Consider the following 72,089-nt stretch of genomic DNA (forward strand, 5'->3'; position numbering starts at 1 on the left):
TTAATATTATTTTAGATACTGTTTCAAACTTTTAAATTTTTTAAATAATTTAAATATTTTATAATGTAGTAATAATTTTATTTAAATCTTTAATTTTTAATTTACTAAAATTATTTATCCATAGTTAATCATTCTACATATAGAAATTTTCCATTTTCATCTTATTAAATGTATTTAAGGATGAAATAGAAAATAGAAGTAAAAATTTTAATGAGATCTTTTTCCTTCCCGAATTCCCTTCCTGCCGAAGCACTTTGTGTCCAAAAGCAACCACTTTTAAGTCACTTTGAGTTCCCGCCAGATGTCGAGTAATGATTAGTCCAAACCGAATGAAATGAACTTCCTTGCAGTTTCGACCTTCCTCGGCACCAAAAGCTGACGTTCAAAATCAGAAACGCTGACTTCAACTCACAAGAAAAAAGAAATAAAACAAGAAAAAGGAAATCTTTGCAGTCAATTGGTCTGATTCTGATGGCGGATCGAGGGTCGTACGCTCTGGCTCCTCGACTAGGTCAGCTTTCTCTTTACATAATTTCGATTTGATTGAGAGTAGAATCAATCGGTTATTTTTGGTTCGCTATAAAAATGAAATCATTTATATGTTAAAATATTTTATTATTTTTTTAGGAAATTACTGAATAATTAATTATAGGCGTAGATAGATCAGAGAATTATTGCTATAGTTAAGATGGAGCAGGAAATTACTGTATGTATCTTTGAGTTATTGACTTAGAATTTAGGTTTATCAGTTCCCAAATCTGTCCCTATTAGCGGATTCAGCAGTTAGCATTGATTCAATTGTCAATCAGAAGAATAAACATGAATGGAACCTAATAGACCTTAGTTATCTGATGATTTTTCAAAAATGGAATGTAAGTTTTTTATCTTTTTTTAATTGGTAAACTAGCAGTTGAAATGTTCCCATGTGCATTCAGATTTTGTTGATTTTATTAAGATATTATGAAAAGAAAGACAATGACTCATGAAATCTCTCTCTGTCACATCACGCGTGTTGGTACAGAATTATGTACATGATTCCTCTAATTCGGACATAGTTGATCTTGTGAGAATGGTATCCAGTTTCTTCATGCGTAATTATTAATCTTGATTGTGGGCTACGGCCATATCTTTTATGTGGACTGACATATTTATGTTTGGTGTGTAGATATGCAACAATTGCAAATGGAAGCTCAACATAGATGGTTGCGGCCTGCTGAAATTTGTGAAATCCTTTGTAATTATCAGAAATTCCATATTGCTTCAGAGCCTCCAAGCAGGCCACCAAGTATGCTTTTTGCAAATAATAACAAAGCACTAGATTTATTTTACATTAATTTTGCAATCTTACGGTGCATAGTAAAACATGAACTTTCACATATGTCCTAGTTAATTGCCTTTGGATGCTTTTGAATGCTTATTTGGTTTTTTTTTTTATTGATTTTGGTATTGCACCATATTAAACATTTAATTTCCTCATACTCAATCCACTTTTCGGTAGTCACTGCTGCCAAGAAGCAAACTTATACTTATATTCTATGAAGCATTAACGTAAATTTGTACATAGCTGTGTCTTCGAAACATTGTCTAGGCTGTCTAAGATTGTGCTTGTTATGTATATGCATGTTGTCCCTTATCCTATTTAAAACGTGGATTTAAGAACAAATATCTCTAGTTGCTCATGTTTTGGAGATGATAACCTTTGCAAGACTTTTGCTGTCAGTAGTTTGCAGCATCTCCAATTACATATACATCTCGTTTCCGTCCATATGATTCATATGACTTTCTATACAAAGGCCTAAACTTAGTGAAAACAGCCGGCATTTAGTGATTCAGAACTATAATGCTGATCCTTCTTAGTTTTTTAATAACTTGTTCGTTATAGCCTGTTTCTTTGGATTTTTTTCTGACATGTTAATTAACAGTTCACTTTTTCCAACCTTTCCACCTTGCCAGAAAAAAAAAAAAAAAAAAGAATCATGTCATCTGCCATTGTCAATACTCTTGGAAATGTGGTTTCTTCTTATTCTTCATTTCAGAGCTGCAAGCTGTAAACTTCAAACTTATATTGTGATTTTGATTCATCTTATATCCCTATTATTATTATTATTATTATTTTATTTTTTATTTTTTATTTTTTATTTTTTATTTTTTTTGGTTGGGTGGTTGGCGGTGTTGCTTTAGTTTATTGAATGCCTTACTCATGATCTCCTTATTTTGCTTCTTCCATCATTCTCCTTCTGGGGACTATGCAAAGCCTTTTTCCAAGACAATTTGATTATGTAGCAGGCCCTGTAATTTGTAAGCTTGGTTGAAAAATGATATTTGGTACTATTTTATATAGTATAATATTTTATTCCTTCATCTATTAAACATTGATGTACTTCAAAGTTGGTATTCATGAATTGATATGTCGAAATTCCATATAATGTTCTATTGTTCTATACTTTGAAGACAATAAATTTGAAAGAGGGCATAAGTACCAACTTTTATATACTGCTTTGTTCAATGGTGCTTGAAGAATATTTTTCCTCTACATAGGCTGGATACTTTTTATTTTATTTCCTGTGATACTTTATAATGCTCAAATGTTCTTACCTTAGTGGATTTCTATATATATAGATACAGAGGCTTGTATAATATTACAATATATTCCTAACATGTGCATATGATGTCCCTACGTCAGTTTTCTCAAACAAAATTTACAATGGATATTTGCTTCACAAATTGTGAGTTACTATTTGAAAATATAAGCTAGGGCTTTTTTTTTTTTTTTTTTTGTATACATTTATTGTTTTACTATAATTTCAAAAACTACAGAATTCTACTTGATAGAGTGAATTGGGCCCTTTTCAAATATTATTTTGTGAACCTTAGCCATGATTTCAGAAATACTGTGTTTTTAAAATTCATTGGAGGGAAAAGTGTGCTTGCGAGATTTTAATTTCTGGATTGAATTTTATGATATTGTTAGATTCATAGGACGAGAGACTGTAATATTTTGGCTCCTAAGTTCTTGCTTGTGTGAAATATTCAAAACTGGCCTAACCAACATCATCTTCACACCTGAAAGTAGAACAAATTGAATATAACTTTTTGATGGGAAAAAGAACAGTTTTTCTTGGCTTCTTGTTTATTGATTCATAGAACGTCAAGACATCAGCTCTGGATGGGATGAAGATTACTGTTTCTGCAAATAACATTCAATTTCTTTGATCTTCATGGTGACCTCTTGAACTTAAATTTCAAACATATTTTTAGCATTGGAGAACTTAAAACTGATGGAAATTTTCATTGTGGTTGCTCCTACACTTTGTTTTTTATTCTCTCTCTACCTTTCTGATTTTTTGTAGTGCAAAAGGTTTGAGATCAATTTGGTAAATATGTCTTCTTACTTAAGATAGGAGCACAAGTAGATCAAATTTTTCTTTCTGCCCGGACACAAATCAAAAGCCAGGTCATATATTTGGACTATGGATTTAAATGTTCTTGTTTGTTGATGATATTTTGCATCCCTGTTCTCCTCTTACACTGCCTCTTATGCATCATCTTTTATTCTCTGTAGTAATTGTTATCACCTGATAATTGAAAACATATGGATATAAAATCCTTTTTATCATTTTTTTTTTTTGGGAATTATTGGGTTTACCTTTGGACTCTGGATTTAATGTTGTTAATTCTTGTGATATTTTGATATTTCTTTCCCGCTTATACACTTTATATCAATTTTTCAGATAGCTTGTGCTATTTCATTGTGAAATCCCAAATTTGAAACTTTTAAAATTTGATTTCGTGTATTGTTGCATTGCTTGTTGGTGAACACCTATAAGTTACTTTCCTGCTTTGAAACATGATCTATTCAAATGTTTTAGTAAGACATGCATTCTACCTCGCTAGGTGGTTCGCTTTTTCTTTTTGATCGAAAGGTGTTGAGATATTTTCGGAAGGATGGGCATAATTGGAGGAAGAAAAAAGATGGAAAGACTGTAAGGGAAGCTCATGAAAAATTAAAGGTAAGATTGCACTTAGCTTGTATCTGGGTTGTGCAGGTGTTGGATTAAGACTTTGTTTGGTACTGTGATGCTGTGGCATAAAAACTACAGTTGCTATGAGATGCACACTCTAGTTGTGTAATAAAGGCTGCTATTGTTTGGAAAATATGATTTCTAAAGCTTGGAAAACAATAATTTTGACAAAATATTAAGATCAATATACGTTATTCATCAAAAAACTGTTGGGTAAAATTATTTTAGCTTCCAAACCATAATTGCAAGTGTTTTATCAGACACTTTACAGCTATAGTGTAAAAGCCACAGTTGGAAGACAACACCAAACGGACCTAAGGCTCTGTAGCAATTGCACATATTCTGCATCTATGTTATGTCTTATTAACTCTTCTTACCTGACTGCATTTTTCTTCTTATTATTTTTTTATTTTTGTTCTGTCTAAAAATTTATTCAAATATAATAAACTGAGAGTTTGAGAGACAAATTGTTTAAGCAATTATAGGTTGGAAGTGTTGATGTGTTACACTGCTATTATGCCCACGGAGAAGATAATGAAAATTTCCAAAGGCGCTGCTATTGGATGCTTGAACAGTAAGTGAACTTATCATTGCTATCGTCAACTTTCTTTTGAGTTTCTGAACTACTTTTGATGTCCTGGAAGTTGTTGAGACTACCAAAAGCTATAGTCAAATGAAGCTAGGGCTGACGTGATTATACCTTAGTATTTCTTCATGTTAAAAGGTTTCTGTTGTACCATCTTTGCTGTTTACAAGAATGTTTGTGGAGAAAGCCTTAAATCTGAAACCGAAGTAAATATTCATAGAGTGGAGAAAACTGAACTGAAAAGTTATTGTTTAGGATTTTGGCTTGTGGGACAATGTGTAATATAGAAACCTAATCAGTTAATTCGTTCTTGTGAGGATTTCAAACTTATTGGGTTCTTTTGTTTCATGAAATCTGTGATTGAACCAATCATCATAGAAACTCAGTTCAACTAAACGTAGTGGTTGGTGGGGTTTGGTTTAACCTTTCAATCAGTATGTTTAAGCCAGGTTTATATGTTCAATTAGACATCTATTTGATTGAAATATTTTTCTCTATTCGTGCTGGTCCTTACAAGCTTGTCAAATCTTGCAGGGATTTGATGCACATAGTTTTTGTCCACTACTTAGAAGTTCAGGTATTCTCACTGATCTTCTTAATGCTTATGTATTATTATTTTTATTTTTCCGAATCATTCAGCATAACCTTTGCATGGCATCCTAAATGAAAAGGTAAAAGGGAAACCCATTGGTCTGTCCTATCATTCTTTCCACTAACATTGTTTAGTAATTTAGGTTAAGAACAAATGTGGAGAAGCAACTCCTCTTGATTTAGTTAGTGTTGACTGGACACAGAATTGAAATCTTTTCTAATTCTCAAACTCTCATTGGCCTGATTCTGGCAAGTGGAAAACATGTAAAGTTAGGTTGAGGTTGGTTAGGTTGACTTTGTTAACGTCATATCAAGGTAGAGGTGAATAACTTTTGCTCCAGTTTGAACATGTTTAATTTAATGGCTCAGGGATCTCAACTGTGATAAAATCTTCAAAGTTTTTATTTGAATTTTTCTAATCTGCACCAGTGGTCACCCTGTCAGAGCACCAAAATGCCTCAAAAGACTATTGTGTAACAGAACTCTTAGTTAATACCAATGAATGATCTAACGTTGAAGAATACCCTTTCCTAAATTAGAAAGTTGTTATTTCATTGTTGGCATCTAGGTCTAGGTCTTTGTTCCCAAGAATATACTTCTTCTCAGAGCAAGCCATTGATGTGGCATCCCCAAAATTATGGAGAAGTCAATATTGTAATAAGTTTTTACAATCATTTATGGGATTGATTACTTCCTGCATTTATTAAAGATTAGTATTCATATAATATGACCTTAGAGATGTTCTCCCATTGAAGTTGCCAACAACAGCAAGCAAATATTCTTTTTGGAAAAAAACTTCAGATATTATATGACCCATCCAAGCAGATGTTTTTCCTTTGTCTTTCTCTCTCTTTTCTATTTGTAATTTCTGGGGTTAGCATCCTTTCGATTGTATTTCTGTAAATGAAATTAAAGTCTTCTACAGTAGCATTACCATTTATAATATGAAATACTTTAATTTACCTATCTTATCTGTCCCATCAGGGTAATAAGTCAAATGTTGGAGATAGGGAGAGTAATGAAGTTACATCAAATCCTGGAAAGCATAGCTCTTTGACTTTTAGCTTTCCTGGTAATCGTACCAAAGCACCCTCAGGCATTACGGATTCCACAAGCCCAACCAGCACTCTGACATTATCATGTGAAGATGCTGATTCTGGTATTTCCTGCTTCTGATTTATTTTATGTTTTTCATCTTTTGCTCAACCAATGAAATTCTCTATGCTGCACTTGACAGAACTTTATCTTGTGAACTGATGAATGTCAAATGGGATTTTGATGAACTTGGCTATTCATTCAGCTTATGTGTCTTTTATCTTGCAATATACAGGATATGATGCAGAGGATAGTCATCAAGCAAGTTCCAGAGCCCACTTATATTATGAGTTACCACAGATGGGGAATGGTCCTAGAATGGAAAAGATGGATTCTGGCCTTTCATATTCTTATTTTCTGAGTCCCAGTTCTGGTACCTTCGTTTTCTATGATTACATATTATTTCATTTTGAGTTCCTTTTTGGCTTATATTTGAATTATGAAATGCTGGAAACTAGCTTTTAGATGATGTAGCACTCAAATCTAAAATACAATTGGGGACTTTTGCGAGGTTGCCCTGAAGTTCGGTCATCAATTCCTGGCGATTATGTTTCACATGCTGGACATATACCTAATGATAATCAGGATCTTATGATTGAGTGTCAAAAAGCACTTGGTCTAGCATCCTGGGAAGAGGTCTTGGAACATTGCTCTGGGGAAAATGATAATGTACCTCCTCATGCTAAATTGGAAAGCAACGTTCAGAAAGAAAATATCTTTGATGGTGAACTTTTATCGAGGGAGACTTCTGAAGAGAATTCTGGAAGTTCTCTGCCAGTCCAATTCAATTGGCAGGTACTTACACTTTATCTTTTTAAACTACTAAATGTCTGAAATTAAATGGAATTGGTGACTTTTGAGATTTCAGACCTACTGATAGCAAGTTCTTGTCATTTGTTAAAGCTGCAGGTCACTTTTGGTATTTATTTTCACAACTGTTGAGTTTAAAAAACAGGAAATGTTTTTTGACTAAAAGCCTTGGATTAGCTGTTTCTAGAAATAGTTTGTAAGACAACTAATCTTGAACCTGTTTTCAGGAACAAGTATTTGTTGTTATCAGAATTACTTTTAAACTGTGAAATATTGAACTCTGGCTTTTGCCCCTTCTATCTAAATGTATATCTACTTTAAAACAACAAGAAATCTGTTCTCTTAACTTTATTTTCCTAATAATGCAAAACAAAAGAACTCTGGCAAACCGCTATGAGTTACTCGAGGATTATTTTCACTGCCAAAATTCACGTCTATTGCCTTGCTAGTGTGAGAATTTTGCGCTAAAATTTGTTTCCAGATTGTTGAGGAGTTTTGAAAAGACTAGGGTAGTAACTTTTTCTTCAATGTCTGCATCACTATGGCTACTTATGTTAAAACTTTAAGCTTATATTCCTTTATTAAATGACATTGAGATCTAATTTGTTATTTCAAATATCAACATATATATATTCTCAGTTAGTTGCTTCTAAATTCTAACTTTATATCTTTTACCTAGATTCCATTGGCAGATAATTCCTCACACTTTTTAAAAAGTATCATGGACCTGTCTAGAGATTTGGAGCCAGCTTATGATCTAGGTGATGGGTTATTTGAGCAAAGAACTCATGATGCATGTTTACTTGGTGCTCCCGAACCATTTTGTGCTTTTCTGGATCAGCAAAATGAACTGCCCGTTCAGAACAACCTCCAGATGCAGCAGAGAGATGTGGAATCTCATTCTCAAACAAAATCAAATTCTGAGAGTGAAATACATGGAGAAGGAACTATCAATTTTTCTTTCTCTGTCAAACAGAAGTTATTGAATGGAGAAGGCAATTTAGAAAAAGTTGACAGCTTCTCACGTTGGATGAGCAAAGAACTTGAAGAGGTTGATAATTTGCATGTGCAATCCTCTGGTATTCAATGGAGCACTGAGGAATGCGGAAATGTAGTGGATGATTCCTCATTGAGCCCCTCTCTCTCCCAGGATCAACTATTTAGCATAATTGATTTCTCACCAAAATGGACCTACACAGATCCAGAAATTGAGGTATTTAATAATTTGTTCTCTCCAAAATAGAATTGTTTCGGTAGTTCTGTGGCTATTAAGCAGTAAATTCATTGTTTTCTTCGTTTTTTATTATTAAAAGGACTAAAAAAATAATGCTCTGGCTATGTTAATGGGGGATATTTCATTTTCAACTTACATCTATCATGAATCATCTCTTTTCCACTAAATTATAATGTTGTGTAATCCTCCTGCTTCACAAACATTGTTGAATTTGTTAGTTTTTTTTTTTTTTATTTCCTTTTTTTTAGAGAGTTTTGCCTTTTTGACTTATTAAATTGTGAAGGTCGCTTCTTGAATTCTAGTTTGGGATGATTCTTGAATTCTGAAATTGTTACTATTTTTATTGAAGGAGGAGAGGACAGAATTTGTTTGTACCTTAATTCTTTTTCATTTATCATACAACAGGTTATGGTCACTGGAATGTTTTTGAAGAGTCACCAGGAGGTGACGAAATTTAAGTGGTCATGTATGTTTGCAGAAGTGGAGGTTCCAGCAGAGGTATTAGCAGATGGGGTTCTCTGTTGCCGTATCCCTCCTCACGCAGTTGGACGAGTCCCATTTTACATAACGTGTTCTAACAGGTTAGCATGTAGTGAAGTGCGTGAATTTGACTATATAGTGGGCTCTGTTAAAGATGCGGATATTTCAGACATCTATGGTAGTAGCACAAGTGAATCATTTCTTCATTTGCGACTTGAGAGGATCCTATCTATGAGATCTTCTCCTCAAAATCATCTATCTGAAGGTCTATGTGAGAAGCAAAAACTAATCAGCAAAATTATTCAATTAAAAGAGGAAGAGGAAAGCTACCACATGGTAGAGGCAAACCCTGAGAAGAATTTGTCACAGCATGTGGAAAAGTATCAGATCCTTCAGAAGATTATGAAAGAGAAGCTGTACTCATGGCTTCTTCGTAAAGTATGTGAAGATGGTAAAGGGCCTTGCATTTTAGATGATGAGGGGCAAGGTGTACTGCACTTAGCTGCTTCTCTTGGTTATGATTGGGCCATAAAACCCACTGTAACAGCTGGAGTTAGTATTAATTTCCGTGACCTGAGTGGGTGGACTGCCCTTCATTGGGCTGCATATTGTGGCAGGCAAGGAGTTCTAAGTTTGATTTTTTTTCTAATTTGTGTTAAATTCCAGGCTGAAGTTTGCATGATGTATCTAGTTATGATAACATTGGCGTAGACCCATAGGCCTTCCTAATTCCTAGCCAACCACTGAAAATATCTAAATTTTTGGTAATGCTATCTAAATTTTTGGTAATGCTATGTCTTGCTTATTTTTGTATAATGCAAGGGATCATTTAAAAATGAAATCTCAGGTATTCTGGAGGTCAATCAATGCATATCCCTCTGCACATGCCCCTAACTGTCCCTTGTCTCTCTTTCCTTATATACATTAACACATTCATGCACATAGAAACAATCATTCATACTAAAATTGTTTCTCGTGATTATAGCATAGTCCCTGACTTGAATTTTAATCAAATTCTGTGGTTGATTGTCATGCATATTAGATAGTGTTTATCATGCGTATTAGATATTGTTTTCATATTATTATGAACCAGTCTAAAACGTCTCAATATATAACCATATTAACAGCTTCAGTATCTGTGTAATTGCAGCATGAATCATTTATTAAAAGCTAACATCACAATCAGAAAAGCCTATGATTTTTTATTTTTATTAATTTCTTGGTTTTGCTTTAATCCTTGCTACTTTCAGAGAGAAGACTGTTGCTGTCCTTCTGTCCCTGGGTGCAGCTCCTGGTTTATTAACGGATCCATCTCCAGAATTTCCATTGTCTAGAACTCCTTCAGACCTAGCTTCTAGCAATGGACACAAAGGAATCTCGGGTTTTCTTGCGGAGTCTTCGTTAACCAGCCTTCTGTTATCCCTTAAAATGAACGATTCAGCAGACGATGGTGCCTTAGAAGATTCTATAGCTAAAGCTGTACAAACAGTTTCAGAGAAGACAGCTACTCCTGCTAATGATAATGATGAGTCAGATGTACTATCACTGAAGGATTCATTAACTGCCATCTGTAATGCTACTCAAGCTGCTGACCGTATACATCAAATTTTCAGGATGCAATCATTCCAGCGGAAGCAGTTAACTGAGTTTAATAATGAATTAGGTATATCATATGAGCATGCTCTTTCACTTGTGGCTGCTAAGTCACTCAGGCCTGTACAAGGTGATGGTCTAGCCCATTCTGCCGCTATACAGATCCAGAAGAAGTTTCGTGGTTGGAAGAAGAGGAAAGAATTCCTATTAATTAGGCAAAGGATTGTTAAAATTCAGGTTTATTGCCCATTTTCCTTCTTCAATTCTAGTATCTGTTCTCATTGAATTAGAATATCACCTGACTTAGATCCAGTTCACCTTGCCTGACAATTTATCATCCGGACAGAGAGAGTGATTAAGGGGATTGTCTGCTTCCTTTCAGATTTAGATCATTGTATAATAGCATTTATCAGTTTTTGGCTTAAGATAATAATCTAGGGTATGAACTGTCTCATTTTTTAAGTTGGTTGACTCGGTTGTTCTTTCTGGTGCACAAGTAATAATGTCATCATTCTTCTTTGAATAACCTTTTGCATTATCACTATGTTTACCTACCAAGAGAAAAGAAAGATAAAAATTGTGGACAGAGAGATTTGAAATTGAACTCTTGCCCTTTTCTTTTTTGGTCTTTCTAGTTTATTAATAACTAATATGAATGCTGACTTTAACTTTTGGTGTGAAGGCACATGTGAGAGGACATCAGGCAAGAAAAAAATATAGGCCAATCATCTGGTCAGTTGGAATCCTGGAAAAGGTCATTTTGCGCTGGAGACGTAAAGGCAGCGGTTTGCGTGGATTCCGACGTGATGCTCTCGGTATGAATCCTAATCCACAACATGTGCCATTGAAGGAAGACGATTATGATTTTTTAAAGGATGGAAGGAAACAAACTGAAGAAAGGTTGCAAAAGGCACTTGGCAGAGTGAAGTCCATGGTTCAGTATCCTGAGGCACGAGCTCAGTACCGTAGGTTGCTGACCGTTGTCGAAGGTTCCCGTGAAACCAAGGTATATGTTTTAAACTTTTCCAAGTTTTCTTTAATTAAACTTTCAGAGAAAACAGATTAGACACTTGATCATAGAAATTAGTTAAATATTTATTGGTCTTCCTAGACAAATTTTGTTCGTGTTCTTTGTTTGTCTTTGTGCTCAGAAGCAAAAGAAGTTTATTTAATGTTGGAAATGCACATTGAAAGGGGCAAGAAGTCCACAAAACAGGACAATAGATCCCTAAGCCCAAAAGCTACAATATCTCCGAGATAATAATTTTTGTGACTCCAACTAGACCATTGCTGCTTCCCAATTAATAAAAATAAAGAATAAAGACATTTTTGAACTACGGAATTTGAAAGATAGCTGTAGCTTCCATAAAACATATGCCTTTTTACCCCGACCTCAAATTTGTTTTCCTAGAGAACGGAGTATACTAGTTTATTGTGCTGCGCAAATTAAATTGAATGTCCTAAACAGCTTGGACCACAATTGGAAAGCAGCTGCTGATGAAAATAATAATAATAATAACAATAATTCTGTTGGTTATTAGCAGCCTTGCCCCAGTAAGTCATTTATTTTTGTCATGCTGCCGGTGTTCCTTGGTGTTGCACCCTGTATAGATGTTAACCAATGTGCTTTGTGTTAGAGATCTTTTAGGGTTTTACTGAATGTTTTGTGTAACCTTTGTAATTTACTGGTTTGAATATCAACAGTCATTGGAGCCAAATCAATGTCTTTTAAAACTATTCCAAATGCTGATAAATCTTTGCTTCAAAATAGTGACATTTTGGGATCTTGTCTTTCCTAAGCTCAAATTTCTGCCAGGACTTTAGTGGGCGTATTATATGTTCATTGCCTTTTGATATTTTGCATTGCTTGATGTAACTACTAGAATTTTATTCTGAAATGATATGGCTTTTTTATTCTAGTCAAACCCTGTATGAGCCTAATGCTTAAATTTGTTTATATTATCTTACAATAAATTTCAATGTAATATCCTTTGTTTCAACTTTTAGCAGGAGTCCAATATGGTTCCAAATGGCTTGGAAGATATAGCTGATGGAGACCTCGATCTGATTGATATTGACTCACTTTTGGATGATGACACCTTCATGTCTGTGGCATTTGAATGAGCCTGTAATTCACCAATTTTTACCTTCCTGTACATAGAAGGCCATCACCATTGCAGCTTTCAAAAGGTCCTAACTTTATTTTGTATGTATATATAGTATCTAATCAACATAGGAAATGATTTAAGATAGATTTAAGATCCCTGGTATCATCAATGGTACTGATAAATTGTTTTTATTTTCAGGTATCATAGTTCTTAATGTTATTGCATGCATTACCATAGTTAAAGAACAGAGATTGCATTTTTTTTCTGGCAGTTTGTCAGTATTAGTTTAATTTTCAAACTGCAATTCAGAGATATTGTAACTCCTGTGCAATACTGATATTAGAACTTAGTAGTGTGCATGTTTGATCATATTTTGGCTTCAAAATACTTTTACAAAAGTTGTCGACTAGGCTATAGCGCGTTTTTGTGTTTCTTTTTTTTTTTAAACGTTGGGGGGTGGGGGATCCTCGTTTTTTTAATTTTATTTTCTTCCCCTATTCTTTGACAGTGATCATGTCTGTCTTGAAAACAGAAAATCAACTCGTTTTTTATAAAAGTGCTGTTATTTTCCACAACGAAGAATTATTGGGAGTTGGGAAATGTGTAGCCATTGCAATCTTTTCAATAATTCTCAAAATGATTTTAAGGAAAATTAATTTCAGTCTACTTCAGAAAGTATGCCGATTGTCATTTATCATTTTTATTGAATAATTCATATAAGGAATATAAGAGTTTGAGTGAAGGCTTAGCTCAGGTGGTATGATGATTGCAGTCTCCCTAAGGTTAAGATCCTGGATTTGAGTTTCATTAGGGAAGTGTGGGGTAAAATTCAATGATCCTCTCTTAAATATAAGAAAAATGAAAAATATAATAGTATAATTAAAAGGTTCTTTAAATAAATTTTAATTTTATTTAAAGAGTTATATCAATATTAAATACTTCAAAAAAAAATTCAATTAGAATTCTTCAAATAAAATAAATTTCTCTCTTTAATATTAACAGTGTGGTTTTTCTTTCTTCTATTAATTTATTATTATTATTTATCGAAAAGAATAAATAGCTATAATTACTTTTTCATTTAAAAAACAAAAGTTAGCGGCATTTTTTTCATCCCATTATATGGTTAAATTTATACTTTTTTTTTCTTCAAATTGTTGTATGTTTTCAAGTAATTATATAATTAACATTATCTATTGATTTATTAATTACTGGTTGTATTTTAATTAGCATGCATTAAAATAAAAACAGCCAAGCATAACGGAATAAACATATCAAGAGCATTTCAACAGTATTATTAAAGATAAACATATTTAAAACATAATAATAATATCAATGACGACAGCGACGACATTTAAAATCAACACATAATTACTTAGAAATAAAAATTTATTAACAATAGTTGGAGTGATAAAATAGAGGGTAATTAAATTCATTGACAAAAAAATGGAGGGTGGTTAAATTTAGTGGAGGGAAAGATTTGATTAATATAGTATTAAATTATTCATATTTGAAAAATCTTTTGGAGGAGTATTTTTTTTTCCTCTTTTATTTGCCATATATGCAAGTAAACAAATAGGCATTTGAAGGGTAAAATTTAACGAGTCTTGCTCTAAGATATCATCTCTTGTAACAATTACTCCATCATGCTTTCAATCATTTGTTACTTCATTGTCTCATTTCATCTTGACATCTTCCATATCATAGGAGGGAGTGGGCATCAAAATCAATTCGGTTTTTAGGACGAACTAAATTTTTGGAGTTGCTTTGATATTGATTTTAAGGATAAAATAAAATAAAATAGAATCTGCTATGAGATATCTCTATCGACCCCTTTATCAAATTAGTATATGTATGTTTCACACCAATGACTTTAGGAAGTAAATTGGAAAAACAACTATATAATTTGTGATGTGTGTATATGTATCATACCTCTTGAAAGTATCACACCTCGTCACTAATCAATTCAGAAGATGTTATCCACAAAATACCTTATTCAAAGAGTGTATCACTAAATGCAAGACCATGTGATATGATTCATTCGTTATAAATAACCATTGCCATTTATAATCACATTTAATCAAAAATTGCAAATGAAATATAGAGCACTTTGGATACTTCACAATTAGATTCACAACATGTGAACACAACTACGCTATAGTACAAGAAGTATCATATTCTCTTAGAATCTTACTTTATGAGTTTATTAATAAAATTATTCTTACATGTATGCTCTGTAGTTGCATTAAATTAGACCTTCCACATCAGAAAATAAGAATGGCGATAATATTTTTGTGTTATTTTTGCTAACATTACTAGCAAAACCTAAGGACAAAAGATTAAAGATCACATGAAATAATTGAAGATGAAGGATTAGAGGGTCAATTACCTAATTGACAATGGGAGTTTCTATATTAATTAAGGGTAACCTAATATTTTTTGTTTATATACATTTTATCCTAAAATATACCATATGTTTATTTTTTTTGTAGAAGCATAAATTATATTTGTTCTAAACATGAATAATGATGATTTATCTGGATTTTAACTCATAATATGTTTTGAACTCACCATGAGTTATTTGTTTATTGTAATCATTTTGGGAATGATTTTCCTCCATTGAGAATGAGAAATCCATTATAGGTGCTTTATTTACTGCATTTATTGCGGGATTGATTTTCCTCCTTCGGGAGTGAGAAACCCTTGATGAGTGATTTGTTTACAGCATAATGTTGCGAAGATTGATTTTCCTCCATTGGGAGTGAGAAATCCTTAACAAGTGATTTGTATACTGTAATTCGTGCGCGACTATTTTTTCCTCCATTAAGGATGAGAAAGCCTTGACAGGTGATTTGTTTACTGCAATTCTTATAGAGTTGATATTAGCTATGAGCTTACATGGTAATTCTTATACTTATAGACAGGATATATTCTATTTATTGTTTTGCAGGACTACTAACAAAATCTTCTCTACATCGATATATGAGCTGATAGGACATGGTATTGACATCCTAGTCAAACAGACTATTAATTTGATATTTATGCTACCATAAGGGGAAGTAATGTTTAGAGGGACATAATTTTTTTGTGAAAAGGATTTCTACAGTTAAACTGAATATACGTGCATTATACTCTTTTTTTTTCACCATGTTTTTATTTCACTAGGTTTTACTGGCAAAGATTTTTATCAGGGGGTTTTGAAGCACGTCTAATGCCACTTTATGATTCGTTAATTATCATTTTTTATGCTTAAGTTTTTATCCTATAGGGTCTTTTCCAGCAACTGTCAAGTACAATTATCATCAAGTAGTGAATATTTAAGGAGTGTAATGGGATATGTCTATTTACCCCTTAATAAAATAATAATTGTTTCACACTAATAACTTTAGGAAATGAATTATAAAAACATCTACAGGATTTGGGTAGCACACTTCTTGAAACATATTATGATTTGTATATCATACTAATCAATTCACAATATGTTATTCAAAAGGTGAGTTGCTAAATCCATGACCAATTGATACGCTACATTCACTATAAAAGGCATCACCATTTGTAATCAAATTCAATTTAGATATTGTCAACTGAAATAGAGAGCACTTTAGATAATTCACAATTAGATTCACAAAAAATTGAATTGATTTTTTTTCAATTATAATTGATTTTTGTTATTTTTAGTAATTTAATTTTTATCCACTAATAGTAACATGACATGTGTCCAAATGTATAAAAATTTTAATTAGAAAATTTGATTTCTCAATTCGACTTTTATTCAAAATTTTAATTTGAAAACCGAACGGAAGTTTTGGATTAAATCAGATTTTAGTTTTTTTTTTCCTTTAAAAAAGGCTATTTTTTTTTTCTCATTTGGCTCTATCCCCCCCTAATTATTGGTATAAATTATAGGAAAGAGACGATAGATGATAGATGAGTAGTAGTATATAAATATGGTGACAATTTATTCACTTGAAAGTACACTATATTTCATTGTAATTCCTCCTTTGAACTAGCTTTGCCAATAAAAATAAGTGGAAAATTATAGGGTGTGGGACTTTTTGTAGGACCTGCATCGCGTTTGCACCCTTGTCGTCTTTACGTCTTCTGGCAATCTAAGTCCAATGTGGGAGAGTTCATCTTACTTGTAGTGTTATCTTTTAACTTAGTAGGGCTCGAATCCGGACCTGGGAGTCTATTTAATTTTGTCTAAGGTATGCAATAATTTTTTTAGGTCCCACGTTGTGCTGACCTTTATACCCTATGGTGGGCCTATGCTCAGTTGCTCACTGCTAGAGTGTTTATCCGCTGTAAAAAGTTGGAATTTTACCCTTTGTTGAGATTTAAACCAAAAAATGTTGGAGTTCTCTCCTTTGTTAATATTTAAACCGAGAGGTGGATCGCGAGGTTTTATAATTTTCCATAAAATAATAGGATTTTGATTTTATTTTCAAGCATGTTCCCAATTCAACTCCGCTCCCCCAGTTAGAGTGAGAGGCTAATTTTATAAAATGGTTCAATTATATATTTATTGAATAAATTTAAATCATTAGGAGGCTAAGATGTTAGTACTGTTTTAACTTATTATAAAGAATGTTATGTTTGGTTTAATTGAATTTAAAAAAAAATTATGTCAATATACTACAACATTGTTGCTAATATTAATTTTACAATGAGAGAATCACTTACTTTAACTAAAGCAATAATGCTAGAAATCCTTATATTTGAGTTTCAACTTGAGTCTTAATATTATGTATCACTCATTTATTGTAACATCCCAAAAATTTACCCATGAAAACACAAGGGTAAAATTGAAATGAAACCTCACATCATTTATTTTTATTAATAAACCTCAAGATAGACAATCATTATTCATACTCCAACTGAATCATTTCATAAAACATCTGAAATAAAATCTTCAAAGAAAAGTATCTAATCCAAAATAAAAAGTCTAACTAAATTTAATCTTTAAAGCAACTCCAAAGATCCACTAAGAAAAATTCTTTATCTAAAAACTCAAGCCACATCTCTAATCAATCTGCAAAATATTGGAGATGAGGGGTAAACTGTTAATTCGATAAGCAAAGTCATGCACAATATTTGAAAACCTTTGTTATTTTACCTTTAAACATTTTATAACATATTCATTTAATATAAGGGGTAGATTCATGTAAAAGCATTAAAAACATTAAAACATAAACATTTGGTAACTCATGTCTCGTAGCATCATCATTCATCATTCAAGGTACTATACCCCGCATTGTTTCTCATTTAGGGTACTATACCCCGCATTAATGTTTCTCGTTCAGGGTACTATACCCCCCCTTTGTTCATAACATCCTTGTGCACAAGATCATCATCATACTAGCAAGCTGGCCACAACATTACATAACATCATAACATTTACATCTTATACATTGCTACGAACTATGAGCCAAAATATTTTCGAATCCACCTTACATCCTTTCATAAATGGCATTAAAAGTCTTATAAAACATTTAAAAACCTTTCTTTGATCATTTAATTCTTTTAGAAATTTTTTTAAGAAAACATTTTGTTTAAGAAAAATAATTTCCTAAGAAAAATTCATTTTAAAATAAATTTATTATGTTTAAAAATTCATTTGTTTTAAACATTTTGTTTAAAATTCATTTATTTATTATTCTATTCCATCATCCAATTGATGAATGTTACTCAGTTGTGACTCAAATGTTGGGATCCTTAACATTACTCAATTATGTATTAACAATTAACAACATTTTCATAATTTTATAGTTTATTTCCTCCACAGTGATACTTATTATTTTTCTTTTCAATAAATTAAATTATTCAAACATATCAAATTTTCTATTATTAAAATAGAAAAAAAGAATTTCATAAATAACTTTGTAATGTACAATTTTAATAATTTATATTTTAAGCTTGTATATTGTATTATTGTCGTCCTTTTATCAAAAATATATATTTTACTAAGAGTTTTGATGTAGTGTGGGTGTTTGTGTGTGTGCTCCTTTACATTAAGGATGGCAAAACGTATTAAGGAATCGTATTCGAATCGAATCATAAGTGAATTGGTCAAAGTTCAGCTGATTCGGATTCAATTTGTTTAATTAATTTAGTAGAATTAATAAATAAATCGAATCGAATCTGTATTCGTTTATAATTCGTTCATCGTACAAGTAATCGAATTGAATATGAGATCCTTTACAAAAAATAAAATTAATAAACAAAAATTAAGCAAAATAAAATATAAAAAGACCACAAATTTAACATCCTACTAGACACAAACTTATTATCATTTATAATTATTATATTAGCTCTCAAATTTTAAAATTTTTGCATACATATTTAAGTATAAATAAATAATTTAATTAAACGAATCTTGAACAAATGAATTGTATTCGATTGGTTTATGACTCATTATTGAATGAATCCTGAACAAGTAAATGAATCAATGTCCTCAAACCAGGATTCGATTCATTTAGTTAGCGAATCGAATTGAATTCACTCATTTATTAAACAAATCAATTTTTTTTTCAAATCAAACCTATTTAGTTTTATCGAATTGAACCGAATAAACGAATTCTGACCGAGATTGCCACCCTTACTGTACATGAGCCAACATTCACATATTTACCATGAAGTTACAAATTTGTTTGGGTTAATAAAAAGTCCTAGGTCTGCCCTTACTTAAACCCAAGACCTTAAAGTCCATTTAAGTGTTAGTCTATACACCAAAGCACCAAAGACATGATCAAACTAAGACACCTATATGGACTTTATAGTTCAAATGTGGCATGACGTGCAATTTATTTATCATTCAGTAAATTTATTTAAAAAATGACAATTATCCACTGACCGTCGTTTTTTCAATTTTCTTCAAAAATACACAAATCTTAGTTTTTTTTTTTGGCAACACTCCACTGAAGTTAACATTCTCTTCATTCTTTCACTTCCGTCATAGCGCAGTTGGAACTTTACTGACATCATAGAGGTAAATTTTTCATTTCACATTAATAGAAAAAACGACATCGTTTAATGCAATAAAAAATTAGAAAAATTAGAAAAAAAAAAAAGAATACAACTTTCTAAAGTAATACACTGCACCTGGTGCTTCGGCTTCGTGGTGGGGCCAAGAAGAGAAAGACACACACCAAACCCAAGAAGATCAAGCTGAAAAAGAAGAAGGTAAAGTTGGTTGTGTTGCAGTTTTACAGGGTTGATAATTCTGAGAAAGTGTAGAGGCTAAGGAAGGAGTTAATTCAGAAAAAGCCAAAGATTAGTTGCAGTGTCTATCTATCTCGTTTTTCTTGATGGGATTATGTTCCTTCTTTTTTTTTTTTTTTCTTTTGGACATCTTAAATTTTTAAGGATATTAGAAATTTTTGGTTAAATTTAAATCCTTTTCTTAATTGACATCCCTGGTTTCTTCTGAAAAAATGATTTTGCTTGTACTGTTCAAGGCTCATGGATGAGAAACATGTTTCGCAAGGTTTCTATGGTGCCGTATTGAACTTGGGAAATGTTAAATGATATTCTTATATTTTTGGCATTTATTTAAGACAAAAAAAATTAATTTTACAATTAAGGGTAAAAAGGTCATTTTATTAATATTCTGTTAAATCTATTAACTGCGTTATGACGAAAGTGGACGAGTGAAGAGAACATTAACTTCAAGTGAAGTGCTGCAAAAAAAAATTAATATTTGTGTATTTTTTAAAATACTCGAAAAAACAGGTGGTCGGTGGTTAATCGCCTTTTAAAAAATGATAACATAATCAGTAACCTATTTCTCATTACATGACTGTCATTAAATTGTAAAATAAGATGTTAACTATTACACATCATTTAAATTGTAAAATTTATATTCCAACTTTATAACCATGGCAGCACGTATACATAGCTAGAGTTAAAAAAAAAAAGAATTGGAGTTATTAAATCAAGGGAACGCCTAAGTTACAATCAATGTACCTTACGTTCTTTGTCTTTTTTTTTTGGCAAATATCATATGAGCCCTCCTAATTCTTTTTATTTTCAATTTTTACAGCTGTGGATGTATTTGTCTTCTTCCAACCCTCCTATCGATTTTTTTATTTTCTCTAAAGTTTTATTTATTTCTTTAAACATTATTAAATGATTATCAAATTCATACAAATCTATAAATTCAGAATAAACTTCTGGTCCTAAATTTATTAATCCTAGTCTTGAATTGTAGGTTTATTGCATGTAATTTAATTATATAATTAAATTAAAGAGAAATTATATAAAAAATATAAAAAATATACATGACAGACTTCAAAATTAACATGCAATAGCTTTCAGAATTACCGTTAAAATCATTCCTAAGAATTAATTCTGATTATTCTTCCATCCCTCCTATCGATTTTTTTATTTTCTCTAAAGTTTTATTTATTTCTTTAAACATTATTAAATGATTATCAAATTCATACAAATCTATAAATTCAGAATAAACTTCTGGTCCTAAATTTATTAATCCTAGTCTTGAATTGTAGGTTTATTGCATGTAATTTAATTATATAATTAAATTAAAGAGAAATTATATAAAAAATATAAAAAATATACATGACAGACTTCAAAATTAACATGCAATAGCTTTCAGAATTACCGTTAAAATCATTCCTAAGAATTAATTCTGATTAAAGGGCATTATCAACATATACTCTGATTAATTCTGATTAATAGATACCATTTGATATTTTAATTTACCATTTTAATTCAATTAATGTAGTTTCCATAAAATTCAAGGGTGCCAATAGATATTTCACTTCTTGAATGTATGTTGCGTTACACGTAACCTAGGTTTGGCCATTTGATAATCGTATGTTATTATTTAAAAAAATAAAAAGAACATTGGAAAGAATGAAAAATAGATGTATAATTGATAAAAGAAGGCAAATACATCCATAAACATAAAGAATACAAGGACTCGTGTGAAATTCGCCAGAAGAAAAAAGACAAAAAACGTAAGTTACGCTTAACGTAACTTAGAGGCACCCTTAAATCAAATATGTAAAGTTAGTGTAAAAAGTCAATATTGGCTCTTACATAATTACTCTATCAACTTTATACATTGCATAATAAAGTAATTTAAGAGTTTCCACTAATGTACACTAATGATTGATAGCCTTTGTTCTTTAAAGCTTAGAAGTTTTTATGGGATAAGCTCTTTTGCTTTGTAATCATTTTCCTTATGTAATTTCTTTTTTCATATAGTATTGACATTAAATAATAGTCTTAATATTTTTTTTAATTTTTTTGATGATTTGGTTTAATATTATTTATTATTTTTAAGAATTTAAAAATTATAAGTTTAAATTTGACCCCGTAACCTTGAAATTCTAGTTATGCAACTTAAGAGGGGGGTGAATTGGGATTCTAAAAATATTCAATTCCAATGTAAAAACTCAATGCAAATCTAAAACGAATTTAAAGCAATTAACAAATAAATTTATCACAATATAAAAAGATAAGAAAAGAGAGATTCAAACACAGGAATTTTTACGTGGTTCGGTCAACCTCGCCTACGTCCACGCCTCCAAGCTTTCCGGGTTGAGGATTCCACTAAACAAATCTCCAAGGCTTTAAATGCTTACTCTTGACTTCTAAGGTGTCAATAAACCTTTACAATACGAGATTATCCCCAATCTCTTAACTCAAGTATATCCCAACACTTACAATCACTCAATTTGATTTTAAAGAATGTTACAAAATAAATCTCTCTCACACAATGTGTTTGATTACAAATGAAGATTCAAAGTGTGAGTAAATGAGATGAATACAAGAATTTAAGGCTCAATGAATGTTGTTTGCTCAAGACTTTGCTCAATAATAATTGTTGGAATAGTTGTTGTTTGAATTTGATTGAGTTTATTTATAGTTGGAGCTGAAAAACTAGCCGTTATTGACTTTCTACTCACTATCGGATCACTGTTAACTAGATGTCAGATCGCCGTTAGACTGGTCAATATGACCATTGGGCTTAATTTTCAAATTATCGAATTGCAGCTTTCTAGAAGTCGGATCGTCGTTAGTGTCTAGAGACTAATCTTCAATTCTGCTCGATGTCGGCGAGCCATTATCAAAATTTCAGATTGTCGTGTTCTGCAGTAACTACTACAGTGACCTATTTTTACAAAATTATAGTTTGGCCCCAAAACTTTATAAAATTATACTATGACCCAAAACTTTATAAAACTTGTCAAATAGGTCTATTTTCAGGATTTTGAGCAATATTTGTTATTATCAAAATTCTCAAAGATTTTTTTAATTGAAGTCATTAACATGAGAATAACCAATATTATAAAAACATTTAGAATATAAAACCTTTATAAAGTGAGAATGATGATTTAAAAGTATATGAAAACTATTTTGAGGTTTTAAAAGATTAATAAATTTTAATCAAGTTTGTTATCATCAAAATCAATAATAAAGAAATATTTATGTCAATAATCTCCCCCTTTTTTATGATAACAAACTGTTCAAGAAAAATACTTGTGCAATTTTTGCTCCCCCTAAATATGTGCTCCTACTAAGTAAAATATTTGTAGAATTTAGCTGCCCCTAAATATGTGCCCATCAATTTTTAACCTCATAAAAAAATTTTTTAAAAAGAACAGATTGAATTGATAAATTATCTCCCTCTTCATCATAAAAAAGAAATGTGCGCGAAAAGATTAAAAAGAGAAGTTCAGATATTACCCATTTTGGAAAAATTTCGGCAGAATCTCCCTTTAAAAATGAATATATCCTCAACAAAAAAATGGTTAAAACACTCCCTTATATATATTTCAACTTAGTAACCAACCTCCATTCCAACAAAATCAACATAATCATGAACAATAACCAAACATGTCATCAAAATCAACGTAATCATAAACAAAGCCCACATATCCAACAAAATCATCATAAAAGCATCACAAGCACAATAAACAAACAAAAAAGTATCACAACAAACTACATGAAATGAGTAATGTTTGTGCCAAAATCATAGGTGCAGAAAACTAAGATGGGGCGGTGAAGAGGAACTGCCGGGATCATAGCCAAGGTGACCAAGAATACGACACTGTCCAGCAAGTAACTCCATCTGCTAATCTAACATTTGCTGCCGAAAGGTCGCAAAGTCATATTGAAGCTGCTGGTGCTGCTGGGACAGGACATCCACTCTATCGAAAAGCTGCTGAATACGATCCTCAAGAACGGTCGATGTTGCAGGAGGCATAGCTGGGTCGGCTGGATCGTCATCCTAAGAGGATGCTGCTGCTGTTCGGCGGGGGGCACGTGGTCTAACGCCAAGACGAAAGTCGGGTAACTCATCCTCGGAATAAACGTCATTGAGCATGCGGTTATCATCCGGAGCTACCAAAGTATCCTCATTCTTAGAGGAGGTAACCTTGATCCACTTGCCTTGCCTCAAATGAAAACCAATCCCCGAAATTATTTTCCTACCCAACTTTTTGGTCTCAACATACACAGGTTCGGTTAAAGGAACATGAAAGTATCGCAAAATCTTACTAATAATACTACCATATGGAAGAGATCGGTTAGACACAACAGTGGTAGAGAGCATATAACGCACAATTGTGAATGAAAGATGCACTTGCCTTCCTCAGATGAGAGAGTCAAGTAAACCAACATCTAATCTAGTCACCTCATCAGCATGTCCATGCCTAGGTGTAATCATGTGCTGGAGGATATTGTGAAGAATACGGACTTGGAAAGGTAACAATTGAGACCGAAAGGACAATGAGCAGACCTCGTCAGAGAGATCGTAGAGTCTACAGATATTCCTAACGCCCTCAATGTGGCTAAAGTGATCAAAGTGAAGCTCTTTTCTAGCAGTATACAGGTTTAGCCCTTCACAGGATATTCCAAGAATACGATCAAGCTCAAAAATGTCGAACTCAATCCTAACACCTCCAACATGAGTTACGACTCTATCTTTTCTATTAACAGAAATCTCCATATTACAGTAAAATACCTTAACTAAATTTTCATAGACTTGTTTTTCAATGCCTAAAGCTTCATCCCATTGTCTTAGCATTTGAGGCAAAGTTCTACCACAATCTAGTAATATCAGAGAAATCATCGATATCAATATAGAATGAAGGAGTTACCGCTTTTCCCATGAATTTCTCGTGAAACCGTTTAGCTAGTTGACCATTTGGAAAATGCAGGCTGTCAAAATCTTGAGAAAGAGGCCTGGAGGAGCTAGGATTGCTTGGAGCTACTTGTTTGGTTCGGGTACGCCTTGGTCGTAAAGCCATGGATGATTTTGGAGAAATTTAGATCGGTAGAAATGAAGTTTGAGAGATGAGAGAGTGATTACAAGTTGAAATGTGATTGAAAATGGAAGAAATACGGGTCAATTTGGCAAAGGTAGCGCGGCTGGTTCTAGGGTTTTAAGTTGGGATTTTTCAAAATTTAAAGTGAAAACCAGTTTTAATCATTTAAAACAGGTCTAAAGATGAGAAAGATTATTTTTAATGCTTCAATTTGGTGAAAAATGACAAGAAAAATGATGGATTTGAGAGAGAAATGAAGTTGCAGTCGCGGTTTTGGAGAATAAGAGAGAGAGAGAGAGCAAGAACAAAATGAAGAAGAAAACTAAAGACTGTTCACTTAACGCATGATAACGGCGAGAAAGATTGTTTAAAGATGAGAAAGATTGTTTTTAATGCTTCAATTTGGTGAAAAATGACAAGAAAAATGATGGATTTGAGAGAGAAATGAAGTTGCAGTCGCGGTTTTGGAGAAGAAGAGAGAGAGAGAGCAAGAACAAAATGAAGAAGAAGACTAAAGACTGTTCACTTAATGCGTGATAACGGCGAGCCGTTATAGAGATATCGGCGAGCCGACAGTGTCCAGAGAGTTCGTAAAATAATTTTCATGAAACCGGCAAGCCGTTAATGAATTATCGGCTAACCGACAACGTCCAGTGAGCTCCCAAAAATTTTCATAAAAAAATGGTGAGCCGTTAAGGTATTATCGAAAAACCGACAGTGTCCAAAATGCTTCCCATGGTTTCTACCCGAAAACGGTTAGCCATTTATTGAAATAACGACAATCCTTTTTCTACAACTTATGATTTTGCACATTTATTTTAGTATTTGGCCAACAATTAAGACATTTCAAGATCATTTTATTGATCCAAAATGGTTTAAGTGCCAGTTCAATGCATAATTCATGAACATATATGTATTTCAACAATTAATTCATATATTTTTCAAAAATACACACACTCCACATGTATATCATGATTTGAGCATTCCATAGATATTAAATCATCAAATCATAAATCAATCAATTTTAATAGACTCAATAACATGAATAAAGATGTTAATACGAAAATTTCATCATCCCAAGTTCATGCCGAATTTTTGAAAATTGTTCTTCACAAAGTGGTTTTGTAAAAATATCGGCAAGTTGTTTTTCCGTAGAAATAAACTCTAATGCAATATCTCCCTTTTGAACATGATCTCTTAAGAAATGATGTTTAATTTCTATATGCTTGGTTCTAGAGTGTTGAATGGGATTCTTTGAAAGATTTATAGCACTAGTATTATCACACTTAATAGGAATTTGTTCAAGATTAATGCCATAATCTCTAAGTGTTTGTTTCATCCAAAGTGCTTGTGCACAACAACTCCCGACGGCGATATATTCGGCCTCAGTAGTTGAAAGTGCAACCGAATTTTGTTTTTTACTGAACCATGAAACAAGTGAATGACCTAGTAAATGGCAAGTTCCATTAGTGCTTTTCCTATCAACTTTGTAACCGGCAAAGTCTGCATCCGAATAACATGTTAAATCTATATGAGTGCCTCTAGGATACCAAAGGCCAAGATCTATGGTTCCACTTAAATAACGAAAAATTCTTTTAACAGCAAGCAAATGAGATTCCTTGGGACATGATTGAAATCTTGCACACAAACATACACTAAACATGATATCGGGTCTACTTGCGATTAAGTAAAGTAAAGATCCGATCATACCTCGACACATTTTGATATCCACTTCTTTGCCTTTTTAATCTTTATCAAACTTAATTGTTGTGTTCATTGGAGTGCTTTTGGTCTTTGAATCATCAATGTCAAATTGCTTGAGTAAGTCTTTCACATACTTGGCTTGATTTATGAAAATTCCTTCCTCATTTTGTTTTATTTGTAGCCTAAGAAAGTACTTTAACTCTCCCATCATACTCATTTCAAATTCTTTACTCATACAAGATGAAAATTCTTTACATAACAATTCATTAGTAGAACTAAAAATAATATCATCAACATAAATTTGAACAACAAGAAGATCTTGGTTCTTATGCTTAACAAAGAGAGTAGTATCCACTTTCCCCATTGAAAAACCGTTATCCAATAAGAAATTCTTAAGCCTATCATACCATGCTCTAGGTGCTTGTTTTAATCCACACAAAACTTTAAATAACTTATAAACATGATTTGAAAATTTTTCATTTTCAAAACCAGGAGGTTGTTTTACATACACTTCTTCCATAATATAACAATTTAAGAAAGCACTTTTCACATCCATTTGAAATAAAATGAAATCTTTATGACATGTAAATGTCAACAACATTCTAATTGATTCTAGTCTAGCTACGGGTGCAAATGTTTCATCAAAATCAATTCCTTCTTCTTGGTTGTAACCTTGAGCCACTAATCTAGCTTTGTTCCTTACAACCACACCAGATTCATCCATCTTATTTCTAAATACCCATTTAGTACCTATGATGGATTGACGTTCCGGTTTAGGAACTAATTCCCACACATTGTTTCTCTCAAATTGATTTAACTCCTCTTGCATTGTCATAATCCAAGATTCATCATTTTCCGCATCCGCAAAGGATTTGGGTTCAATTTGAGAAATAAATGCATTATGCTCACAAGTATTCCTAAGTGATGATCTAGTTGTAACACCTCGTGAGAGATCTCCTAAAATTACATCCTTAGGATGAGAAGAAACATACCTCCACTCCTTGGGGAGTGCTTGAGAAGTACTTTCATGTTGCTCTACATTCATTTCTTCATGTTGCTCATCTTGATTCCCATGAGACGCATCCTTTTGGTTATCTTTTGATGATTCTTTTTGTAAGTCTTCATCTACATCATTATCAACAACAACTTTCTCCGTAGATGAGGGGTTAGATTCATCAAATGTAACATGCATCGATTCTTCTACAACTAGAGTTCTTTTGTTATAAACTCTATAAGCTTTGCTTGAGTTTGAATATCCAAGAAAAATACTAACATCGGATTTTGGATCAAATTTGCCAAGATTATCTTTTGTGTTCAAAATAAAACATTTGCATCCAAAAACTTTGAAATAACCAATATTGGGTTTTCTATCTTTCCAAAGCTCATATGGAGTTTTATTAAGATTAGGTCTAATCAACACACAATTTAAAACATAACAAGCGGTGTCGATGGTCTCGGCCCAAAAATACTTAGGCAAGAAATTTTCATTTAACATAGTCCTAGCCATTTCTTGAATTTACTTATTCTTTCTCTCAACAACTCCATTTTGTTGTGGAGTTCTAGGTGATGAAAATTGATGCACAATGCCTAGATTATTGCAAAAGGTTTCAAATGTATAGTTTTCAAACTCTCCTCCATGATCACTTCTAATGCATGTAATACCATACCCTTTTTCATTTTGAATTTTCTTACAAAGTACTTTAAAAGCATCAAGAGCATCATCCTTATTAGTTAAGAATAATACTCATGTGTATCTTAAAAAATCATCAACAATTACAAAAGCGTAATATTTTCCATTCAAGCTAGCATACCTTGAAGGTCTAAATAAATCTATATGAAGTAATTGAAGCGGTTTTGAAGTAGAAATATGATTTTTGCTTTTAAAAGAGGTATTGATTTGTTTACCAAATTGGCATGCTTCACAAATTTTATCTTTTTGAAAACCAATTTTTAGAAGTCCTTTAACTAAATCATTTTTGGAAATCTTTGAAATTAAATCCATGCTTACATGTCCTGGTCTTCTATGCCATAACCAACTATCATCATGCAATGCCGAAAAACATTTATCATTAGTGGATGCACATTCTATGTCAATGGTATAAATATTACCACATCTATTTCCAATAAATAAAATTTTGTTATCACATGCATTCTCAATAACACATATAGATTTATCAAAAGCAACTTTATAACCTTTGTCACACAATTGACTAATACTAATCAAATTGTGTTTTAAGTTTTTAACTAAACATACATTTTCAATTAAAGTTGACGAAATTTTACCGACATTTCCAACTCCGAGAATCTTTCCCTTTGAGTTATCTCCAAAAGAAGCATCTCCACCATTTTCGATTTTGGTGAAACTTGAAAACCATGCATAGTTTCCGGTCATGTGCCTTGAGCAACCACTATCCAAGAACCGCTTATTTTTCTTTTTCTTTGATCCATGCAGAAAATGTTTCTAAGTTTTAGGTACCCAAAACTTCTTGGGTCCTTGTATGTTAGCAATGGTTCCTTTTGGAACCCAAATACATTTTACAACATAATATGCATTTCTTTTTACTGGACATCTATTTTTCATGTGTCCATCTTGATTACAATGATGACATACAACTTGATTGTTAATAGAGGTACTTTTCACAAAGTAGTTCTTATAATATTTTTGTTTCAAGTTTGACTTATATCCAATACCTCCTTTGTCAAACACACATTTTTGTGAATTGAGCATGTTTTCCAATATCTTTTGTCCATTTGTAAACTTTAGCACAATTTCATTTAGTTCATTATTTTTCTTCTTAAGCACTTCATTCTCTTTCATTAACTCATCCACAAGCGATTGTTCATGTTCATAAGTGCTTTGTTTACCTTTAAGAGCTAAAGTTTTATCATGCAACATTTTATTCTCTAATTCTAATTCTTTTATCTTCTCATTATTGCATTTTTCTAGGGCATCCTTTTCATTTGTAAGTTCTAGCATTTTCTTTTTAAGGCATGCATTCTTTTTACCAATTTTCATCAACTCATCATGTAATTCTTTAAAAGCATCATACAATTCATCATAGGTAGGATCACTTACCTCATTGTGATCATCATCATCTCCTATTGCCATAAGTGCTAGGTTTGATACTTCATGCAATTCATCTTCATCACTTGAATCTTCATCGCTATCATCCCAAGTAGCAACCATGGCTTTCTTCTTGAGTTTGTTGAGAAGTGGGCATTCCGATCTTATATGGTCGGGCTTTTTGCATTCATAGCATATGATTGCCTCTTTCATCTCCTTTTGATTCTTGAAGTTTCTAAATCTTCTTCGCTCACCGGTTTTCGTGAAGAAGTTTCTAAACCTCCTTGTTAGCATGGCCAACTCCTCATCATCTGGTTCACTTTCCTCATCACTCTCAAATTTTGAAGCTTTGAGAGCAATGCTTTTCTTCTTCTTCTCATCCTCTTTTTCGGCTGCTAAGTCTTCTTTATATGAAATAGAGAGCCAATTAAATCATCAAGAGGTAAAGTATTTAAATTTTTGGCCTCTTCAATAGCAGTCTTCTTAGGTCTCCATTCCTTAGGTAGTGACCTAATGATTTTCTTTACTTTCTCACTATTTGAGAAAGTTTTTCCCAAAGCTCCTAGGGTGTTCACTATGTCTGTAAATCTAGTATACATAGAATACACATTTTCATTTTGTTCCATTTGGAACAATTCATATTGACGAGTGTATCTACTAATTTTAGACTCTTTAACTTGATTTGTCCCTTCATAGACAACTTCAAGTTTATTCCATATTTCTTGTGCACTTTCATAGCTAGATACTCTATGGAATTCTTTTTTATCAAGAGCACAAAACAAGGCATTCATTACCTTGGAGTTTAAGGACATCTTTCTCTTTTCTAACTCACTCCATTGACTTGATGGTTTAGGAATATCATCTCCTACTTCATTTTTAAACATAGGCATGAATGGACCATCACAAACAACTTCCCAAAGTTCATAATCTAAAGCTTGCAAATAAATTCTCATCCTAGTTTTCCAATATGCATAGTCATTATCGTCAAAAAACGGTGGTCTAGTTGTAGATTGTCCTTCTCTAAAGGTTGAGTCATTTAGGGTTGCCATGGATCTTTTATTTTAGACGATTAAGTCCTAACAAGAGAACAAAGTTCTGATACCAATTGAAATTCTAGTTATGCAACCCAAGAGGGGGGTTGAATTGAGATTCTAAAAATATTCAATTCTAATGTAAAAAACTCAATGCAAATCTAAAACGAATTTAAAGTAATTAACAAATAAATTTATCACAATATAAAAAGATAAGGAAAGAGAGATTCAAACACGGGGATTTTTACGTGGTTCAGCCAACCTCGCCTACGTCAACGTCTCCAAGCTTTCCGGGCTTGAGGATTCCACTAAGAAGGCCTCCAAGGCTTCAAATGCTTACACTTGACTTTTAAGGTGTCAATAAACCTTTACAACAAGAGATTATCCTCAATCTCTTAACCCAAGTGTATCCCAACACTTACAATCACTCAATTTGATTTTAAAGAATGTTACAAAATAAATCTCTCACACAATGTGTTTGATTACAAATGAAGATTCAAAGTGTGAGTAAATGAGATGAATACAAGAATTTAAGGCTCAATGAATGTTGTTTGCTCAAGACTTTGCTCAATAATAATGTTGGAATAGTTGTTGTTTGAATTTGATTGAGCTTATTTATAGTCGGAGCTGAAAACTAGCCGTTATTGACTTTCTACTCACTGTCGGATCACCGTTAATTAGATGTCGGATCATCGTTAACTAGATGTCGGATCACCATTTGACTGGTCAATATGACCGTTGGGCTGAATTTTCAAATTGTCGGATCGCGTTTTCTAGAAGTCGGATCGCCGTTAGTGTCTAGAGACTAATCTTCAATTCTGCTCGATGTCGGCGAGCCGTTATCAAAATGTCGGATCGCCGTTTTCTATAGTAATTGCTACAGTGAACTATTTTTACAAAATTATGGTTTGGCCCCAAAACTTTATAAACTTGTCAAATAGGTCCATTTTCAGGATTTTGAGCAATACTTGTTATTATCAAAATTGTCAAACCTTTTTTTAATTGAAATCATTAATATGAGAATAACTAATATTATAAAAACATTTAGAATATAAAACCTTTATAAAGTGAGAATGATGATTTAAAAGTATATGAAAACTATTTTGAGCTTTTAAAAGATTAATAAATCTTAATAAAGTTTGTTATCATCAAAATCAATAACAAAGAAATATTTATGTTAACAAACGTTGATAAAACACAAACTTTTCTCCATTTTTTTTCTTTTTTGAAATTAACCCAAACTTCTCTTAAGAATGGGCTTGTCCATCAAAACTCTAACAAAACGACGAGTTAACCTACAGTGCAGTGCTGTATCTCATACAACGTATGCACACAACAGGTACAACTGGTTTTTAAATGGTTAATATAATAAATATTACATTTTAATTTATTTTTTTATGTGAAAAATGAAAAATAGGAAAAAAGATAAAATTTTAATTAAATGAAGCAAAAGATTGTAATAATTTTAAATTTATAAATAGTACAAGAAAATATAAAAGTACTATAAATATATCACAAAATACCTATATGCCCACTTATTTTGTCACGTTTCAATATTTATAGTGCATGTTTCAAGTTTACTTTTCAAATTCCTATTTTTCATTATGATTTATCTAAATTTTGGTGAGTTATTTCAACTCATTTTTTACTAGTTTTTGGTTCGATATTTTGATTCTTTTCATTAAAATTCTAACTTTTTAGGTGGATATTTCAAGTTTACTTTATATATCCCTACATTCTGTTAGATTATCTAATTTTTGATAAGTTATTCCAACTTATTTTTCCACCACTTTTAAGTCTTACATTCCATCTATTTTCATAGAGTTTCAACATTTTCGGTAGATATTTCTAGTCACTTTTTAGAGCCCTACTTCGCATTGGAATTTATTAAATTCTTAGTAAATTATTCCAACTTTCGAGTTAGGTTTATCAACTCTTATTGCCACTACTTTTTGATTCTATATTCCTATTCATTTTATTGAATTCTAATATTTTGCGTGGGAGTTTGAAATTCACTCTTTAAATTCCTACTTTCTGTTAAATTTATCCAATTCTTGGTTAGTTCATTCCGACTTTTAGGTTAAGGTCGTTAACTCTCATTACCACCAGTTTTTGCTTTTATATTCATGTTCTTTTTATTAAATTTCAGCATTTTAGATGGATATTTCAAGTTCAATTTTAGATCTCTACTTCTCACTAAAATTTATCAAATTCCTAACCCTCTTTTTTTTAACAAATATCAACTTACAATATAATTTTGAAAAATCAACAACAAAGTCTATTGTTATTTTTGAACTGTTTTTATATTATTAAGCTATCACAACTGGTTTTTATAAGTTATAAAAATTAAAAACCATTGCTTAAATATGTTTATTTAGTTGATATTGATATTCGTTACTTCAAGGAATATGATCATGAATTTTATCATAATTTCTTTTATACATATTCTTGCTCTTTTCATTAAGTTCCAACTTCAAGGAATATGATCATGATCCACACTTCTCATTACAATTTATCAAATTCTTGGTAAGCCATTCTAATTTTGAGAATTCAACTCTTTTTCCCACTATTTTTTCTGTACTATATTCATTCTCTTTTCATTGAATTTCAACATTTTGGGGGGAAATTATAATTTTATTTTTCAATTCCTACTTCTCATTGAAATTTATCAAATCACTGTTAAGTTATTCCAACTTTTGAATTGACTCTTTTGCCTTTTTTTTTGTTCTATATTCTTAGCCTTTTCACTGAATTCCAATAATTTGAGTAAATATTTTATGTTCACTTTTTAGATTCCTATTTTCTGATAGAATTTAGTAATATATTATAAGTCATTCCAACTTTTTTGGTTGACTCTTCTACTCTTGTTTTCACCATTTTTTATTTCTATATTTCTATTTTTTTTATTCAATTCCAAGATTTTAAGTGGACATGTCAAGTTTATTTTTAAATCCATACTTACTATTTTTATTGAATTTATCATTTACTTTAAGATTTTTTTCAACAAAATTTTGAAAAATCAATGTTGCAGCGCTTAATTTTTTTCAACACTATGGATCCGTATAAGCCCACTTCCCCCTTCCTCCGGTGGTCTTTGTTACTTCGTGATATTTCTTGAATGATCATTTTATTATTTTAATTAATTGTGCATAGAATCTTTTTAAAAACAATTGTGCAACATAAAATTCTCATCATTATATATTTAGTTTTAAAAATTATTTCTTTAATTTCTCATCTCTTGATCTTTATCTTAAGATTGACAAAGTGACATTGACTTAAAACGCGTTCAGGGCAGCTGTTCCCCTAGAATATGGCATCAGCACAGCTGCCCCAAACGCGCTATTAAATCCAAGTCTATTAAGCCACCATTAATTTATCTTTACCAAGTACATTAAACACAGTAAATGCAACTCAAATTAAACAATATTTTTATAAACACATTAGAAAAATCATTGCAATCAAGAAAAAAATACATTAAATATTAAAAGTAAATTTCTCTAATAGAAAAATTTAGCACTATAATTTTTAGGAAAATTATCTCTACACACCTTTCATTTGGAGAACAAATTTAAAAAAAAAAATTAAGTTCATTTACAACCAACTAAAATTGCAGCCAATTCTTGTTCACTAATAACTATGCGGCATTAGAGAAAAAAAGATAGAATAATCTCAAGAGATTATAGAAAACTATTTCAATTATTTCTATTTCCCCCTTTGGTCTAGAGACACCCAACTGAAGCTTGGGCTACTCACCAGCCTTGCTTGGATTCAACCACTTGAGAGGATGTCAATAGCAGTTACTGCATTAGATGCTCTGCCAATATTTTCCCTTGCCAATCCATCTATATTGGAAGCATAAATCATTAGAAAAAGACTAATAATAAAATATTAAGTGACAATTCAAAATGTTATACAACTTAAGTTAATTACAAAACTCTAACAAGAGAAGAAAAGAAAATTAAGGACTTTAGTTGTGAAAAAAATGAAATAATGATTAAAATATATAGATCTTAATGTATGAAGTTACAAACGAGACCCTAAGCCTAAAGGATCTTTTTTCTGATGAATTTTTTTAAAAAAAGTTAAATTTATATTTTCTTTTAAGGTTTCTGAACAATAAACAAAGTTATTTTGAAAAAAGTGTCGAGAATAATATTATAAAATACGAAATTTTAAATAATATCACAAAAATTGTTAGAATTAAAAATTGTGAAATGAGGCTTTGAAGGTTTGATCTTATCGTGACTTGCAGGTTTCAGCAAAGAGAGTGTAGTGATTCAGCAAGCCTATAACCAAGCTAAACTGACCACTGCCCTAGGATGCTTATGATTTAGTCAATGCAAGTTGCACACCCCCAAGATTTACTTAGACGAATTCACCCAAGAACAACAAAGAACAATAGCTAAGAACACAAACAAGAAACTGAAACAAGAACCAAGAAAAGAACCACAGACACCAATTGTAACGTGGTTCAGCTGAGCATGGAATGCTCAGCTTACATCCACGGGAGAAGCCTCAAGATGAGCTTTATTGATATTACAATGGAGATTGTTACAGAGCCTTACAACAGACGTTATAGAGAACAGATTAACCCTTTGTCTCTCTACAAACCCTCTCTGCAAGACTCACTAAAAACGTACATGAATCACCCCAGAAGACCAGCCTTTATACTCTGTTCTGGGCAGCCAGCTTGAATTCCAGAATAAGCAGCTCGATGACACATGGTTTAACAACCTTAACGAACTTTGATAACCTTCGTCACATGCTTCCTCACGTGGTTACTTAAACTGATGTGCAAAACGCGCTCAAGTCCTGTCGTTTTGATTAGTTCGTTTTCTGTTGATAACCAACTGAGAAGCACGTGAGTTTAGTGAAGCTTTACAGCTCCAAAACGTGGTTGTTTCTGGAACCAAAACTTGATTCATTCATCTCACAATTCTCCACCTTGAATCAAAGTTTATCCTCACTCTAAATCCTTCTCCAACCCTTATGCATATCACTGACTGCACAAGCCAGCTAGGTCCAGACAGGCTCTGAACTTAGCCACAGGAATCACCTTTGTAAAAGCATCTGCAGGATTCTCATCAGTATGAATCTTCACCATTTTTACAACACCCCTTGACACTTCATTTCTGATAAAATGGAGCTTAATGTCTATATGCTTTGTCTTCTCATGGTGTGCAGGGTTTTTGCTTAAGTGTATGGCACTTGAGCTGTCACAATAGACTGATACTGACTTCTGATTTAATCCCAACTCTGTCACCAACCCCTTGAGCCAAAGTGCTTCCTTTACAGCTTCTGTAGCAGCTGTATACTCAGCTTCAGTAGTTGAAAGGGCTACTACACTTTGTAGTGTTGCCTTCCAATTTACAGCACAACCATTTAACATGAACAAATATCCTGTAAGAGACCTTCTCCTATCTAAATCTCCTGCATAATCTGAGTCAACATACCCCTTCAGAACCTCATCACTTGCTTCTGTTTTGCCATACATCAGACCCCAATTTACAGTGCCATTTAGATACCTGAGTATCCATTTTACTACCTTTCAATGGTCTTCCCCAGGCTGTGCCATGTATCTGCTGACTACACTGACATCATGAGCTATGTCTGGCCTAGTTAAGACCATTGCATACATAAGGCAGCCTACTGCATTTGCATAGGGTACACTTGCCATATCTTGCTTCTCAGCTTCTGTTTGAGGGCACTACAAATTGCTTAATCTGAAATGTGAAGCCAATGGTAGTTGCACAGGTTTAGCCTTGCTCATGTCAAATGTTTCTAACACCTTTCTCAAGTATTTTTCTTGTGACAGAAACATGATCCCTTTTACTTCTATTCCTTCTGATCTCCATTCCTAGAATCTTTCTTGCATACCCCAGGTCATTCATTTCGAATTCTGAATTCAGCAGCACCTTGAGCTTATCAATTTCTTCTCTATCTTTGCAAGCAACCAGCATGTCATCTACATATAGAAGAAGGTATATGTACAAATCATCCTTGATTGTCTTGTAGTAAACATAGCAGTCATAGCTGCATTTGATGAACTCATGTAGTTGCATGAATTCATCAAATCTGAGGTACCACTGTCTGGGGGACTGCTTAAGCCCATAGAGTGACTTCTTTAGCTGACACACATGGTCTTCCTTGCCTGGGAACTCATACCCTTCAGGCTGGGACATCAGTATTTCTTCCTCAAGCCTTCCATGTAAAAATGCTGTCTTGACATTGAGTTGATCAAGCTCCATGTCTTGCACAGCTGTTATGGCTAATATAACCCTAATTGAGGCATGTTTGACCACTGGAGAAAACACTTCTTTAAAATCTATCCCCTACTTTTGTGTATAACCCTTGGCCACAAGCCTAGACTTGAATCTCCTTGGTTCAGATCCATCTGTGCCTTCCTTGATTTTGAAGATCCATTTGCAGCCAACCACTCTTCTATTTCCAGGCTTCTTGACCAGCTCCCATGTGTTGTTTTTGTAGAGGGAGGTCATTTCATCATCCATAGCTCTCTGCCATTCTTCTTTGAACAAGCTCTGGGTTGCTTCCTTAAAATTCTTTGGTTCCTCATCATCTATATCTTTTGCAGCTGCAAGAGCAAAGCCTATTAAATCTGCATAGCCATATCTCCTTGTTGGTTTAATCTGCCTTTTCTTTCTATCTCTGGTGAGCTGGTATTCTCTGATTTGCTCTTGAGAACTTGACTGATCTTGAGGTGCCTGTGTGTCATCAGTAATTTCAGGAACACTATCTTATTCTGCAGCTTCAGTTGTGTTTTTGGAAGTAGATGGCTCCACCTCAAACTCTAGCTTCTCTGTTAGTCTTGAATTTTCAGTTTCCAGATCAGGTTCATGATTTATCTTCATCAAACTGCCCTCATTAAACACCACATCCCTGCTTACTATACATTTTGGTGGCTTAAGGTCAGTGCACCAAATTTTAAACCCTTTGACTCCTTCTTGATAGCCTATGAAAATACCTCTCAAGGCTCTAGCAGCTAGCTTACCTTGACTAACATGAATATAAGCTGGGCAGCCAAAAGCTTTAAGAATCCCATAGTCAGCAGTTTTCCCTGACCACATTTCGAAGGGTGTTTTGAAATTGATTCCAGTAGAGGGGCTTAGGTTGACAAGGTAATAAGCTGTGAGTAAGATTTCTGCCCACAATGTTTTTGGGAGCTTGGACTGAATCAGCATACATCTTACCCTCTCCATAAGGGTCCTGTTCATCCTCTCAACTAACCCATTCTGTTGTGGGGTCATCCTTACTGTCCTGTGTCTAGCTATACCCTCATTTGCACAAAAGTTGTCAAATGGCTGGTTGCAGAATTCAAGACCATTATCAGTCCTCAGCTTTTTCAATCTTTTTCCAGTTTGGTTTTCTACCATCTGTTTCCATTCTTTAAACTTCTCAAAAGTCTGATCCTTGTTCTTTAACACATACACCCAGACTTTCCTAGAGAAATCATCTATGATGGATAAAAAATACCTATTCCCTCCCAGAGATACACACTGTGCAGGTCCCCACAAGTCTGAGTGTGCATAATCCAGCCTCTCATTTGATTTCTGACTAGACCTTTTGAAGCTCCCTCTTGAAGACTTCCCTAGAACACAATCTTCACAAAACTCCATATTTCCAATCTTGTCAGAACCAAACAACCCTTGTTTTGCTAACTCTTTTAACCCTCTCTCACTCATGTGCCCCAGCCTTAGATGCCATAACCTGGTTTTATCTTCAGTATGCTTAATGGATACATCAACTACTCCAGATATCACCTCACCATCTAAGATGTAAACCCCATTCTTCCTAGTCCCTGACATGACTAGATTTGAACCATTCAGAACACTCAATTCACCAGATTCAAGCTTAATTCTACACCCTATTTGGTCCAATACTCCAAGAGAAATTAGATTTCTTTTCAAGTTTGGTACATGCCTGACTTGCCTAAGTACTCTTATAGAACCATCATGTAGCTTAAGACTTACATCCCCAATTCCAATGATTTTACAAATAGAGTTATTACCCATCATCACTCTACCTCCATCAAATGCTTGATATTCATTAAAGTAATTTCTAAAAGGGCACATGTGAAAGGTACATCCAGAGTCCAGAACCCATTTACCTTTTTGGCTGTCTTTTGTTGCCACACATACACCAGCAGACTCATATCCTTCCTCTTCTACTACGCAGCATCTCCACTTTGATTTCTTGAATCTTTTGTCTTGAATTTCTTTTCTGGGCAATCCCTCTTAAAATGGCCTTCTTTGTGACACTGAAAGCATTTTAGATCTCTTTCTTTGTTCTTAGATTTGCCTTTCTTCTTTTTCTTGTCAGTTTTCACCTTTGCTGTCAGTCCTTCACTTCCACTATTTTCCAAATGCCCTTGCTTAGTTTGAAGTTCCCTAGTATTCAGGGCAGACTTTACTTCATCAAGTGTTAGGGTTTGTCTTCCATACATCAGGGCATCAACCAAATTTTCATAGGACTTTGGTAATGAACTGATAAGCAGAAGAGCCTTTCCTTCATCATCCAGAGCTGCATCAATGGTTTCCAGGGTATCACATACCTTGTTAAACTCATCAATGTGTTCTTCCAGTGAAGCACCTTCTGCCATTTTCAGTGTAAACATCCTCTTCTTGATGTAGAGTCTGTTTGCAAGAGACTTGGTCATATAAAGACTTTCCAGTTTGCTCCATAATCCAGCTACTGTCTTCTCTTTGGCCACTTCTCTAATGACAGAATCACCAAGACTCAAGATTATTGTACTCCTGGCCTTTCTGTGAATTTCAGCAAATTCCTCTGGAGTCTTTGATGAAGAAACCCCTTTACCTTCCTTCATTTCAGGCTCAAATGCATCTCCCAAACCCTGAGTGATCAGCAAGGCTTCCATTTTTATCTTCCACATATTGAAATCATTCTGGCCTGTGAATTTTTCTATATCGACCTTAGAGGACACCATACTTGGACTTGATCACAAAACACCACAGCTCTGATACCAATTATAGTGATTCAGCAAGCCTATAACCAAGCTAAACTGACCACTGCCCTAGGATGCTTATGATTTAGTCAATGCAAGTTGCACACCCCCAAGATTTACTTAGACGAATTCACCCAAGAACAACAAAGAACAATAGCTAAGAACACAAACAAGAAACTGAAACAAGAACCAAGAAAAGAACCACAGACACCAATTGTAACGTGGTTCAGCTGAGCATGGAATGCTCAGCTTACATCCACGGGAGAAGCCTCAAGATGAGCTTTATTGATATTATAATGGAGATTGTTACAGAGCCTTACAACAGACGTTACAGAGAACAGATTAACCCTTTGTCTCTCTACAAACCCTCTCTGCAAGACTCACTAAAAACGTACATGAATCACCCCAGAAGACCAGCCTTTATACTATGTTCTGGGCAGCCAGCTTGAATTCCAGAATAAGCAGCTCGATGACATGTGGTTTAACAACCTTAACGAACTTTGATAACCTTCGTCACATGCTTCCTCACGTGGTTACTTAAACTGACGTGCAAAACGCGCTCAAGTCCTGTCGTTTTGATCAGTTCATTTTCTGTTGATAACCAACTGAGAAGCACGTGAGTTTAGTGAAGCTTTACAGCTCCAAAACGTGGTCGTTTCTGGAACCAAAACTTGATTCATTCATCTCACAGAGAGGAACTGTATTCGAACTAAAACAAATTACAAAGCTTGAGCAACTATTTTGAAAGACGCCATTCGTTTTGTTTGATTAATTTTTGGTAGATTCATTAAGGTAAGGGAATTAAGAGAGGGCATATGGGCACATGGCGAGAAAGACAAAATTATATCAGCCGCTTATTTTCTTTTTGGTTAGCACCTACGATTATGGTTGATGATGGTCGAGTTAAATGGCAAGGGTTTCTAAACTCAAGAATGGAAGAATGTTATGTTTTTTTTTTTTCTAAATGAACACTCTTTTTATTTATGAATTTTTCAGTTTTTAATATTTTTCTCACTCTTTTAACCTTACTATTTGTATTCCTCTCTTCAAACTTTCTTTATTAATTAATTTTAAAAAAAATTAAAAAATAAGAAAAACATTATACTTAGAAAATAATAAATATTTTATGGGTCTAATACAATTTTATCCTAACTATAAATTTTTTGGTTAGCAATTAGTTTGAGAATTCTTAAAAACGACCTGTAAAATCTCATTCATCCCCCTATACTCTATATTATTTACAATTTATTCATTAGTATCATAGAACTTTTTGCATTATAAAATTTTGTTTTGTCTCTTACACTCTATTTTATTCCATTGAAACCCTTAGAGTACCAATTCGCCCCCTATATAAGTTTAAATTCCCAAAATATCATCCGTTTAATTAAAATATAATAATTATTAAATGAATTATAATTGTAATTATAATAATTATTTTATTATAAGTATAAATATAATTATAATTTTTAAATATATTATTATTATTAATAAAAAGAATAAAAAGTATTATAATTAAGGATCCCTTGACTTGCAGCTCACGTAAGTTACAATTGTCCTATAAAATTTGATTTAGCCTCCTATATTCTATATAATTTATAATTTATTCATGAGTATTAAAAACCTTTCTACATTATAAATTTTTATTTAGCCCCTTGCACTCCGTTTTATTTCACTAAAACACTTAGAGTACCAATTCGCTCCCTCTAAGGGTTTTAATGAAATAAAATAGGGTATAAGGAGTTCAATGAAAATTTACAATGTAGAAAGTCTTTTAATAGCCATGAATAAATCTATCTATATATCTATATAAAGTTGGGATTATAAGAGGTGATGTGGCATCACCATTTCTCATCTTCTCATATTCTCTATTATCTAATAAATTAGTTGAAATTAAAAAATAATTACATTACAAAATATTAAAAATAGAAAATAATTATTAGATTATAAATGATTACATGTCTTTTCCTCTTTCTATTTAAATTCAACAATATGTAACCATTAATAATAATTAATTATAAGTCTTGAAACATTCATTTATTTTATTATGCCAACAATTAAATTTCAGTGGCTTAAAATACATCAATTAATTAATATAGGAAGGAAGAGAGGTTCTTTCATCTTCCCTCAATAATGCCACTAGGGTCTAAGTTTAATTTTAATAATTTTAATGTCTCTTCCTCTTTCTATTTATAATTAATTAAGTCTTTTGAAATATTCATTTATTTTATTATGCTAGCAATTAAACTTTAGTGGTTTAAAATACATCAATTAATTAACATAGGAAGAGAGGTTCTTTCATCTTCCTTCAACAATCCTAATTTTAATGCCATAATCCCATATTTAATTATGCAATCTTTTATTTAGTGCCTTTTGACTTCTTCAAATTTTATTATGCTAGCAATTAAACTTTAGTGGCTTAAAATACATTAATTAATTAACATAGGAAGATAAGTTATTTCATCTTCCCTCAACAATGCCACTAGGGCCTAATTCTTCTTATTCTAAATTTAATTTTTTTTTGCTTGCTATCATCAACAACACAAGTCGATTATAATGCAACTGCCATTATAATTAATGGAGAACGACGAGTTATCTTCTTTGGTGCAATTCACTATATCCTCGCAGCACTCCACAAGTACTGCATGCAAATAATTAATTTACAATTTCTGAAATCACTTGCACTTTCACATTTTCTTCTTCTTTTAACAAAAAAAAAAAAAGGCTACTTTGCTGCGAAAATATTATCTTAATTTTTTTTGTTCCTAACAAGCCAAACATGATCCCACATTCAAAACGGTGCGCTTTCATGTTTAGGAAAAATCATGGGCAATATTTTTGGATCAAATAGCATTGTTATTTTTTAAATATGCAAATTTTGATATGATTTATTTCTATATGCGTTGTATTTGTGCAGATGTGGCCAGATCTTTTACAGAAGGCAAAGGGTGGAGGGCTCGATGCAATTGAAACTTATATTTTGTGGAATGCTCATGAGTCTCAGCGTCGCCAGGTGTCAACTATTATTATTATTATTATTATGTGCTATTTATTATTATTGAAATAAACATACAAAATTAATTTGTTTAATCTTCCTTTTGAGAAGAGATCAGTATGATTTCTCAGGAAATTTAGATTTTATCAAATTTTTAATTTAATATTTTTAAAACTGTGCTAAGCGCGATTCTATTTTTTAGTTATAAATAATATGGAGTATAGGTTGCTAAATCAAAATTTACGGGCAGCTGTAACTTACGTGAGCTGCAACTTAGGGGATCCACAAAATAATTAGTTTTTGGTTTCCGCCTGTCAATAATTATGTGGCGACGTAATATGGAGGCACGACGCAGCGAACCACAACCAACCAGTTGTGCCATTCACTCGTAGGACTAGTACAATTCAACTCTCCAATAAGCAGTTAATTCAACCAAATTTAAGGGCATAATCGTCTTGTCATTGTCGTCGGTTAATCAACACCGTTCGCGGTCCAATCATTTCGGAAAAAATTCTCATTACAAAATTACAAATCCAACTGACCGCTAAAACCTTCTATATCCGCGCGTTGATTCTTTAATCCTGACGTCGATAATTACGAAGCCCAATCAAGATCGATCCCCGAGCACCGAATTAATAAATTACCAAAATTGCCTATTTCTTTGTCTGCTAGTCTGTACTTTTGAGCAGCGTTTTGACTGACCGAAGAAACAAAAAACAAAGAAAATGAATCAATTAGTAGCGATGTCGGTGATGCGAGGGCTGATTAACGGCGGGAAGCACAGTATCGGCTACGCAAGGACGGTGGTGAGATGTCATCCGAACGTTTGGGACGGAGATGACATGCCGTTATTGGGGTTGAGAATGATGGTGATGATGAGTAGTTATTCTTCTTCTTCGGAATCGGTGCCTGAGAAAGTGAAGGAGAAAGGAGAGAACGGAATTGTACCGTCGAGTTATTGGGGTATTTCGAGGCCAAAGATCACTAGAGAGGATGGCAGTCCATGGCCTTGGAATTGTTTCATGGTAAAACTATCACCATCACCATCTTAACTTTTGTAAACATTTGTGAATTTCTTGACTTGATTTTTTTTTCTTTTGGTTTAATATTTTGTGTAGCCTTGGGAAACTTATCGGGCAGATTTATCAATTGATTTGAAGAAGCACCATGTGCCCACAACCTTCCTTGACAAAGTTGCTTACCGGACGGTCAAACTCCTCCGAATTCCCACTGATTTGTTTTTTCAGGTATGCCTTTCTTTTCTTGTTATGCTTTTTCCTAATGAAGTGTTTGGCAAAATTATTAACGTTAATAGTGTTTGGTAAATAATATGATGATAATTTTGATAAAAATAGCAAAAGATATAGTAACTTTATCATGAAATAGCTACGGGATAAAATTGATATAGCTTCCAAACACAGCTGGAAGTATATACGAAAAGAGCCATCTTTTTTTTTTTGAATTATTGTTCTGATAAGCCAATTTAGATGCTTGATTTTCCATAATTCAATTATTTCTATGGAGCACTTTTATTTGTACTGCCAATTAATTGACTTTGAGAATGTGATGTATTTTCTTCAATACAGAGACGATATGGATGTCGTGCAATGATGCTGGAAACAGTGGCGGCTGTACCTGGAATGGTTGGAGGAATGTTGCTACACCTCAAGTCTCTGCGTAAGTTCCAGCATAGTGGTGGTTGGATCAAAGCTCTGCTTGAAGAAGCAGAGAATGAGAGGATGCATCTGATGACCATGGTGGAGCTTGTGAAGCCCAAATGGTATGAGAGGATGCTTGTTCTGACTGTGCAGGGTGTCTTTTTCAATGCATTCTTTGTGCTTTATCTACTCTCACCTAAACTGGCTCATAGAGTTGTTGGCTACTTGGAGGAGGAGGCTATACACTCTTACACTGAATATCTCAAGGATATTGATAGTGGATCTATTGAAAATGTTCCAGCCCCTGCTATTGCTATTGACTATTGGAGGTTACCTAAGGATGCTACACTCAAGGATGTTATTACTGTTATTCGTGCTGACGAAGCTCATCATCGGGATGTCAACCATTTTGCTTCTGTGAGTATCCCTGTGCGATATATGTTGATATGCCTAACGAATTGTTCTATCATTTGCTGCGATAAATCTACCCTGTTATATCCTACTTAAATTTTATTCCCTTTACTCGTCTTGGGATGTATGAAATTGGTTGCAATAGAAAAATGATTATGGATTGTAACAACATTCCAGGCCCTGCCTGATCATGGAAAAAATTTTAATCCAACAGTTGCTTATTGTGTAAAATGGGGAAGCACAATTAGGCTTTGCATATTTATACCTAGCTATAACCAATTGCCAAGAGAGGAAACGAGGATCTGACTGTGTGACCGGGAAAGTAACTTAAAATGATTGCCATGATTTTGTGAGAACACATACTTGTGCTTTTTGCTTATTTTGATGTGAGAATTGTGTTCTTGCCTTGCAGGATATACAGTTTCAGGGGAAGGAATTAAGAGATGCTCCTGCCCCTCTTGGTTACCACTGAGATGGGATGAATTTGAGATTGTTTGTCAGATTTGTGGTTGAGGTACTTCTACATGGATTGGTCTGAGATAATGAGGTTTCTGTATATGCTGAGAATAGTACACTAGGAGTATGAAATCTCAAGCTAAATGAAAAAGGGGTATAGAGTTTTCTGTATATGCTGAGAATAGTACACTAGGAGTATGAAGTGTCAAGCTAAATGAAAAAGGGGTATAGACTAAATAAACACATCTGACTTTCTAAACCCAATTTGGTTGAATTTTATAAGCTTTGAGATTAGACTGCTTTTGTTTCTGTATGATAAGCAAGTAGCATGTTCCCAGTAGCTCCTCAGTACATCACCATTTATTTATTTTACTTGTGCTAGCATTTTCTATTACACATTCATATGAAGGAGACAGGGAGATGGAGACATCTTGAGTGGAAGGGAATCGTTGCTTCATAGATGATATTACTGCAAGTTTCTCCAAAAGCAGCATGCAAAAGGTCAGGATTTCTTCTTGAACTCCCAATATGTTCCCTGATATGAGTGAAGTGTTGTTGGTGAGAACCCCCAATTGTGCTTTATCCATGTAGTCATAAAAGAAATCGAAGTGTGGTGCTGGTAGCTCAAAAGGTTGTAAGTTAAGATCTCTCATAGTCATATGACGTACCAATTCTGTATAATGATGAGGCTGGCAGCTCTATAATTTTACTGCAAACATATATTATATAGGTGCTTTAATGTAACTGAAGATATATATGACTGATCGCTAGCATGAGCAAAAGCTATTAAATTAAATGATTAGATAAACAAAAATAAGTAATCTTATTTGAAATGTGTTTATGGTGGCAGTGGATGGAGATGGTACTGTCAGCGAATACACTATTATTATGTGTTTAACTTTGGGATTGTGTATCTTTGCTAGAAAGTTCTTCTTGATGGTGAGTTAAATGAGAAAATGGTTAGAAGGGAAATTTTTTTTATTCCCGCCTTGTTAGAAAATGCTGCCTTGTTAGAAAATGCTCTCTGTTGGTAACTTAAAAATAAAAAGCTCACTGTTTGGAAATGACATTAAGGACCTCATGCAAGATCTTCCAAGTTTCAAGTTTCAACCAATTAGTATGCAAATCGCTTTATGCCTAGGATTGAATAAATAAAAAATAAAAAAGATAAAACGTATCGTCGTTACTTCTGAAGAAGCATGTGAAGTTGTCCAGGACTCCATCCATAATCATAGCAGGTAGATGTTATCCAGTTTGGCTTGGCTGTTTGTCACTTTATCTTTCCTGATTTTAGATACCACTAACATTGTTGAAACCAAGAAATTATTTTTAAATATACAAAGGACAAACTTCGACTCAAGTTGATGAATGAATGAATCGATTATATAATAATCCAAACCTAACAAATGAAGCTGTGGATGCCTTCGTGGCTACATTAGCAAAACAGATTGCTACAAACATTCTGAGAAATTAAAAACAAGCATCGTCTCTACCAATGGTACAATACTCTAAAACAAACTATTTTGAAGTGCTTTCAATGGTTAAAATTCATTATTATGCATATTTGGTCATTATTTAATAATTTTTTTCTCAATTAACCCTATAAAAATATTTGAAAAATATATACAATTCTATAGCACCCCGCTTATTTCCAAAATAATCCAAATTAAAAAAAAAAAAACTATCATTTAGCCCTAATAATGGGTAAATGCTTGTTTAGCTGCTATGTTTTTAGTGTCCAATTAGTCATTATAGTTTTAAAAATATCTTAAAATATCCTTATAGTTAAATATGTTTTATTTTTACCTCTTATTTTTCTTTCTTTTTACAATAACACCCTTTCAACAATATTCTTGACATTAATTGACTTATCTATAAAAAAGTTAATTAGTAAATTAACCAATTATTATTTATTAGCAAATTAACTAATAAATATCAGTATGAAAGAACTAGTATTTTTTTGTATTCGTGCAACAATTATATTAATAATAATTTATAAATAAATTAATATCATCTAACTTAAAGTATATTTTATAAAATAGCAAATTACCAAACTAATCCTAAAACTAAAAAATAATATAAAAATTTGTGTAAATTTTTATGTTACTTTGAAGTTAATTTGATAAATAAACTATCACTTTTTTCTTTTTATTAATATCCCAAAGATATTTATGCAAGGCTATTGTTGTGAAAGGAGGGTGACATTTAACGGAACTAAACGGGCATTTAGCTCAAAATGTAAAAAATAAATAAGCATTTATCATTCAATAATAGGCCAATTGAAGTGAAATTCTTATTGCTGAAAAGAAGCTATTGTTAATCAGCCATCGCACTAGAGTCTAGAAGCCATTGCTGATCCAATTCAAGAGGCAGCTATTGTCAGCGCCACAAGCAGCTTATCGAGTTCGAGTGAAAGGGTGGATGGTAATAGAGACTGGTAGGGCCGTGGCACCTAGAACAATTTCAGGAAAAAAAAAATGCAAATTGTTGAAAAATATCCCCAAATTAATTAGTAGATTACTAATAGTTTATCGTTCCTCATGGGTAGTAAAAAATCATGTCTCTTTTCTAGTTTGATATTCAATCAAAAAATATATGTTTTTCAATCAATCTCTAAATTTGTTGTTATTCCAATTTTTAATTTTCAACTAACTATTCCTTTTTTATGGTTTAATTTGGATGGAGATGAGAAATCTTATTTATTAAACACCAACATTTATTCATATTATAATTTGGGGGTTCAATCAATGGCCTTATACCATGCTTCCATGTTCACAATTAGGAATTAGACTAAATATAACTGAGTAAGCATTAATGTAAGCCTATTTGGTGAAGCAAATTGCATAACTTATAGCAGCTATGGCATGAGAGCAAGGTAAGCCATTGATTTCCCAATATCCACATTCACACGTGTTGTCCTCTAATTCCACTATAAACCTCTTAGCTCGATAATAATATTTATCCATGACTTGAAAATTCAAGTTCCATGAACTATTCCTTTTTATGGTTTAATTTGGATGGAGATGAGAAATCTTATTTATTAAACGCCAACATTTATTCATATTATAATTTGGGGGTTCAATCAATAGCCTTACACCATGTTTCCATGTCCGCTGATTAGGAATTAGACTAAATATAACTAAGTAAGCATTAATGTAAGCCTGTTTGGTGAAACAAATTGCATAACTTATAGCAGCTATGAAATGAGAGCAAGGTAAGCCGGTGATTTCCCAATACCCACATTTACACGTGCTGTCCTCTAATTTCACTATAAACCTCTTAGTTGGATAATAATATTTATCCATGACCTGAAAATTCAAGTCCCATGACGATTGCACAATCATGTTCTCTCATTTCTCATAAGTTTATCAAGCTCTTTATAAACCTAAGAGTCTAATTTTTTTTTTTCAAGTGTTTCCCTCATTTCTTCTCTTTGTAAATCTTTTTGTAAGTCTGCATCTAATCTCCTTAAGCATTGACAAAGCTGGCTTATCTATATAAGGCAGAATCCAACTATTAAAGCACTTAGAGGCACTATTATCGGTTCTCTTTATCTTGCAGTTTCTGTCATATGCATGCATAAAACAAGCGTACCCTTGTTGTTCTCTTTCCAATCAATTATAGGCTTCTAAATTTTCTTCTTTGATATGTGTCATTGCCTCATCAAAATCATACTTGTTACTGCTCTTTGTTGCTTTCCAAAACAGAGTCCGCAAGTTGGCATCATCATGTTCTTAAGCAAAGTTAGCATACACATGTCGACAACATGCCTTATGATAGGCAATAGGCCATGTGTTTAGGATTGCATTCAACAATCCTTTTTGCCTATCACGAATGAATGTTACTTGTCTTCCATCATCTAAATAGTTGTGCAACTGACCAAATAAACCAAGTCCATGTTTTTTCTGTTGGAGAAAAATCAATTTTTTAAATTTTTATAAAAACTTTTAGGACCGATCTCATATAATATATAGGAATACGTAATCTAGAAAATCATACATTCACAATCCGAGAAGATGAACAATTGAAATTAATCCAGGCTTCCCAGATTACGATCCGTCACCACCACGCCTGTTAGATCACGATCTGTCGCCACCACGCTTGTTAAATCACGATCCGTCACCATTACACTGGTTAGATCATGATCCGGTATCAAATAATCTTCCGAGTTATGACTCAGGTTTGATCTGCACTTGACGCGTGGACGCCTTTATCACTACTAAAAGCAACTAGCAAGCGAAAATATTCCTTTCAAAATTAAAGAGAAAATTTTTTTTCTCTGATCTGTATAATGTGGCTTCTCCCTTCTTTTGGGAGAAAATAAGTTATTTTATATCTCTATCTAGTGGAAACCTTAGGCTCCACATTTTTATATTTTTTAATTCTATTAAATCAAATTTGATTTAAATTAAAAAATAATAAAATCAAAAGTAATGTTACTTCTTCTTGTCATAGGGGCCCACCTTGTAAAATAACACAAGGTCCCTTAGACACAAACATATTATATGGAGCTTCCCACTAAATAATATATTTAGGCTTTTAAGCAAAATAACTAGTTATTTTGCTTATTAATACAGTAGCGGCGCAGTCAATTAAATAAGCTAACCCAGGGATCATAAGGGTATATACAATAGTTGCTACAATAATTAGGCCTGTAAGTAAAATAACCCAATTATTTAATTCCAAATCTACTCCAATAAAAAATTAGAATTGACCTCCATAATTGTATGCTATCTAGGATAGTGTTCTCGAATAATAATTTGACCCATGCCACATTGATTTCTTTACTGTATAATTCTTTGTACCACATCGTTAATTAAATTGATATCTTAACTGTCCAATCAATTTAATAACATCTTGTTCCTTGATATTTACTGGTTTTATTTAATGATGTTTTCAACATACTAAATATGTTGACACACTCTGGCCAGAGAATTCTATGATCAAGTGCTGAAAACCCATCAAGAGATGTGTTGTATAAATTCTATATTGTTAATCTATAAATCCAATACTCATAATTGCTCACACCAAGATACCGGATAATCTTGACTATAAGTGTGTGTCGTGTTCATTGGTAACTCAAATAGAATAACAATTACAATCATGAAATTATAACTAACTCAAGATTAATATTACAGTAAAATCAATGCCTATGAGATTTAATAAATCTGACAGTCATTTCAAGGTTAATTAAATCTCATATGTGATGCAGCTCAATATAGTCAAACTACATCATTAAATTCATACATGATTAAGACAAATCATTCAATGAATTTACTACAGTATAAACATAAATAGAGCGTCCAATTCTATTTATCAACTGCGAACTTAATTTATTTAATCATAAGATAAATTGTATTTATGTCTTCTGTGAATCCATATGATGATCACATAAATACATATAATATGATTAAACGAACATTATTCAATATATTTATGCAATTGAAAATATCTCAAATATTTTATTAATCAGAAAATAAATTATTATGCTGTTAAAGGAGCACATAATCCTAACATTTTCGTATTCTCAATCATCCATTTGTTGGCATCTAAAGCAACAGCAGCCAATAATATTCTGCCAAATTTTGCCTTCAAGTGACATCCATTGATTCCAATGAACAGTCTGCAATCATTAAGGAAAGTATTTCTTTGTGTAGGAAATACAACCAAGAATCTTTGAAACAAACATTTCTTAGGGACATTTACTGCATCACATAACACCTTGCATGTGGCTCTTGGCTTAGCCCAATGAATAACTACGTGGAAGGTCTTAGCTCGGCCTGATGAATAGCTGTAGTGTATTGAAATAGCTTCTCATAGCCTTTCAAATGATCACAATACACTAGAATCTTTACTTTTCCTCTAGTCCTATACATTGTAAGCTTCGTAATCTTCAACAAAAATTTTTCTTACATATAATTCTTGAGAAGAAATATCTTGACATTAGGATCAATATCAATATGTCCTCTTATCATTTCAATAATCTATGTAGAAGTAATTTCCACAAATTTCTTGGTAAGCATGCATTCATGCTTTTTGTGATGTCCCCGAAACCAAAACCATTTCTGTCATTCAATCTTGCACCATTAACCACCATAACCAGCCAACCTCCTTAATGGTTGGATAATATCTCCTTGGTTCACTATATGTTATATTAATTGATTAGTATTAAAAATTGTTTGATTATTAAGCAATAAAAAATATTATTTTGTGCATATATTATAATTTATATTTATGTTTATGCAATATATTAGGAATTATTAATTATATTTTAACTATATCTAATTTTGTGTATTTTTGTACGTTTATTAGGTAAAATATTAATTTCATGTAATTCGAGGCTCCAAACAGATAAACGGATGTCAAATTTGGATTCTGGAGGTCCAAAAACCGTAAGATGAGTCAAGATCGGCTTAAAATTAAGCTTGTGCAAAAAGTTGACTTTTTCTACTGATCGAACACTGATTGGATGATAAAATGAGTTTACAATTGATATGAGTGCATTGGATAGCTGTCAATTTTGAAAAAATCTCAACCATTCATGATTCAATGGCCACGATTGTGCCATGTGGCAATGGTTGGTGAAGCAAGTTGTAGGATCCGAATCTTTGTATTCGGGTCGACCCGATCCACCCATTAACCCATCAAATCTCAACCATTCTTTGACTAAATTGGATGCTTCACAAGATGCCACATGTAATGTTGACTTTTGAAGTTTGACTAGCCGTTGGATTTTGATCTAATGGTTGTGTAGAGCGCATGCATAAAGCTTATGATGGACTGCAATAAACTGGATTATGAATGTATTTTTCTATAAATAAAGTCTCATTTTGTTTTGTTTTGTTTTGAGTATCTCTCTTTTTCTCAATTTCTCTCAATTTCCATGTAATCTTGTTTTTAGGTGTGTTTTCATATTTTGTATAGTTATTTTTATAAGTAAATTTAGTTTTATTTTCAATTTTAGTTATTTTTATTACTTTTAATTATGAGTAATTTAATTTTAATAATTATTTTTATTTCAATTATACTTAGTTAAATAATAATAGTTAGAGTAAGGTGAAACTCTTAGGAAAAAAATACGATTTAATCAAATTCTATTTTTAATTATATAAATTAAATTATTTTCTATTTCATTTTATACATATTTTATATTTTGAAAATTTGATTTATTGTAGACAAATAAGGGAGTTTGGCACAATAAATTCTTAATATCTTAATATAAGGTATGGTAAAATGGTATTTTGACTTATTGTAGACAAATTAAATTTTAGCACAATAAATACTTAATCCATAATAAAATTAATGGGAAAATAATAATAATAATTTATATAAATAATCTTTTGGGCAATAAATCTTAAAAAAAGGCAAAAAGAATTTATTAAATTTTATTTACTACTAAGAGTTGATCCATAACCCTAACTAATTCAATTTCATAGTTTCATTTAAATTAAGTTGTTTATATTCAAGTTTTATTTTCTTTTTTAGATAAAATAAAATGAACAAAGTAAATCTTTTCTCTCTGTATCGACCTCAGACTCAACGAGTTATAATATAACAAGACACTCTTATGCTTGGGAGTTAGAAATCATTTTTAAGTAGAAATCACTTTAAGTTGTATGATTAATGTTAAACCCTTTCCTAATCATCACCTTATGCAACACTTGTCTAAAATGACCTACATCCCTGAACACACCAGCGAATCTCAACCTATATATCCCATTAACATCCAATTTATACTCATGTTTTTCTAAATAATTTGTAAACTGCACACTGCCAACATTTATGTCATCATTAGAAAAGTTGACTACCATTTGGACCTCCCTAGTATCATCATCCAGTAAACCATTTGCATTACTGTCACTCTTGCATTGGTTGTCCTTATTGCCCTCACTATAATCACTGTCCTCAATAGACATAATATCATCAACAGGAACAATAGGTAGTGGTTGCACAATAGGTTCCTCACTGTCATTATCAACCTTTAGTTTGAGCAATTTGATAACAATTCATCTTCATTAGCTTCACCCTCATGAGTAGCAGTAGCTTTATTTCCATTACCCTTTTGCAAATCATCAAGTTTGTCTTTGTTACTCCTTTCCTCTTGAGCTGTATGGCTAACTTTTGGTGTAGCTTGATGTATTGCTCCATTGGAAGAATAATACAACATATTTAGAACCTTTGAAGGCAATTATATTCCCAAGTTAAACACCTATGATTGTATTAACGGAACCTCTGCATATTGAGGGCATAAAACAGACATGACTTTAACTTCAAATGTAGTTATACCATTTACTTACGTACCCTAAATAAGCATTTTATCCCAAAATTAAAATCTAACATAACTCGGACTTTGTTCTTGGTGTTCATAAAATCTAGTAGGATTTTTCAAATTGTATATAACCCATATACACTAGTTATCTTGAATGCCTCGACTCTTATTCTATCAACAATATAATCTTCAGGTTAATCAAATCAACATGATGTTTTTCTTCTTTGAAAGTAATCACTAACTATATTGATGACATGTTTGACGTAATACCAAACACAATAGAGCATACTTAAATGCAAACTAAAGCTTTTCAAAAATAAAATAGGAAATAGATACCATACAATACTTAAGCAAGCACACATCAGTCACATTTTAAAAAAACCCCAATTTGTTCTAAGAAAACACCTATAGTAGTAACACCCAAAATTGATGCAATTTGCTAGAAAACAAACAGTTAATATCCAAGAACCAGAATCAATACAATTTACCATCTAAATGCACTTTCACAAACGTAAATGCACCTCCACAAACTAAAAACAATGATTACATAAGAACAAAAATTACCCAAAAAAACCACAAATTATTTCCTCATTTTCTACATTTTGGGCTTTGTAACAGAATTGAAATTCACACTAATTCAGCTAATTTCTAACAATTTCTTACATCTATTGACTAAATAAGACATATATTTCACGAAACAAGTTTGATTTATGAACATACCGAACAACCGGACGCTTCATTCGTTGGCTTCGTGCGAAATCAGCTTGCTCTTTTGTCAAAGTCCAAATCAAACTCTAGAACTATCACTTAAACTTATTTGATAGTGAAATATTGAAGGTTTTTGATGAAAAAATGGTGGGCATGCATAGAGGAAGAAGGTTGTTCATATGCCCGCAATGTTTCTCTTGATGTGAATAAAAAATGGGAGAGAAATGACCACTTTTTTTTTAATTGTCTGGGATATAGTGAAATGATATCTTTCTATATAGATGAAATGACATTGTTATCTTTTTGGTCTTAGTTTCAGTGAAATGGCGATGTTAATTTTTTTTAGGGAAATCCAACTGAAACGATGTCATGTTGCCCAACTAAAATGACATAATCTTTCATTACAGTTCCTCCTATATTAAAAGACCAGATTACCCCTATGACGTCAGTACGTTCAAATTGTTGCTGAGGTTTAATATATGGTAGACATATTTTATCAACTTAGGGTATAAGAGTGGTACATGTTAAAAGTGTTATAGTATGTTTGATAGAAGTGTCATTTAAGGGTAAATGGGTAATAATTTTCCTAAAATTATCTGAGGCAAATATAAAAAACTTAACGCAAATAATAAGAAATCTAGTTGATCAAATAACTCCAACACATTGAATCTATTTAATTCATATAAGAAAATCTTAATTATTTCGTTGTTTTTTATCTGAATATTAGTAAGAGACCGTGCAAATTTATTTTTAAAAGGGTGTTGAAATTGGTTGGCTATTTATGAAGCTAAAAGCCAGTGACTTTTAGTTTGATATTTTTGAAAATTTAAAACTATTAGATGGACAATTATATCAATCAATTATGAAGCTAAAACTAGTGACTTTTAGTTTGATATTTTTGAAAATTTAAAACTTTTAGACAAACAATTATGTCAATCAATTAAATCATGACTTAGACACCACTTTCAAGTCCAAAATACATATAACAAACCAAGAAATGGGCCAAACATACAAAATATTTAAAAGAAAAATTTATAAGCCCAGAAGGGACTTTAAATTTTTTAATGCATAAAAAATATAATATGTTCAAATAAATTTTAAAGCCCAATAGAGGTTGAAGCCCCCTTTGGCCTATTCTAGGTCCACCCATGATTATTAAGGCTTAACGATATATATTTTTACTAATTAGGGTATTTGGGGATAAGTGGGTAACATAAAATCAAATTTTTATTTTAATGGGTTAATTAAGATAAGATGTTTTAAGAGTTATTTTGAGGAATGCTAATAGATTCACTCTTTAATTAGCTTACTCATTATTTTAATAACTTAAACAAACGACCCATATTTCGTCTGGAAAGAAAAATTAATTTTCTTATTAAAACCCTTCATGGGCCAAGAAAAAGGCTTTCCAAAGAGTTTCACTGTTGACTTAAATGACTATATGATTCTTAATTTTGATGATAACAAATCAAATGTAAAAATTGTAAAATGGTCAATTTATTTTTCACAATCTCATAGGTTCTTGAAGGGCAAAAATCATTCAAGTGAAATCAAGCTCAAGATACTCAATGGACAACGGCACAATCGAGGATGAATACTAAGGGTACTAGCTTAAGCGATCTCTATTGTTATATTTCCTATAAAATTAGTATGATTTAATGTATGCATGATTTAGCATTTAAAAGCTCAAGATATTTTTTTATGATATTTTCAAACTAAATCATCTTTTTCTATAATATAAAGGTTTTAAACTTATAAGAAAAATGATTTTATGAAATTGATTGCTTTTCAAATTTATGGACTAAATTGAAAAGTGTTGAGAACTTTGAAATCAACAAGTAATGTTTTAAATTCTAAAAATGGATCTATATGTGAATGTATAAAAAATTTGAAGCCATGGTATAATTTCAAAAATTTTTGAGTGACATCTGTACATTTTGGAATAGTAGTGGCCAATCACTTAGCAAATAGTGGCTAACCGTTTTGGGTCCAGAAACATAGCAGCTAATCGCTAAAAGCAAGCAGCGATCTGATTGGGCCAAAATTTTAAATTTGATTTATAATGGTAACTTGCCACATCAGTATAGCGGCTAACTGTCTAATTTTAGCGGCGATCTGACAAGTCCCCAAAAAGTTAATAACTATAAAAACCCAAATCAAACTCAAATCTAATAACTTTTTCAATCTTAATTAAGCTCATACTTGTTCATACAATAGATCTTGAGCTTTCATCTTGCTTATCTACATAGATTGAATCATTATTGAGCTATCATTTGCTTATACACTCTTATAGAAAGTAATCTTTATAATCTTCATTTATATATCAAAATTGAGTGAGTACAAGTGTGGGAAACACTTGAGGGAAAGGAGTGAGTGTGTACATCACTCATTGTAAAGGTTTATTAACGTCTTGAAAGTCAATTGTAAAATCTTGAAGCCTTAGAAGGCTTGGATAATGGTATCCTTGAGCTTGGTTTGGTTGGAGGCATGGACATAGGAAGGTTTTGTCAAACCACATAAAAATTTGCATGTTTGTTCTCTTATTCCTTATCTTTTTAAATTTATGCATTGTTGAATTTATTGTTATTAAATTTCTTGAACTATTTATTTAAACTGTATTGTGTTTTTGTTAGTATTCAAATGGCCGGATCACTGTTTGTAAGAAGTCGTATTACCATTATCGCTCCAAAATCGTGTCCAAAAGTATTGGCTATTCGTTTGAGATAAACGGTTTACCGTTTGCAAGATGATTGCTCTCTGGTCTGTTATCAATTTACCGTTATCAATAAAAGGTTTGCCGTTGTCGTGAAACTTGCTCTCTGGAATGCAATCGGTTCACCATTATCAATAAACGATTTGCTGTTACCATGAAACTTGCTCTTTGGAATGCAATTGGATTACCGCTAATAAATGGTTATCTGTTTATTTCTAGTAGGTTATTCTATGCTTCGAATATTATACGGCTTAAATATTTTGATCCGATTAACAAAATTTTTTAGATTTACCAAATTAAAACATGTTTGTTATTATCAAAATCATTATTATGGATACATTTAAGTTAACAATCTCTCTATTTTTGATGATGACAAACGTTACAAGATTATGCACCTTTACTCCCCTTAAGTATGTGCTCCCCCCTTAGTAAATGGCCAATCAATTTTTAACCAAAAGTATAAGTATCCAACAATATTATATGACAACATATATATATCTTCCCCTTCATCATCAAAAAGAAAAAAAATGGCAAAGGCTAAAGATAAAAGTTCAGATATTACCTATTTTGCACGAGTAAAAATTTCGGCAGAATCTTCCTTTAAAAATGAGCATATCCTCAGATACAAAAGTAGTTAAAAAAACTTTCATATAATCTCAAATCAACTCAACTCCAATAACAAAATCAAATTATCTCAACTTCAACAATCCAACAACACAAAATAATGTTCAACCCAATAATCAACATGCATATAACCAATAATCATTAAAATCATCAAGTGAAATTAGAAATAACCATGCAATACAAATACTATCATAAAAGCTAAAAGAGTACATACGACATAATAATATCATCTGATATAAAATGAGATAAGAAATGTATGCGCGAAATAAGGGAAAACATAAAACATAGAAAGATAAGCTAAGTTATTGTGCAACATTGATCATTCCAACCTCATGCCTGATTTTATTAAATTGTTCTTCGCTAAGGGGTTTAGTGAAAATACGAGCAAGTTGTTTTTCGGTTGAAACAAAATTTAATGAAATATCCCTTTTTTGAACATGATCTCTTGAGAAATGATGTCTAATCTCTATATACTTGGTTCTTGAACGATGGATAGAGTTCTTTGATAAATTTATGGCACTAATATTGTCACACATGATAGGTATTTTATCAAGGTAAATGCCATAGTCTTGAAGAGTTTGTTTCATCTATATAGCTTGAGCACAACAACTTTCGGCTGCAATATACTCAGCCTCTGTAGTTGATAATGCAACTGAATTTTATTACTTGATAAATCAAGAGACAAGAGAGTGACCTAGAAAGTGAATTGTTCCACTAGTACTTTTCCTATCAACCTTAGATCTAGCAAAATTGGCATCTGAATAACAAGTTAAACCTATATGAGTTCCTCTAGGATGCCAAAGGCCAAGATCTATAGTTCTACTCAAGTAACGAAAAATTCTTTTCACCTCAAGCAAATGAGATTCTTTAGGACATGATTGAATCTTGCACAAAAGCATACACTAAACATAATATCAGGCCTAAAACAAGGTCCGATCATACCTTAATAGGTTTTGATATCAACTTTCTTACCGTTTTCATTCTTGTCAAGCTTGATTGTTGAGCTCATTGAAGTACTTTTAATCTTTCCATCTTCAAGTCCAAATCTCTTGAGTAAGTCTCTTAAATATTTGGCTTGATTGATGAAAATTCCTTATTCGTTTTCTTTTTATTTGAAGTCCAAAAAAGTACTTCAATTCTCCCATCATACTCATCTCAAATTCCTTACTCATACAAGATCAAAATTCCTCGCACAAAAACTAATTAGAAGATCCAAATATAATATCATCATCATAAATCTGGACAATGAGAATATCTTTATTCTTATGCTTAATAAAGAGAGTTGTATTAGCCTTACCCATTGAAAAATCATTATCCAGCAAGAAATTTTTAAGCCTACCATATCAAGCTCTAGGTGCTTGTTTTAAATCATACAGTGCTTTTGTTAACTTATAAACGTGATTTTGAAATATCTCATTTTCAAAACTAGGGGGTTGTTTCACATAAACTTCCTTCATAATGTAACCATTTAAAAATGTACTTTTAACATCCATTTGATATAAAATAAAATCTTTATGACACGCAAATGCTAATAACATCCTAATAGGTTTCAATCTAGCTACTGGTGTAAAAGTTTAATCAAAATCAATTAATTCTTCTTGGTTGTAACCTTGAGCCACTAATATACATTTATTCCTTACAACCATACTGGATTTATCCATTTTATTCTTAAATACTCATTTCATACCAATAATGGATTGATGTTTAGGTTTAGGAACTAATTCCCATACATTGTTTCTCTCAAATTGGTTTAACTCCTCTTGCATTGCCATAATTCAAGATTCATCATTTTCCACATTCGAAAATGATTTTGTTTCAATTTGAGATATGAATGCTTCATATTGACAAGTATTTCTAAATGATGACCTAGTAGTTACTCCTTTTGAAGGATCACCTAAAATTAAATCCTTAGGGTGAGAAGAAACATACTTCTACTCCTTGAGGAGTGTTTGAGAAGTACCTTCATTTTGCTCCACATTTGTTTCTTCATGTTGATCCTCTTGATTTCTAGGTGGTGCATCGTTTTGGTTATCCTTTGATGAATCTCTTTGTAGATCTTCATTTGCATCATTATCAACAAGAATAACTTTCTCCACAGAAGAGGGGTTAGACTCATTGAATGTGACATGCGTAGATTCTTCCACAACCAAAGTTATTTTATTATACACTTTATATTCTTTGCTTATGTTTGAATAACCAAGAAAGATACCAACATCAGATTTTAGATCAAATTTACCAAGATTATCTTTTGTGTTAAAAATAAAATATTTGCATCTAAAAATTTTGAAATAACCAATGTTGAGTTTTCTATCTTTCCAAAGCTCATAGGGAGTCTTATTGAGATAAAGTCTAATCAACACACGATTTAAAACATAACAAGCCATGTTGACGGCTTCGGCCCAAATACTCAGGCAAAGAATTTTCATTCAACATGGTCCTAGCCATTTCTTGAATAGACCTATTATTTTTCTCAACAACTCCATTTTGTTGTGGAGTCCTAGGTGATGAAAATTGATGCTCAATGCCAAAATTATTACAAAAAATTTCAAATACATGATTTTTAAATTCTCCACCACGATCACTTCTAATACAAAAAATAGCATATCCCTTTTCTTTTTGAACCTTTTTACAAAAAAACTCTAAATGCATTAAAGACATCATCTTTATTAGATAAGAATAATACCCATGTGTATCTAGAATAATCATCCACAATCACAAATGCATAATATTTACCACTTAAACTAGCATATCTCAAGGTCCGAACAAATCCAAGTGAAGTAATTGAAGTGGTTTTGAAGTAGAGACATGGTTTTTGTTTTTGAAAGAAATTTTGATTTGTTTTCCATGTTAGCAAACTTCACAAATTCTATCTTTTTGAAATTTGATTTTTGGAAGACCTTTAACCAAATTATTTTTCGAATTTTTTGAAATCAAATCCATGCTTGCATGACCTAGTCTTCTATGTCATAGCCAACCATCATCATGTAATGCAAAGAAACATTTATCATTAGTAGATACACAATCGATATTGATGGTATAAACATTATCACATCTATTTCTTGCAAACAAAATCTTGTCATCACATGCATTCTCAATAACACATTCCGATTTATCATAGATAACTCTATAGCCTTTATCACACAATTGACTAATGCTAAGCAAATTGTGTTTCAAGTTTTCAACCAAAAGAAACATTTCCATCGTTCTCGATCTTGGTAAAACTTGAAAACCAAGAGTAATTCCCTGTCATGTGTCTTGAATATCCACTGTCCAAGTATCACTTATTTTTCCATTTCTTTGATCATTGCAGAAAAAAGTTTCTAACTTTTAGGTACCCAAAACTTCTTGGGTCGTTGAGTGTTAGTAATGATTCCTTTTGGAATGTAAATACATTTAATTCAATAGTAAGCATTTCTTTTAACATGACATCTATAACTCATGTGACCATTTCTATTGCAATAATGACAAACAATCTTATGATCACTTGTGGAGGTAGCTTTAACAAAATAATTCTTATAATATTTTTGTTTCAAGTTAGGCTTATACCCAAGTCCTCCTTTATCAAACACACATTTTTAAGCGCTCAGTAATTTTTCTAAATTCTTTCGGCCACTTGTGAATTTTAACACAATTTCATTGAGCTCATTACTCATTTTCTTAAGCATTTCATTTTCTTTTATCAATTTATCAACATGTGATTTTTCATGCTCATATAAAATACTTTGTTTACCTTTAGATGATTCAATTCTATTATGCAATATTTTATTATCTAACTCTAGTCCTTTAATCTTTTCATTTAATGAATCATTACATTTTTGTAAAGCATCATTTTCATTTGAAATTTCTCCATTTTCTTTTTAAGAGATGCATTTTTTTTTACCTATTCTTATCCAATCATCATGAAATTCTTTAAAGGCATTATGTAACTCATCATATGTCGAAAGATCACTTACCTCATCAAGTTCATCAAATGATTCTTTCCCGATTGCCATGAGAGCTAGATTTGTTATCTCTTGTTGCTCTTCATCATCACTTGTTTCCATATCGTTGTCATCCTATGTGGCTACCATTGCCTTTTTCTTGAGCTTGTTGAGAAGAGGACACTCTGGTCATATGTGTTCGGGCTTCTTGCATTCATAACAAGTAATTAGCTCCTTATTTGCTTTTTGATTATTGTAGTTTCTGAACTTTCTCTGCTCACTAGTTTTCTTGTAGAATTTTCTGAATCTCCTAGCCAGTATAACCATCTCCTCATCATCCAGCTCGCCTTCCTCATCACTCTCATGTTTTGAGGTTTTGAGAGCAATGCTTTTCTTCTTTTCTTCATTATCTTTTTTTGCCGCCAAGTCTTCCTCATATGAAATAAGAGAACCAATCAAATCATCAATAGGTAAGGTATTTAATTCTTTGGCTTCCTCAATGACTGTCCTCTTAGGTCTCCATTCCTTTGGTAGTGACCCAATAATTTTCTTAACTTTCTCGCTATTTGAAAATGTTTTTCCTAGGGCTCCTAGAGTGTTCACTATGTCCGCAAATCTAGTATACACAGAATACACACTCTCATTTTGTTCCATTTGGAACAATTCATATTGTCGAGTGTATCTACTAATTTGAAACTCTTTCACTTGCTTTGTGCCTTCATAAACAACGACAAGTTTGTTCTAAATTTCATGAGTACTTTCACAACTAGACACTCTATGAAACTCTTTCTTATCAAGTGCACAAAACAAGACATTCATAGCTTTAGAATTTACAGAAGCTTTTCTCTTTTCCAATTAATTCCATACTTGTGAAGGTTTTGGAATATCTTCCCCTACTTTATTTTTAGTCATAGGCATGAATGGACCATCACATACAACTTCCCAAATTTCATAATCTAGTGCTTGCAAATAAATTCTCATCCTAGTTTTCCAATAAGGGTAGTCATTACCATCAAAGAATGGTGACTTAGTTGTGGATTGTCCTTCTTTATTGGTAGAATCATTTTGAGTTGCCATTAATCTTTAACTCTAGATGGTTAAGTCTAAACAAGAGCACTTTGCTTTGATACCAAATGAAATACTAAATAGGCAACCCAAGAGGGAGGCGAATTGAGATTCTAAAACTTTAAGCAATTAAAACTTAAAGCAAATTAAACAAAGTAACCAAATTTGAAATAAAAAAATTAATGTGCAATGAAAAATAAAGAGATACAGAAATAGAGAACAAACACGAGATTTTTACGTGGTTTGGCCAACTGTTCCTACATCCAAGCCTCTAAGCTCACCAGGCTTGAGGATTTCACTAAGCAAGCCTCCAAGGCTTCAACCACTCTTACAATTGACTTCCAAGGAGTCAATAAACCTCTAAAATAAGAGATTATCCCCAATCTTTTAACCCCAAGGGTATCCCAACACTTATAATCACTCAAAAATAAAGATTACAAATAAATTTTCTCTCACACAATGTGTTTGATTACAAATGATAGCTCAATATGTGAATGAATGAAACAAAAAGAAGTTTGAAGCTCAATAATAATTGTATACTCAGTAGCAAGCTCAATGATAACTCTTGGATCACCTTTTGTTTGAATTTGATTGAGCCATTTTATAATTGAAACTGAAAACTAGCCGTTGTTGACTTTTTGTATCAAATGGATCGTTGTCAGTCACTGTTGGATGACTGTTTTGACTAGAGCAAGTGACTGTTGTGCTATAATTTCAAATAGTTGGATTATCGTTATCGCTTCAGAATCCTGTCCAAAAGTATCGATTATTCATTTGACATAAAGGGTTTACCGTTTGCAAGATGAATTCTCTCTGATCTGTTATCTGTTTACCATTATCAATAAACAGTTTGCCATTATCATGAAACTTGCTCTCTAGAATGTAATCGGTTCACCGTTATCAATAAATGGTTTGTCGTTATTGTGAAACTTTCTCTCTGGAATGGAATCAGATCACTATTATCCATAAACGGTTCATCGTTATTGAATTGTTACTGTTTGGAATGCTATCGATTTGCCATTTTTTAATAAATGGTTATCCGTTTATTTCCAGAAGGTTATTCTATGCTTCGAATATTATACGACTTAAATATTTTGATTCGATTAACAAATTTTTTCAGACTTATCAAATTAAAACGTGTTTGTTATCATCAAAATCATTATTATGGATACATGTAAGTTAACAAACAAACCACATGTAAAAAGGGTAAAATGATAAATTTATTCATCACAAGTTCTTGAAGGGAAAAAATCATTCAAGTGAAATTGAGCTCAAAACACTTAATGGATAATGGCACAATCAAGGATGAAGACTAAGGGTACTAACTTAAGCAATCTCTAGTATTATATTTCTTATAAAGCTAGTATGATTTAATGTATGCATGATTTAGCATTTAAAAACTCAAGATAATTTTCATGAAATTTTCATATGAAATAATCTTTTTGTATAATATAAAGGTTTTAAACTTATAAGAAAAATGATTTTATAAAATTGGTTGCTTTTCAAATTTATGGACTATTGAAAAGTTTTGGGAACTTTGAAATCAACTAATAATGTTTTAAATTCTGAAAGTGGACCTATCTGTGAATGTTTTAAAAGTTTCTGGCCATAGTATAATTTCAAAAATTTTTGGGGAAAAAGTGGCAGCTAACCGCTTAGCAAATAACGGTTAACCATTTTGGGTCTACAAACATAGTAGCTAACCACTTGAAGTAAGCGAACATCCGCTTGGGCTAAATTTTCCAATTTGATTTGTAACGATAACTTGCCATATCAGTATAGCGGCTAGCTATTTAATTTTAGTGGTGATCTGGCAAGTCTTTAGAAAGTTAGTAACAACTATTTTGAATGTTTAAACTATGAAAACCCAAATCAAACTCAAATCTAATAACTTTTATAATCTCAATTAAGTTAAAACTTGTTCATACAATTGATCTTGAGCTTTTATCTTGCTTTTCTACATACATTGAATCATTATTGAGCTATCATTTGCTTATACACTCTTATCGACACCACTAGAAAAATGGTATTTTGTGACATTTTTCTTGTGATAGTTTATTAAAAAGTATCGGTAATTACATGCATTTGGGCCATTTTCCGTATTTTACAGATAAGTATCATAAATTGCTGATACTATGGTGTATGTAAATTAAATATCAGAGATCTGTGACACTAAGGTATTAGTAGTTAAAAAAATAAAATTTTAATTTTGTATCAACTGGTAATTGAACCGAAGACTTCTAAGCCATAACTTTTTAATTTGAAGTGCTAAACCATTGGGCCATGAGTTACATTTTAAAATTTTTAGTTAATAAGCAAATAAATATTAAAACTTAAAATAAATTATCTGGAAAACCTTGATACTATGTCGTTTCTAATCGATGGTGTATATGAAACCTAAAATCTAAAAATTTTTGCTAAGTAAAAACTATCCCATGGCCGCCGAAGCTCTTTTCCTTCAATAAAAGAACCGAAGCCCTCTTCCTCCCTCTCTCCCTCCCTCTGTCTCTGTCTCTGTCTCTTTTTCTCTTTCTTTCTCTAACAATGATCCACCTTGAAAGCCACCATCCTTCAGCTAAAATATCCCTGATAAGAACCTAGAAAGTGTTGCAAAGCATTTGGGCAACACTAGGGTTTGAAAGTCCAAATCAGTTGCGGTAACTCTTTATCTCGTTCTCTATTCTCATTGTTTAAGTGTTTATGCATTAATTGGTTGACGTTTATTGAGTGCAAATGAGGCCTTGCACTTGTTTGGAAATCTAGGGCTTTTGTTGTTTATAATCTAATTTAATATTTAATAAAATAAGTAAAAGGTTGCTGTATTATAGGTCGAATTTAATTTATTAATCGAAAGAATGATTACAATATGTAACTATAGATTTAGGTTGAATGCAATTTGTTAATTAAAAGAATAATGGCTATCGACAATCATGGGTTTAGTATATACTATATATTTCATTTAATGGTGTGTATGGAAATCCAAAGCCTAAAATTTTCTTAGGCAAAAACCTCAACTCTCCTTCATAGTTTATAAGCCCATCACTTTTCTCTCTCTCTCTCTCTCTCTCTCTCTTTCTAGCTAACAACCCTAAACTTACTGCAAAACTGCCATCATCAATTGTTCAAGCTCATTAGTTAGCTGTTTAAAGAGACGTTGTCTTTATGGTGTCAAAACCTGGAAGCCATGTGAGGAAAGTGTAAAATTATATGGTCAAAGTCAGGGTTTTAAGAATCAAATCAGCTTCTTGGTTGTTCTTTATCTTGCTCTCTCTTCATTTGTTTTGAGTGCTTATGTGTTAATTGATTAATGTGGTTACTAAGTGTGATTGAAACTTTCTATTTGTTTGGAAATCTAGGGTTTTGTTGCTTATTAAAGTGAATGATTTTGTTAATTTAGTGTTTTAAGTGAATGATTTTGTTAATTTACGCTAGAGTTGTTTAATAACAATCCGATCCTCACTTAGGCTAGTGAAATCTTTTTCTTTGTTGGGCTGTTTATGATTTATAAATCACTGAATTATGGTAATGAAATTGGTGAATTTAGGATTTTAGTTTGTGAATCACCTCATCGTCTAGTTATGTATCTATGGCTTCAAGTGCTCAAGTTTATACTTTTAGATATTTCAAAAGTGAAAAGCAAGGTTATTGATTACTTTTATGGCTAATTTTACTTTAAACATGGGGATTGATTGTGTTCAAGTTTTTGGAAACTTGATTTTGAGGTGAAAAGTTGACTAACAGTTTATGAACTTATGCTGGAAATTTGAGGATTGATAGACTATTGTTGTAAACTTGGTTGTTTCAAAACTTGACTAAATGACTTTTAATGATTTGAAGCTTTAGAAACTAAATTTAAATGCGAACCTTTCAGTTTTGGAAATTTTGAAATGAATTGGGTTTATATATCATTTTTAATAGATTTATCAGTATGGTTGGTTGTTGTCCAATTTTATTAGAAATTACCTATGTACCATGTTTGATATTGCAAACCAATAGTCGAACAGTGTCTGAATAAGCTGAAATTTGAAACTAAACTTTTATATGCATACTTCAAATATAGAAAATTTCATTTTGATTGAACTTGTTATTTATTTTTAATGATTTTTCAAACTCTGCTGCCTCTGCAGTAGCTTATTTTGACAGAACTATTCATTATTATTTGATCTTATCGAACACTAACCTAATGATATTGGAATGACCTCAAATTTTAATATGTTGTTGACTTATATGTCCACTTAAAATATGGAAAGTATCAATGATATATTTAGTTTTTTAAATTTAATAAATATTTAAATACCTACTGTTGCTATTACAGTTTCATATGCAGTTTTGACTTATATAGTTTTATCAGGTGAGAAGCTAATGTAGGATTTTCCAAATAACTTGGAAATTTTATGTGTTGCATTGACATGTCTAATTATGTTCTGTAAGTTTCTTAACATTCCAAATAATATTGAATTAAAGAAAATCTTAAATTCAAGTTGTCAATGTTTGCTATTAAATCTGATTAGCGATAAATCTATAAATTTACAGGATTCAATTACCTTGCAACAGTTGCAAGGTACCACCTAATTATTTTTTTTTTGTGATTTCAATCATTGACCGTTGGATTCAATGAAAAGAGAGTTTCAATAGTAGAGATTTATCTACTTGAATTTTAACATTACGATCCCTGATATTTATCAAAAACTCAAAAAAAAATTAAAAAGTTAAAAACTTTTATCACATAAGTTTGAATTATGTCAAATTTATGTTGTTTAATCACAAGTGTCTTAAAAAAATAAAATTTATTTTAATATTATATATTTTATTTAAAAGAATTAATTTTTAATATCATTTATTTTATAAAAATAAATATTATTTAATATTATTTATTCTCATTTTATTTAATATGATTTAGTTATAGGCTTATTATTATATTTATTCTATCAAAAAACTAAATTTTTTTAAATTAAATAAAATAATCAGTAATGAGCATTAAAAAAATAAATATAATTTTTAATATAATTTATTTTTTATTTAATATTATTTAGTTATAGACTTATTATTATATTTATTCTTTAAAAAACTAAATAATATTAAATAAAATAAAGTAATCAGTAGTGAGTCTTAAAAAATAAATATAATTTTTATTAATATGATTTATTTTATTTAAAAGGTAAATTTTTAATATTATTTATTTTATTAAAATAATTATTGTTTAATATTATTTATTTGATTTTATTTAACATTATATGGTCATAGGCTTATTATTATATTTATTCTTTCATAAAACTAAATAATTTTAAATAACTAAAATAATCAGTAATGAGTCTAAAAAATTAATATTTTTTATTTTATTTTATTTATTATTATTTAGTCATAGCTAATTATTATATTTAATTTTCAAAATTAAATAATGTTAAATAAAATAAATAAAAATGTGAGTCCTAAAAAAATTATTTTTTAATCTTGTTTATTTTATTTAAAAGAATAAATTTTTAATATTTTTATTTTATTAAAATGATTATTTAATATTATCTAGCCATAGGCTTACTATTATATTTATTCTTTTAGAAAGTTAAATAATATTAAATGAAATAAAATTACATTGTAGAAGGTCACCGGCCAAAGCACATAAACTTATAAACAAATGTAAATAAAAAAAGTAAATAATATAAAATAAAATAAAATTACATTTTAAAAGGTCACTAGCCAAAGCACATAACATTATAAATAAACTGTAAATACAATAGAAAGTAAAGGGTTAAATGAAATTCAACATTACGAAAGATATAAATTGGTGGTACCTTGCAACTGTTGCAAGGTACCTGGATCCGAATTTGCAATGCTTTTTCAAGAAAAAAAAATGTGTCAACATTGTGAATTGGAGTGGTAGAATATAGGGGTGTTCAGAATCCAATCTGATCCGCTCAATCTATCCGATCCGCTGAATCCGATCCGTGGATTGGATATGGATTGAAAATTTAAAAATCCGCAGTCAATGGATTGGATATGGATTTACTTCTGTAAATCCACAGAAATCCGTGAATCTACAAAAAAAAAAAAAAATATATATATATATATATAATTAAAAATTATTATAAATTTAATTAAAAAAATTATAAACGTGACATTGCATAGTTACTAAGCACTATAACATATCTTAGCCATTACCCAATGATAATATAAAATGAAAAATAATTAAATAATCAAATATACAAATATAACTTGTAAAAATTGTAAAACAAAATAAAAGCAAAGTCACACGCACTAGCAAAAGTAAAGTAACATAATGCCAAGTCACCAACAATTTGCAAACAAAAAATCCTAACCTTCCCCGTCGTCACACACACTAGCAACACTCAATACTGATTGGATACACTCTCGACACAGATTTAAAGGACATCGGCCACGCGATTCTGGCGAGAGCAAGCCATCTTCTTTCCCAAGTCCATCAAGCCACTTCACATTCACTGGTTCCAGCTGAACAATTTCATTATCACAACCTTCAAGATCGTCACCCGTACGGCTTCTCCTGGTTCCCATCGTAGATGGCTCCGTAATCACCACTTTTCGACAGGCGCAACAGCCCTGGTGAAGGATCAAACTGTGTTTGGTTTCCGAAACTTCACCATTTCAATTAATTGTGGCTTTATTTGAACAATTAATTTTGGTGTTATATTAACGTATTATTGTAACTTTATTTGAACAATTAAGCTTGGTGTGTTATATTTTGAAACTTTGAACGTATTATTGTAGCTTTATTTGAATAATTAGTCTCGATGTGTTATATTTTGAAACTTTAAATGTATTATTTTAGCTTAAACAATTAATTTATTTAAATTTTATTCAATTTTAAATTTAATTGGTAGCAAAATTATTTTTATATTAGATTTTTTTATTTTATTAGTTGGAGAGAACTAAAAGTTTTTAATTCAAAAACTAATGCGCAAAATGGTGGATTGCATATGGATTGAGTTAAATCCGCATCCGATCCGCAGACGTATGGATTGGATATGGATTGAGTCAAATCCGCATCCGATCCGTAGATGTATGGATTGGATTTGGATTGAATTTTATCAATCCGTGGATTGGACTAGATTGAAAAATTATAATCCGCAAAATCATGGATCGGATATGGATTGATGTCCAATCCGTAAAATCTGATCCGCGAACACTACTAGTAGAATAAGGTACCAAAAACATAAATCTTTTTTCATTATATTTGGGATTATTCTTAAAGGTTAGTATTTTCTTTTTTTTTCCTTTTTTATTGAATTGATTTAACTTAAATATTAGCCTGATTATTGATTTCTAGGGTTTTCAATTGATTTAAGTTTTACATTATTGTTTTGTGTTGGTTTGAGTTTTACATCCAATTTTAAGACTTTGAAGGCTTTCAAGAAATTATCTTGGATGATGAGCATGAGTAATAGCTTGAAAATTAATTTACTGTATCAAATATCCATTTAGTGTATTGTATTAATTTTAAGAACTATGAATCATTCAACGAATATTCTAGTAAAAGGTTATGTTATATGTGAATGTCTTAATATATAATAATTATATTTTAAAGTTTGCTTTCTTTTTTGTCCCTTCTATGTGTAAGAAAAATGTTTAAAGTGATTTTGGGTGACGATAATTGAAGCAACATTACTTGTGAGTGAAAATATATAATGATTATATTTTTATTCTATTATATTTTTATCTTTTTAGAGTTTTATATTCAGGCAAAACTAATGAATGCTTAATTACATTTTAGGTGATATTCTTTAAATGGTTCATGTGATTAGATTTAAGTAGTATAATAAATCTCGTACTCACTTTATAAATGTTTAACTACATTTGCAAATATTATTATTATTATTATTATTTTTGGTAGTAATGATTTTGGAACAAACTCTCAAATTATTGAAATATTTTATGTTCAAGCTTCATTATGCCTAATATAAATATGAAGATTCACATTTATTTTATGCCCAATTTAAGGAAACATTAGTTCAAGAGCTTATTTTTTGCCTTGTTAAATAAGCTTTTGGAATGAATAAATTGAGGAAATGAGTGGTGATTTGTTTATAATAGAGCATTTGTGATAGCTTTTAACTATGCATGAAAATCATTTGTTATATGTAAGTAGAGTAACATGCTTGTACTGAAATTAGACATTACATTGAAAACTTCTTATTTGTTACAATTTGCTATATATAATACCTTTACCAAAAGAGAATAAATTCACTAGATCCTTTTTTTTCTTATTTATTTCTATAGTTGAATAGACTCTATATCTTCGGTATTTTTATTGAAATAAGCTACAACTTTCTTATTCACTAATTTTCCTTTGAAATAAATGAATTTATTTGTAAATAACTTATAAGTATTTTTTTCCTAACAAAATAATTTTATTTCTATTAATTGTTGTTTTCTAATGGTTCGGAATTGGCAGCTATTTTTTGTTCTTTTCCATGTATTCATATGCAGATTTGATCAATGTGTTTCAACTGTTTCTTCCTCAACTTCACTTGTATCCTAACCCATACAGTCTATTGAATGAAGAAGTTATTGGTGTGATAACGTAATTACACTACTTATATTCAAAGAGTGAAAGGCAGTCATCCTTCTCAATTTACCTTCTAGATTTATTAAATTTAGCCACAAGTAGTAGGCATTTACTTGGATGGTAGAAATTTTTATGTATTTAATTTAGATTATTTAGTTATGAGAGTAGAATATCTCATATCTTGTTTATTGAAGTATTTGGAATTTGTAATATATACTAATAATATTGAAATATGAAATGAAAGATTTTGTAATATAAATAATTTTTTTGTTATTTTGTGGTGCCTTTTAATTTTAAAAATAAATCAATAGGCAATGATCTAATTCAATTTTTTAATTTTTAAATAAATTAAACAGTGATACCATGGTAACAGTAATCATAGACACTAACAAAATATCAACAACTACTAATACTATGTTGTCATAATATTAGAGATACTGTAGTAATAGTAATCACTGACACTACATTTGTGACACCACAAACAAGTGTCATTATTGTTTTGACTACCAGATCACTAAAACAATTAACAAGTGTCATTGAAAGTAATTACTAACACTATTCTACTGTCAATAAAGACCATTTTTCTAGTAGTGAGAGAGTAATCTTTGTAACCTTCATTTATATATCAAAGTTGAGTGAGTATAAGTGTGGGAAACACTTTGGGGAAAGAAGTGTGTGTACATCACTACTTGTAAAAGTTTATTGACACCTTGGAAGTCAATTGTAAAATCTTAAAGTCTTGAAAGACTTGAATAGTGGAATCTTTAAGCCTTATTTGCTTGGAGGTATGGATGTATGAGGGCTTTGCTGAACCATGTAAAAATTCGCGTGTTTGTTCTCTTTTCCATTATCTTTTTAAATTTATGCATTTTTGGAATTTAATAACATCTCTACTTTTTTAAGTCTCTTGAACTTCGATGATGTGCGTTCTGTTATAATTAGAGCATTTTATGTACTTCAAGAGTATTTTGGTTATTTCATGAATAAAATCAATTAGCAAAATTGCAAAACAGAGAGCAGTTTTGTACTTGAAATAGCTAAAAATCTTAGGAAGGGCATAAAGTAAAAAATTATAATTTTTGGTGGAGCCCAGCTGACGTGGCATTGATTGATGACGTGATAGGATCTTATTTAACCTATATA

General features: G+C 31.7%; 2 protein-coding genes across 8 annotated transcripts; both read left to right on the forward strand.

Moving 5' to 3' along the window:
• The first annotated feature begins 343 nt into the window (after positions 1 to 343).
• Positions 344 to 12,888, forward strand: LOC102611618 (calmodulin-binding transcription activator 2). 6 transcript variants are annotated; one of them, XR_003066749.2, is made up of 14 exons: positions 344 to 511; positions 1,166 to 1,285; positions 3,895 to 4,010; positions 4,508 to 4,596; positions 5,143 to 5,185; positions 6,184 to 6,358; positions 6,530 to 6,667; positions 6,806 to 7,089; positions 7,784 to 8,317; positions 8,744 to 9,435; positions 10,069 to 10,648; positions 11,094 to 11,417; positions 12,419 to 12,601; positions 12,718 to 12,888. XR_003066749.2 is itself a non-coding variant. In XM_052431944.1 (14 exons), the coding sequence occupies exons 3-14, from the start codon at positions 1,168 to 1,170 to the stop codon at positions 12,533 to 12,535; spliced, it is 3,210 nt and encodes a 1,069-aa protein (XP_052287904.1). In that variant the 5' UTR covers positions 376 to 511; positions 1,022 to 1,072; positions 1,166 to 1,167; the 3' UTR covers positions 12,536 to 12,888. The 6 variants fall into 6 exon arrangements, 5 of the variants coding, with proteins under 5 accessions (XP_015388622.2, XP_006487645.2, XP_006487646.2 ...); XM_052431944.1 differs by adding an exon at positions 1,022 to 1,072 and having other exon boundaries at positions 376 to 511; positions 12,419 to 12,888; XM_015533136.3 differs by having other exon boundaries at positions 12,419 to 12,888.
• Positions 12,889 to 43,059: 30,171 nt separating this feature from the next.
• LOC102611121 (ubiquinol oxidase, mitochondrial) lies at positions 43,060 to 45,941 on the forward strand. 2 transcript variants are annotated; one of them, XM_006487581.4, is made up of 5 exons: positions 43,060 to 43,608; positions 43,702 to 43,830; positions 44,170 to 44,658; positions 45,065 to 45,166; positions 45,491 to 45,941. In XM_006487581.4, exons 1-4 carry the CDS (start codon positions 43,309 to 43,311, stop codon positions 45,122 to 45,124), a joined length of 978 nt encoding a protein of 325 aa, XP_006487644.2. In that variant the 5' UTR covers positions 43,060 to 43,308; the 3' UTR covers positions 45,125 to 45,166; positions 45,491 to 45,941. The 2 variants fall into 2 exon arrangements, with proteins under 2 accessions (XP_006487644.2, XP_006487643.2); XM_006487580.4 differs by having other exon boundaries at positions 43,062 to 43,608; positions 45,065 to 45,941.
• The last annotated feature ends 26,148 nt before the right edge of the window (positions 45,942 to 72,089 follow it).

The sequence above is a fragment of the Citrus sinensis genome, chromosome 8 (assembly GCF_022201045.2).
Source record: "Citrus sinensis cultivar Valencia sweet orange chromosome 8, DVS_A1.0, whole genome shotgun sequence".
NCBI classification, from domain to species: domain Eukaryota; kingdom Viridiplantae; phylum Streptophyta; class Magnoliopsida; order Sapindales; family Rutaceae; genus Citrus; species Citrus sinensis.

Bases quoted from the DNA above. Each gene is read 5' to 3' on its own strand.
- LOC102611618 (XM_015533136.3), top strand. From the start codon at position 472: ATGGCGGATCGAGGGTCGTACGCTCTGGCTCCTCGACTAG. The intron at 4,597-5,142 runs GTAAGTGAACTT...CAAATCTTGCAG, and splicing joins TGCTATTGGATGCTTGAACA to GGATTTGATGCACATAGTTT. The intron at 8,318-8,743 runs GTATTTAATAAT...ATCATACAACAG, and splicing joins ACACAGATCCAGAAATTGAG to GTTATGGTCACTGGAATGTT.
- LOC102611121 (XM_006487581.4), top strand. From the start codon at position 43,309: ATGAATCAATTAGTAGCGATGTCGGTGATGCGAGGGCTGATTAACGGC. The intron at 43,609-43,701 runs GTAAAACTATCA...TATTTTGTGTAG, and splicing joins GGCCTTGGAATTGTTTCATG to CCTTGGGAAACTTATCGGGC. The intron at 43,831-44,169 runs GTATGCCTTTCT...TCTTCAATACAG, and splicing joins CCACTGATTTGTTTTTTCAG to AGACGATATGGATGTCGTGC.